This window comes from Bubalus bubalis, chromosome 3 (assembly GCF_019923935.1).
Source record: "Bubalus bubalis isolate 160015118507 breed Murrah chromosome 3, NDDB_SH_1, whole genome shotgun sequence".
NCBI classification, from domain to species: domain Eukaryota; kingdom Metazoa; phylum Chordata; class Mammalia; order Artiodactyla; family Bovidae; genus Bubalus; species Bubalus bubalis.
The window spans coordinates 26619137-26688172 of record NC_059159.1 but is presented as its reverse complement, the minus strand read 5'-3'; the positions used below and the strand labels follow the sequence as shown (position 1 = coordinate 26688172).

General features: G+C 50.6%; 2 protein-coding genes and 1 long non-coding RNA gene across 10 annotated transcripts; 2 read left to right on the top strand and 1 right to left on the bottom strand.

Moving 5' to 3' along the window:
• Positions 1-31264: 31264 nt before the first annotated feature.
• On the top strand, positions 31265-48241 carry COL1A1 (collagen type I alpha 1 chain). Of its 3 annotated transcripts, XM_006041152.4 has the most exons (51): positions 31265-31492; positions 32980-33174; positions 33329-33363; positions 33474-33509; positions 33599-33700; positions 34534-34602; positions 34820-34864; positions 35015-35068; positions 35250-35303; positions 35810-35863; positions 35981-36034; positions 36368-36421; positions 36509-36553; positions 36670-36723; positions 36834-36878; positions 37046-37099; positions 37352-37450; positions 37537-37581; positions 37679-37777; positions 37910-37963; positions 38129-38236; positions 38315-38368; positions 38648-38746; positions 38946-38999; positions 39086-39184; positions 39791-39844; positions 40035-40088; positions 40207-40260; positions 40359-40412; positions 40849-40893; positions 40985-41083; positions 41349-41456; positions 42041-42148; positions 42358-42411; positions 42620-42673; positions 42894-43001; positions 43088-43141; positions 43254-43307; positions 43445-43606; positions 43698-43805; positions 43951-44058; positions 44163-44216; positions 44309-44416; positions 44961-45014; positions 45133-45240; positions 45576-45629; positions 45908-46015; positions 46601-46883; positions 46993-47183; positions 47473-47715; positions 47831-48241. In XM_006041152.4, exons 1-51 carry the CDS (start codon positions 31390-31392, stop codon positions 47975-47977), a joined length of 4392 nt encoding a protein of 1463 aa, XP_006041214.2. In that variant the 5' UTR covers positions 31265-31389; the 3' UTR covers positions 47978-48241. The 3 variants fall into 3 exon arrangements, with proteins under 3 accessions (XP_006041214.2, XP_044795027.1, XP_044795026.1); XM_044939092.2 differs by lacking the exons at positions 43445-43606; positions 43698-43805; XM_044939091.2 differs by lacking the exons at positions 36834-36878; positions 37046-37099; positions 37352-37450.
• A 3427-nt stretch (positions 48242-51668) lies between these two features.
• Positions 51669-61223, top strand: LOC102391457. Of its 5 annotated transcripts, none has more exons than XR_006549524.2 (4): positions 51669-51978; positions 52685-52828; positions 53274-53382; positions 60477-61223. It is a non-coding gene; the product is annotated as a spermatid-specific linker histone H1-like protein (long non-coding RNA). The 5 variants fall into 5 exon arrangements; XR_006549523.2 differs by having other exon boundaries at positions 53274-53400; XR_003107848.3 differs by lacking the exons at positions 51669-51978; positions 52685-52828; positions 53274-53382 and adding exons at positions 56561-56689; positions 59155-59216.
• Positions 56673-66413, bottom strand: SGCA (sarcoglycan alpha). 2 transcript variants are annotated; one of them, XM_025280327.3, is made up of 11 exons: positions 66328-66413; positions 65781-65839; positions 64817-64939; positions 64558-64712; positions 64310-64382; positions 63791-63989; positions 63197-63359; positions 62046-62254; positions 61819-61845; positions 57114-57306; positions 56673-56809 (listed from the first exon to the last, which is right to left on the bottom strand). In XM_025280327.3, the coding sequence occupies exons 2-10, from the start codon at positions 65815-65817 to the stop codon at positions 57126-57128; spliced, it is 1167 nt and encodes a 388-aa protein (XP_025136112.1). In that variant the 5' UTR covers positions 65818-65839; positions 66328-66413; the 3' UTR covers positions 56673-56809; positions 57114-57125. The 2 variants fall into 2 exon arrangements, with proteins under 2 accessions (XP_025136112.1, XP_025136111.1); XM_025280326.3 differs by having other exon boundaries at positions 56673-56845; positions 66328-66412.
• Positions 66414-69036: the final 2623 nt, after the last annotated feature.

Below are 69036 nucleotides of genomic sequence, written 5' to 3'. Positions count from 1 at the left end.
ACTGCTGTTATAGTTGGAAACTTCAACATCCCTTTATCAAAAATGGATAGATTCTGCATGTGCTCAGTATAGACATAGCTAAACTCAACAGCACCATCAATCAATTGGATATAAGTGATATCTATTGACTATTTCATCCAATAGCAGCAGAATACACATTCTTCTCAAGCTCACATAGAATATTCGTCAATATAGACCTCACTGTGGGTGATACATCTTAACAAATTAAAAAGAAAAGAATTAACACAATGTTTGCTCTTGGATTACAATGGAATTAAATTAGAAATCAATAACAGAAAGATAGCTGGAAAATCCCAAACTAAACAACACATTTATAAATTACACATGTGTCAAATAAGAAATTGCAAGAGATTTAAAAATGTTTTAAACTAAGTGAAAAAGAAAACACAACTTAAAATTTGTGAGATGCAAAGAAAGCAGTGCTTAGAGGTAAATTAGCAACATTGAATCTCATATATTAGAAAAGAAGAAAGATGTAAAATCAGTAACTACGCTTTGGCCTTAAAAAACTAGAAAAAGAGAAGCAAATTAATTCCAATGTACGTAGATGAAAAGAAATTATAAAAATTAAAGCAGAAATAAAAAAAATTGAAAATAGGAAGTCATTAGAGAAAGTCAACAAAACCAAAAGTTGGTTCTTTGAAAAGATCAATAAAACCAATCAGCATCTAGCCAGGCTAACTAAAGAAAAAAGAGAGACACGCAAATTACTAATATCAGAAATGAAGAAGAATATCACTACAGACTCCATGTGGAGAAGGAAATGGCAACCCACTCCAGTGTTCTTGCCTGGAGAATCCCAGGGACGGGGGAGCCTCGTGGGCTTCCATCTATGGGGTCGCACAGAGTCGGACATGACTGAAGATACTTAGCAGCAGCAGCACAGACTCCATGTACATTAAAATGATAATAAAGAAATATGATGGACAACTCTATGCCAACAAATTTGATAACTTCAGTGAGGTGGACCAATTCCTTGAAAGACACATCTGCCAAAATTCACACAAGGAAAAATAGACTGTTTGAATAGTCCTATCTCTATTAAAGAAATTGAGTCAATAATTAAAAATCTTCCCAAAGAGAAAGCATCATGCCCAATGGGCTCACTGGTGAATTCTACCAAGAATTTAAGGGAAAAGTTATATCCATTTTCTATAATCTCTTCCTAAAGGTAGGAGCAGAAGAAACACTTTTTATCTCATTCTGCGAGACCAACATTACCCTAAGAGCAAAACCAGACAAAAACATTACAGGAAAACTACATATCAATATCTTTCATAAACACGGATACAAAAATCTTCAGCAAAAGATCAGCAAATCAAATCTAACAATGTATAAAAATAATTGTGTACCATGACCAAGAGGAATTTATTCCAGGTTTGCAAAGCTTGTTCAATATTTGAAATCAAATTCATGTAATCCATCACATCAACAAGTTAAAAAATAAAAAATCATAAGATCATATCAATGTATACAGAAAAAACATTTGACAAAATTCAACACCCATCATGATAAATATTCTCAACAAATTAGAAATAAAGGGGAATTCCTCCTCTTGATAAAGCATAACAACAAAAATTGACAGCCAACATCATACTTAATGATAAGAAATTTGAAGCTTTCCTTCTAAAATCAGGAATGAGGCAGGGATATCCTCTCTCACCACGGTTTTTAAGAAAGAGTGGTGAAGTGGTGAAGTCTTAGCCAATGCAAAAAGACAAGAAAAGGAAGTAAAAGGTATACAGACTCGTTGAGAAGAAAGAAATAAAATCTTGTTCACAGATGACATGATCGTCCATGCAGGAAATTTGAATGAATCAACCAAAAAAAATCTCCTGAAACTAATAAAAGATTATAGCAAGTTTGCAGGACACAGCATTACTAAACAAAAGTTAATCACTTTCCTACATACCAGTAATGAACAAGTGGAGTTTGAAATATCCTATATATTAGCACCATAATAACCAAATAGTAAGGCATAAGTCTAACAAAATATGTACCAAATCTACATGAGGAAAATGACAAAGTTTTATGAAAGAAACCAAAGAAGAACTAAATTAATGGAGTGCTATTCCATGTTCATGGATAGGAAGACTCAATATTGATGAAGTCAGTTCTTCCCAACTTGACCTGTAGATTCAAAGCAATTCCAATCAAAATCTCAGCAAATTATTTTGGGGACATCAACAAACTAATTGTCAAGTTTAGATGGAAAAGCAGAAGATCTAGAATTGGCAATATGATAGTGAAAGAGAAGAACATAGATGATTAACACTGTCCAACTCGAAGACTGACGATAAAGCTATAGTAATGAAAACAGTGTAGTTTCAGTGAAAGCATAGACAATTAGATCAATGAAACAGACTAGAGTCCAGAAATAGATCCACATGTATGTAGTCAACTGATCTTTGACAAAAGAATAAAGGCAATACAATGTAGCAAAGATAAACTTCTCAGTAAATGGTGTTGGAACAATTGGACACTCGTGTGAAATTAAGTGTTTCTAGACACAGACCTAACATCTTTCACAAAAGTTAACTAAAAATATATCATAGACTTAAGTATAGGGTGAAAAACTCTAAAACTCCTAAAAGATAACGTAACAGATAACCTTGGATATAGTGATGACTTTTTACATACACCAAAGTCATGATTCATGAAAGAAAGACTTGATGAGCTGGGCTTCAATAAAATTAAAATTTTCTGCTATGCAAAAGATACTGTCAAGAGAGTGAGAATGCAAGCCACAGATGGAGAGAAAATATTTGCAAAAGATATATTTGATAAAGGACTCTCACTCAATATATAAAGCTTAAAACTCAACAATAAAATGAGCAATCCAATTTTAAGATGGGCCAAAGATCTGAACAGCTATCTCACTAAAGAAAATATATAGATGGACAAAAAAAAAAAAAAAGGAAAGAAAGTCTCTCAGTCTTGTCTGACTCTTTGTGGCCCTATGGACTGAAGCCTGCCAGACTCTTCTGTCCATGGAATTCTCTAGGTAAGAATACTGGAGTGGGTAACCATTCCCTTCTCCAGGGCATCTTCCCAACCCAGATATTGAACCCAGGTCTCCCATGTTTCAGTCAGATTCTTTATCATCTGAGCCACCAGGAAGGCCCAAGAATACTGGAGTGGGTAGCCTATCCCTTCTCCAGGGGATATTCCCTAACCAGGAATTGAACCAGGGTCTCCTGCATTGCAGGCAGAATTCTTTAACAGCTGAGCTACCAGGGAAGCCCTGGCAAAGAAACATACAAAAAGATATTCAACATCATATGTCATTAAAGAACTGCAAATTAAAACAATGACGAGATACTACTCAGTTCAGTTCAGTCACTCAGTCGTGTCCGATTCTGTGACCCCACAAACAGCAGCACACCAGGCCTCCGTGTCCATCACCAACTCCCAGAGTCTACCCAAACCCATGTCCATTGAGTTGATGATGCCATCCAACCATCTCATCCTCTGTCGTCCCCTTCTCCTCCTGCCCTCAATCTTTCCCAGCATCAGGGTCTTTTCCAATGAGTCAGCTCTTCGCATCAGGTGGCCAAAGTATTGGAGTTTCAGCTTCAGCATCAGTCCTTCCAATGAACATTCAGGACTGATTTCCTTTAGGATGGACTGGTTGGATCTCCTTGCAGTCCAAGGGACTCTCAAGAGTCTTCTCCAACACCACAGTTCAAAAGCATCAATTCTTCGGTGCTCAGCTTTCTTCACAGTTCAACTCTCACATCCATACATGACCACTGGAAAAATCATAGCCTTGACTAGACGGACCTTTGTTGACAAAGTAATGTCTCTGCTTTTTAATATGCTGTCTGAAGAAGTGAAGTCACTCAATTGTGTCCAACTCTTTGCAACCCCATGGACTGTAGCCTACCGGGCTCCTCTGTCCATGGGATTTTCCAGGCAAGAATACTGGAGTGGGTTGCCATTTCCTTCTCCAAGGGAACTTCCCGACCCAAGGATTGAACCCATGTCTCCTGCATTGTAGGCAGACGCTTTACCATCTGAGCCACAAGGGAAGCCCTAATATGCTGTCTAGGTTGGTCATAACTTTCCTTCCAAGGAGTAAGTGTCTTTTAATTTCTTCTGCAATCACCATCTGCAGTGATTTTGGAGACCAGAAAAATAAAGTCAGCCACTGTTTCCCCATCTATCTGCCATGAAGTGATGGGACCAGATGCCATGATCTTAGTTTTCTGAATGTTAAGCTTTAGGCCAACTTTTTCACTCTCCTTTTTCACTTTCATCAAGAGGCTCTTTAGTTCTTCACTTTCTGCCATAAGGGTGGTGTCATCTGCATATCTGAGGTTATTGATATCTCTCCCGGCAATCTGGATTCCAGCTTGTGCTTCTTCCAGCCCAGCGTTTCTCATGATGTACTCTGTGTATAAGTCAAATAAGCAGGGTGACAATATGCAGCCTTGACGTACTCCTTTTCCTATTTGGAACCAGTCTGTTGTTCCATGTCCAGTTGTAACAGTTGCTTCCTGACTTGCATACAGGTTTCTCAAGAGGCAGGTCAGGTGGTCTGGTATGCCCATCTCTCTCAGAATTTTCCACAGTTTATTGTGATCCAAACAGTCAAAGGCTTTGGCATAGTCAATAAAGCAGAAATAGATGTTTTTCTGGAACTCTCTCACTTTTTCGATGATCCAGCGGATGTTGGCAATTTGATCTCTGGTTCCTCTGCCTTTTCTAAAACCAGCTTGAACATCTGGAAGTTCACGGTTCACGTATTGCTGAAGCCTGGCTTGCAGAATTAAAGTGGCCGAAATCCAAAACACTGACAGCATCAATGAGGATGTGGAAGAAGAACGTTCATTGTTGGTAGGAATGAAAAATGGTATAACTAAATATACAAGACAATTTGGTGGTTTCTTCCAAATCTACACATACTCTTACCATATGATCCAGCAATTGTGCTTCTTGGCATTTACCCAAATGATTGAAAACTTATGTATACACAAAAGCCTGAACATGAATGTTTAAAAAAGTTTTATTCATAGTTGTCAAAAGTTGAAAGGAATCGAGATATCCTTCAGTAGCTAAACAAACTGTGGTACATCTGAATAATGTACTACAGTTTATTATTCAGCGCTAAAAAGAAATGAACTATCACACCGTGAAAAAACGTGCAGGGACCTTAAATTGTATTATTAAATGAAAAAAGTCACTCTGAAAAAGCTCGTACTGATTTCAGCCACGTAACGTTCTGGAAAAGGCGAAACTATTGAATCAGTTAAAAAAACAACAACAAAAAATCCGTTGTTCCCAAAAAGAGAAAGGGAAATGGAACACAGGACATTTTTTTTTTTGGCAGTTGAATTATTTTGTAGGATACTTTTTTGCTTTATTAAAACATTAAAGAAAAGTATAATCCAAGCTTTACAAAACTCTTCCAGAGAATAGAGTGAAAATCAAAACAAAACACTTCCTATCTTTTTGGATGAGGGCAGCATAATCTTGATATTAAGACCAAACTAGGATAGGATAAGGACTTCCCTGGTGGCTCAGACGGTAAAGTGTCTGTCTACAATGCAGGAGACCCAGGTTCGTTGGGAAGATCCCCTAGAGAAGGATAAGATACAGAAAAGATAATTACAGAACAATTTCTGTAAATATGTGTATATAAATCCTAAACAATATAATAGTGATCAAATAGTAATAATGCATCATGACAAATTTGAATTTATTCCAGGAATGCAAAGTTGACTTCACATTTGAAAACCAATTATGTAATTTATCACATTAAAAGCATAAAAGAATAAAGTCATATTTCAATAGATGTGGAAAAAGCATTCAATAAAAATTTAATATTTATTTGTGATAAAAATTTTACCAAACTAGGAATAAAGGAGAATTTTCTTAATATAATAATATCAAACAGAATAATCTATAGCAGATTTCACACTTAATGGTCAAGTATTGAAAACAATCTCCTTGAAACTGGAGCAAATTGAGGCTATCTACCATCATCATTTCTATTTAATGTTGTATTTAATACTGTCCTAGCCAGGACAGTAAGGCAAGAAAAAATAAAAGATATAAGGTTGCATATAACAAAGATGTAACAAAACCTGTAACTATTTACTGATGGCATGATTATGCATGATTTAGATTAGGATACTAAAAAGTAATCTACAGATATGGTATTAAGAATAAATTTAGCAAGGTTACTGGAAACAAAGTCAATATACAAAAATCAATTGTATTTTTATAAGCTGACAGTAAGCAATTAAAAATGAAAAAATCAACAATACATTTTAAAATAAAAAATAGAAATAAATCTGACAAAGTATAGTCATTATTCTACACATTAAACTGCAGAATATTACTGAGAGGAAAAGAAGACTTAAAAAGTTGACATATACTGTATTGATAGACCAGTAGTAACAGTGTTGTAAAGTGATCAGTTTTCCCCCAATTGATCTATAGGTTCAATTCAACTGCAATAAAACTTCATACACTGTTGGTAGGAATGTAAAATGGTGCAGTCTCTTTGGAAAATTGGTAGTTCCTCCAAAGGATAACAATAGTGTTACCATGTGATCCACCAATTCTAATACTAGGTATATACACAAGGGAAATGAAACCATGTCCACACAAAAATTTGCACATGAATATTCACAATCGCACTATTCATGATAGCCCAAATATTGAAATAACTCAATAACCATTAGCTCATAAGTGGATAAATAAAATGTATTTTCATCCATACAAAGAAATAGCATTCATCCGTAAAACAGAATGAAGTACCGATACATGCTACAACATGGATGAACTTTGCAAACATTATGCTAAATGGAGGAAGCAAGTCACAAAAGGCAACTTATTTCACATTTATGTGAACTATCAGAATAGGCAAGTCTATATATAAAGACAGAAAATGGAATTAATGATTTTCTAAGGTTGGGAGTGGGGAGTTGGGGGAAGAATGACTGCTAATGGGCATAGGGTTTTACTTAGAGGGCAATGAATTGTTCTAAGATTGACTGTGGTGAGTGTTACACAACTCTCTGAATATACCAAGGTCCATTGAATTATCCACTTATTTGTGGGTGATTTGTATGGTATGTGACTCAGTTAAAAAATTCCTGAACTTTTCTGTTTTTGGTGGAAATTGACATGACTCTAAAAATTATATGGAAATGCAAAAGGCCAAAAAAATAGTGTTAATCACTCAGTTTAATCACTCAGTTTGTCCGACTCTTTGCGACCCCCGTGGACTGTAACCCACCAGGCTCCTCTGTCCATGGAATTCTCCAGGCAAGAATACTGGAGTGGGTTGCCATTTCCTTCTCCAGGGAATCTTCCTGACCCAGAGATCAAACTAAGGTCTCTGGCATTCCAGGTGGATTCCAGAGCCACCAGGAAATCTAGGAATAACAAAGCTGATCTTAAAGATAATAAAGAAGTACAAAAGTTGAAAGACTTAAACTAATATTAGTAAGACATATTAAAGTTAGAATAATTAAAGCAGTTAGTATTGGCAAACTTGTAGACAAATAGACCAATGGAACACAACGAAGAGTTTAGAAACAGATCCACACCTATATAGTCCAATGGTATAATGTGGTAACCAATAAATTTAATTAGGAAAGTTTTACCCCTGTGGGAAAAAATGAACTTTGACTCCTACCTCACTAATATAAAAATTAATCCTAGATAGATCATTAATCCAAATGTAAAGGACAATAGAAATATGCCTTCAAAATTCTAAAGGAAAGTCATTTGTCACCAAGCATTCTATACCCTGCAAAATTATCAGTCAAGTATGAGGATAAATTGAACATATTTTCAATATTCAAAGTTTCAGAAATTGTATCCATTTTGCACACCTTTTCAAGAACTTATTGGAAGATATGCTCCAAGAAACAAGAGAATAAAACAACAAAGAAGAAGTCAAGGGCTTTAGGAAATGAGGGAATTAGATGTAGGAAAGAAGCAAAGTGTTCTGACAAAATGTGGTCCCTGGAGAAGGGAATGGCAAATCACTTCAGCATGCTTGCCTTGAGAACCCCATGAACAGGAAGAAAAAGCAAAAAGATATAACACTGAAAGATGAACCCTCCAGGTCAGTAGGTGGCCAATACACAACTGAAGAAGAGTGGAGAAAGAGCCAGAAGGATTGAAGAGGCTGAGCCAAAGCAGAAACAATGCCCAGTTGTGGATGTATCTGGTGGTGAAAGTAAAGTGTGATATTGTAAAGAGCAATATTGCATAGGAACCAGGAATGTTAGGTCCCTGAATCAAAGTAAATTGAAAGTACTCAAACAGGAGATGGCAAGAGTAAGCATCAACATTTTAGGAGTCAGTGAACTTAAATGGACAGGAAGGGGCAAATTTAATTCAGATGACCATTCTATCTACTACTGTGGGCAAAAATCCCTTAGAAGAAATGCAGTAGCCCTCATAGTCAACAACAAAGTCTGAAATGCAGTACTTGGGTGCAATCTCAAAAATTACAGAATGATCTCTGTTTTCAAGGCAAACCATTCAGTATCACAGTCATCCAAGTCCATGCCCCAACCACTAAGGCCAAAGAAGCTGAACAGCTCTATGAAGACCTACAAGACCTTCTAGAACTAACACCCAAAAACGATGTCCTTTTCATCACAGGTGATTGGAATGCAAATGTAAGAAGTCAAGAGATACCTGGAGTAACAGGCAAGTTTGGCCTTGGAGCACAAAATGAAGCAGAATAACGGCTAACAGAGTTTTGCCAAGAGAATGCGCTGGTCATAGCAAACACCCTCTTCCAACAGCACAAGAGATGCCTCTACACATGGACATCACCAGGTGATCAATACCAGAATCAGATTGATTATATTCTTTGCAGCCTAAGATGGAGACGCTCTATATAACCAAAAAAAAAAAAAAAAAAGACCGGCAGCTGACTGTGGCTCAGATTATGAACCCCGTATTGCAAAATTCAGATTTAAATTTAAGTACTTAGGAAAAACAACTAGGCCATTCAGGTATGACCTAAATCAAATCCCTTATGATTATACAGTAGAAGTGACAAATAGATTCAAGGGATTAGATTTGATAGACAGAGTGCCTGAAGAACTGTGGATGGAACTTCTTAACATTGTACAGGAGGCAGTGATCAAAAGCATCCCCAAGAAAAAGAAATGCAAAAAGTAAAATGGTTGTTTGAGGAGGACTTACAAAGAGCTGAGAAAAGAAGAGAAGCAAAAGGCAAAGGAGAAAAAGAAATATATATCCATCTGAACACAGAGTTCCAGAGAATAGCAAGGAGAGATAAGAAAAGCTTCTTAAGTGAACAATGCAAAGAAATAGAGGAAAACAATAGAATGGGAAAGAGTAGAGATTTCTTCCAGAAAATTAGAGATATCAAAGGAATATTTCATTCAATAGGGCACAATAAAGGACAGAAATGGTAAGGATCTAATAGAAGCAGAAGTGATTAAGAAGAAGTGGCAAGAATACACTGAAGAAATATATAAGAAAGGTCTTAATGACTGGATAACCACTGGTCACTCACACAGAGCCAGACATCCTGGAGTGTGAAGTCAAGTAGGTCTTAGGAAGCATCACTACAAACAAAGCTAGTGGAAGTGATGGAATTCCAGCTGAGCTATTTCAAATCTTGAAAGATGATGCTGTTAAAGTGCTGCACTCAATATGCCAGCAATTTTGGAAAACTCATCAGTGGCCACAGGACTGGAAAAGGTCAGTTTTCACTCCAATCACAAAGAACAGCAATGCTAAAGAATGTTCAAACTACCACACAATTGCACTTATTTCACATGTCAGCAAAGTAATACTCAAAATGCTTCAAGCTAGGCTTCAATAGTATGTGAACCGAGAACTTCTAGATGTACAAACTGGATTTAGAAAAGGCAGAGGAATCAGCGATCAAATTGCCAACATCCATTGGATTATAGAAAAAGCAAGAGAATTCCAGAAAAACACCTACTTCTGCTTCATTGACTATGCTAAAGCCTTTCACTGTGTAGATCCCAACAAACTGTGGAAAATTCTGAAAGAGATAGAAATACCAGACCACCTTACCTGCCTCCTCAGAAATCTGTATCCAAGTCAAGAAGCAACAGTTTAGAACCAGACATGGAACAATGGACTGATTCAAAATTGGGAAAGGGGTTCATCAAGGCTATATATCATCACCCTGCTTATTTAACTTTTATGCAGAATACATCATGTGACATGCCAGGATGGATGAAGCACAAGCTGGAATCTAGCTTGCCAGAAGAAATATCAATAACCTCAGATATACAGATGACACCACCCTTATGGCAGAAAGTGAAGAGGAAATAAAGAGTCTCTTGATGAAGGTGAAAGAGGAGGGTGAAAAAGCTGGCTTAAAACCCAACGTTCAAAAAACTAAGATCATGGCATCCGGTCCCATCACTTTATCGCAAATAGATGAGGAAACAATGGAAACAGCGACAGACTTTCTTTTCTTGGGCTCCAAAGTCACTTTGGATGGTGAAATTAAAAGACACTTGCTCCTTGGAAGAAAAGCTATGACAAACCTAGACAGTGTATTAAAAGCAGAGACATCACTTTGCCAACAAAGAACAATATAATCAAAGCTATGATTTTTCCAACAGTCATGTGTGGATGTGAGAGTTGGACAATAAAAAAGGCCACACACTGAAAAACTGATGCCTTCGAACTGTGGTGCTGGAGAAGACTCCTGAGAGTCACTTGGACATCAAACCAGCCAATTCTAAAGGAAAAGAATCCTGAATAGTCACTGGAAGGAAGGACTGATGCTGAAACTGAAGCTCCAATACTTTGGCCACCTGATGCAAAGAGTTGACTCATTGGAAAAGATCCTGAGGCTGGGAAAGATTGAAGGCAGGAGGAGAAGGGGACAACAGAGGATGAGATGGTTGGATGGCATCACTGACTTAATGGACATGAGTTTGAGCAAGCTCTGGGAGTTCGTGAAGGACAGGGAACCCTGCAGTCCATGGGGTCGCAAAGAGTCAGACACAACTGAGCGACTGAACAACAATGAAGGTGGATGGTGAAAAGTGATTCCAGAGTAAGAGCTGTTCACTGGGCCTAGAACACGATTACTCAGGGTTAGGGTGGGTGAAAGGTCTGCAGAAGAGATTGCATCAAGAAGCAGAAACTGACATAATATCTGATGTGCCTGATTGTCTTGACAGGGAATTTGGACAATGGGTTGAAATAGTGATCACTACCTAGAAAAGTAAATGAGCCTCAGCAACAACAGAATAAGATTAACTCCAGGAGAACAAAAAGAAAAGACCATAGCACATTACACACCTCAGACACCAATAACAGGTGCACAATCAAAATAGGGTAAACACTGAGCTGAAATTAACATTTAACCTACTGAGAGATTAGTGGGACTCAAAGTGTGACAGAATGATAGAGCTGAGGAGTTGAAAAAAATTAAATCCTCATCTTCCATATGGGGAAGTCAAAAGAGAATACCCAAAACTGAAAAATCAAGAACTGGCAACAAAATTTGTTATTTAGAGATATGGAGAATCTCTCAAAAATATCAGCTGATTGAGTTGAAAATCACTGGCTCTGGGGTGCAGGAAATTAAGTATGAGAGGTACAGGACTGCTGCTTTTCTTTACACTCCTTGTAAATTTTTTGCCTCTTAAATCATGTACATGGACATCTTTGTTAAAAGTTAAAACTGCATCTAAAAAACTCTATGTGAACAGCAAAAGAAAAAGAAATCTTCTAGAAGAAAGCAATGGAAAATAACAGAAAATAAGTTCGTGACCTGGAAATTAGGCAAAGAATTTTTATTTTATTTGCATTCTTGGTTGTGCTGGATCTTTATTGCTGCACAGGCTTTCTCTACTTGTGGCAAGCAGGGGCCACTCTTCCTTGTGGTGCACAGGCTTCTCTGTACAGTGGCTCCTCTTGTTGCAGAGCACAGGTTCCAGATGCACAAGCTCAGTTGCAGCTCATGGGCTCCAGAGCATGGGCTTGGTGATCGTGACAGGCTTAGTTGCTCCACTGCGTGTCAGATCTTCCTGTCCAGGGATCAAACTCGTGTCCTCTGCGTTGGCAGGCGATTCTTATCCACAGTACCACCGGGGGAGTCCCGGGGCAAAGAATTCTTAAACAACACACTCACATAACTAACCATAGGAAAAGATTAATAAATTGTACTTCAATAAAATTAAAGAATTTAGTTATCAAAAGATAGCACTGAATGAAAAGGCAAACCACAGAGGGAAAAATATCTTCAATGCATGTACCTGACTGAGGTCTTATATCCATAATATATTAAAATTATCCTACAAAATAAGAGAAAACGACAATCCAATTTTTAAAATATGTATAAACACTTCCCATGCTTTTCATAAAAGAAAATATACAAATATAAAATAAGTGCATGAAAAAAAGTATTCAACATAGTTAGAGAAATTTAAATGAATACCACAATGATATAACACTACACATTCACCAGAATGACTAAAATTAAAAAGACTGACAATACTAAGTGTTGACAATGATGTGGCCACTGGAACTCTCATACTGTAAATTTGTATGATCACTTACTATTAAAGCCAAACATATGCACTCCCTATAATCTATCTAACTTGAGTTCCACTCTTGAGTACATATTCAGCAGAAGTGTACATATATATGCATCGAAAGGGCATCGTAAGAGCTCCCACTTGCAGAATCTGGACTATTTGAGCACCAAAATAGATAATAATCTTAATATTGATTATAAAGAAAGAAAGACTAAGTTTTTCCATTGAGTAGAATGACAAAAGGAATGATGGAATTAGTTCATCAACATTTGGCAACTATCATAATACGAGATGTTTCATCCAAGCAATATCGATGGATGCTAAAATTAATAGGCCCAAGTTGCATGAAGGATAGGACTTTACACTGTACTTTACAAAGTACCTTCCATCAAAAACATTAATTACAATGGGAAAAGAAGTACCTTTACAGTAGATAAATGTGGTAGACACTATCTTAATTAAAAGATCAAAATTAACAAAATTGGTAATGGGACAGATCGAAATTGTGCATCACCTGGTAAGATACAGTGAGAATATAGCATCTCTTCTGTAATTTTCCTGCCCAAAATGCATACCTTTAATTTAATCATAAGAAAACATCAGACAAACCCAAATTGAGAGATACTCTACAAAATCACTGGCCCATACATTTCAAAATTTACGAAGTCAAGATTGCCAAGGAAGGACTATTTTCAATATGGTCTCCTTCCAAATTGAAAGAGACTAAAGAGGCATGGCAACACTTGACACTAAACCGGGTTTTTTTTGCTACAACTAACTTTATTAGAACAAACGGTGAAACATGAATAAATTATAGTAATACATCTGCAATTTTTATAGTTCCTTTGTGATTATTTAGGAGAATGTCATTGTAGGATTTAAACTAAAGTTTTCATGGATGGTGAGGACATCGTGTCAGCAATTTACCCTCAAATGCTTCAGGGAAAAAAAAAAGCTCTTTTCACTATTCTTGGAACTTTTCTGTAAATTTGAAATGATTTCCAAGTAAGAAGAGAAAATGGTGACAAAAAACTTATCAATATTATGTGTATGGAAAGAGTACGTGTGTGTCTATATGCTTCCAGCTAAGGGGTAGAATTTTTGGACATCCATTGTTTCTGCCTTGCCTAGCATTCATTCCTCCTCCCTCCAGAAACAGCATCCAGATTTTATTTTCGGGAACTGCCCCTTCCCAACTCTTGGTTTATGTCTCACTGGTGTGGGCATGTGCCCAGGTCAACAAGCACATTTCATCTTCTTGGCCACAGTCATTGCTTTAGGGAAAGACTCAAGTTAGTTTCATATGGGTCAACACTGTGATTTTTTTTTTCTGAAACTATTGTGAAAGAGGTTCTGTTTTTCTCTTGGGGTTGCTTAGCTTTTAGAAAATAAACCTGGAACTGCCTGAGACTCCACTACATGGAGCCAGACTGTCCAGAGCGGGGAAAATCCATTTCAAAGAAAAGCAAAAGTAAGGGACAGAGAAACTGAGTCTTTTTAATAACATTTTAGCCCACAGATCCAGCTGTACTTTGGCTTTTTGGTTAAATAACCCAAATATATTTAATTTTCTGCATAAGACACTTTGAATTAGGTTGTTGGCACTTGCAACTGAAAGATTCATGACTAATGTTAGGAAATTCCTAATTCAGCTGGATGGGAGTTTGTGGGGGGGCGGGGAGGGGAAGAGAGTTGTAGCTGACAGACATGGCAGGGCCTCTGGTGTCAGGATTCAGTAGGAATCTTGGTGCCCTTGGGGAAACTTGAAGATACTTTTGGAAAAGTGGTGCGAGCAGGTGGCATGGACACAATGACCAAGCAGTAGTCACTAGGCTTATCCCCAATCAACCCCACCTCATAAAAGCTTGCTCCCCACTCAGATCCCAGTAGTCACACCCTTGGCACAGCCCTAACCAGAAACATCTGCAGGCCCAGAAATGCCTGTATCCCCACCTCCGATGCCATGGTCACTGCGCCTTGAATTTCTTCACACTGCCTCTGTTTATAAAGCACCTGCCTCCAGTTTGTGCAACTGAGCATCAGGAGAACTCTATGAGGCAGGCAGGACTGAGATTATTCCCATTTCACAGATATGGAAAGTAAGGCTCAGAAAGGGAAAGCAACCCTCCCAAAGTCACACTGTTCAGTGGTAGAGCCACTAGGAGACAGGGTTCCTCTCTCCAGGTCCAGATCTCTCTGAGCTCTGAAATTTCTGAGAAGGGCCTGAGGGATTGGAGTGTGTGGTGGAAGACAGAATCTCTCCCTTTGGATTTTGGGACTGCCCTTGAGTGAACGAGGAAGTGGTCTGGCTTTCAGGGGCACAGGAGCGCTCAGGAGAGGAGAGTGGGATGGGAAGTCTGTCAGGCGTCGGGATGCTGGTTGGGACAGGGTAGGGGGGCTTCACAGAGGATACTCAATCCCCAGGGAAGATACAAAGACAGCCTGATGTCATGCTTTGGATGGGGCTCCAGGGACTCAGGAATAGAGGGCCCCTCCCACACATAAGGAGTTTGCTGTTGAGTGGAAGAGCCTTACAAAGCAAACAGTAGACTAATAACATGAATACAGTTAATAGTAACCACATGAATACCTAATATTCCTTATTCCAGGGACAGCTTTAAAGTCTCACGAAAAAATCTATCATTAGCCCCATTTTAGAACTGAGGAAACTGAAGCACAGAGAAGGAAAGTAAGTTGCCCAGAGTCACCCAGCTGGGAAAAGGAGCCGTTAGGATTTGAACTGGAAGTCTGAGCCCAGAGCCCAAACTCTCAAGAGCTCCTCTTACTTTTAGCATATTCACTGAGCACTCATTCTGGGCCAGGCCCTGTGCTGGGAGCAGGACCAAGATGACAGGCCAGGGCGCCCTTGCAGGGTGCAATGGGAGAGGACGACCAGCAGGGCTGGGCTTGGGCTCCAGTAGGGGAAGTGTGGGTCCCCTGATGGGGGAACTCAAGGTTCCCAAGGTGAGTCTTGTCAGGATGAGGAATCCTGACACAAAAGGGAAGAGTAGACGGAAAATGGTGGCGAGGAGGATGCTCCAGACAGAAGAGGGGCGCTGGCACCAAGACCTCTAAGTGCCTCAGCGCCCCCAAGCCCTGTAATGGCAGCAGGGTGACGGAGGCTCCAGTAGGGGTTGGGGAGGGGGGCGACTTGGAGGGCGGTGGGCGCTGGTTTCAGAAATGTGCTGGAGAGAAAGGGGGCCTAGGGTCCGGCAGGGAAAGTCCCGAATTGTAGAGGTTCCGAGGAAAATCAGTCTGTGGAAGTGACAGAGGACAGTGACCGGCCGGGAAGGGCACAAGTGGCAGAGGTGTGTGTGTCTGAGCGACCGGAGACATCCTCGCAGGACGGTCACACTCTGGAAGAGTTGGGGGCGGGGGTGGGAGCTGGGGCGGGGCTGGCTGGGCTGGATTCGGGCGGAGCCCCACCCACCGGCCTGGGTCCCAGGAAGGCGGCTGGGGGCTCGGGTCCTGCCCAGGCGAGGGGGCACTGCGCCGGAGGCAAAGCCAGGTGAAAGGCGCCGGCACGGTGTGGAAGGCCACTCTGGCCTCTAGGGGAAGCAGTTGGACGTGGCAGGGAGAAGAGTAGGGAGGGAGGCTCTGCAGAGCTGGGGAGGCAGGCGAAGAGAGAGCAGCTCCGATGCGGGCTGTGGACAGAGATTTTAGAGCGGAGAGAACTCCGAGCCCAATGCGTTGGCCGTTTGCAATGGGGGTTAAAAGCCCCGGGGCTGTCGGATTTTAGTTTGAAGCCGATGTTGCCACTTCCTAGCAATGCATCAGAAGAACAAGTTACTGCAGCTCTCCCAAACTCAGTTTTCTCATCTGTACAGTGGAGCTAATACATGTCATATGGTGTGTTTCACCTGGCCCCTGTGAAGGTTGAGGCAATGTGAGAGTAGAGGCCTGGTATTCCCTAAGTTCCGAGTAAACTGTAGCCATTATTATTCTGTAGTGTAAGTTATTTGGCAGACATTTAATTGTTCAGGAAAGAGCCTTTCTGGGGACATAAAAAGACTTGGGTTCTGGTCCCAGACCCTCCCTCACAAGCTGGCGGCTTTGGAGAGAAATTCCCTGGGCTTCTAGGTCCTGTCCCTACACTGGGAACGCGAATACCTCCCACACCGGACTTGGCTTGGAGCAGACAGAACAGAGTGTGAGCAGGAGCTTGTGACCCACTGGGAGAGGCTGTGCTGGAGGGTCAGTCTAGCTGGTGCATGGGACTGCACTGGGCAGGCAGGGCTGCCAGATCTTAGCCTCCCGCCCCCCACCATGGATTCCCTTTAGGGATTTCTTTATCTGCTGTGGAATGCAGCCATGTTAGGCAGTAGGGAAAAACGTTTCTCACACTCTTAGTATCAGCAATCCCTTAATGGGTGTGGAGCTCATACACCAACCACCAAGTTTAAGCAAATGTTAAAAGTACACTGAATTTCTAAAATAATAAAAAATGTAACTTTGCAAAAGTAAAGTGAAGGATAGATGTTTCATATCAGTGAGACATGATACTGTCCGAAATGTCCACCAGTGTATCTATGCTCTGTGTGACAATAAGGAGCCGTGAGTTTTCACATCCTGTCAGTTTCTTTTCTTACTCCTCATTTGTACTAAATTAGAAAATCCTAAACCACAATTATAGGTCATTAGAAATGGCAGCAAATGTTTGGTGGATGTCAGATGGTTGTGGATTCAGACCAAACAAAAATCCAGAAATCACAGAGCTGTTTCTTTCCGAAGAAGAAAGCAGGTCAAGCTTCCAAACATTAGAAGACTCACTGTTTCACCTTGAAAAAGAGAGAGATTGACAAATGGAGCCATGATCCTCTCTTTGGTTGAATTTGACTCTGGAAAGAATTCTTTAAGTTCTGATGTAATGTTTAGATGTGGTTTTTAAATAACCTTAATAATATGTCACCAATTCTTTTCTCCTGCTCAGAAACAAAAATCACTGTGTTCAGAAAGAATTAAACTCTCATAATGGAGCAGTCACACTGCAGTTTGGCTTTAAAAAATTGTTAACTTGATACTCATCAGTAAATATAATAATTTGGTGATGTCTGGGCAGTACAGAGTCGAACATAGTGCCATCTGAGCAAAATACTTAAGATCGTAGAAGTGGTCTTGAGTGGCATTATCAGTGATGTAAAAAATGGTTTTATCTCATCATTCTTTTCAAAACTCCTCCTGGGAACTTTTTCCTTCCACAGCTAGACTATATCAGGGTAGTAGAAAAGTAGGCTCTTGAACTTGCAATCCTTGTGTTTGCATAGGATGCTGAGAAGTATTCTCAGTGAGTGAGACTGGATCATAGCCACAATTTTCAGTATTTCCCTCAACTCTATATTGGGTAGAACAGAGACCCAGAATAATAGTAACTCCAACAAGACAGCAATTTCTTTCTTTTCCATCTAAAAGTCCAGAGACAAGTGGTCCAGTGCTAGGAAGGTGGTTCTTCTGCATTGTCCAGAAACTCAGGCTCTTTCTGTCTTGCCATTCTGCCACACTTAAGTCTTGCCCTCATTCACATGCTCGAAGCTGGCTCACCATGATGTGAGATTCCAGACAGTAGCTGGAGGAAAGTGGGTGGAAAGGCAAGTCCCTATAAGGACCTGAAAGTCATACTTCAGCTCATACCCTTTTGGCTAGAACATTGTGAAATGACCACATCTAGCTGAAAGGTAGGATGGGAAATATAGTTTTTATTCTGCAAGGTCATGGATCCAGCTAAAATTTGGGAATACAGTTACCATGAGAGAGAAGGGAGAAGCAATACTGGGAGGGCAATAGCTGGCGTTGCCAAAATGCTGGCGAAAGTTCAGAAAATAGATAGGACTTGGCTTTCAGGCACGACTTCTTTCATCCTTGGAGGAGTGCCCTTCCTGGTCCTCCCTCAGCAGTAATTGCCAAACAGTGCTGTCAGAGTTTATCATGATTCACAGGACAATCACTTACGCAAGGAATCTTTTTTCCTCAAGTGTGGGTTTTAAGTGATAAAATTAAAAGTTATCAAATGTTTTTCTCTGATACATCAATATGAACTACACATATGCTAAATGTGTTTGGACTCTGCACATCATTGATTTTTACTAACTTCACACACTAGTCATAGCTCTTTTGAAAAGAGAGATGAGATATAACAGTTTCTTCAAGTCATTTGATTATGCCACTTGAGACCAGTTCTGAGATCTCAAACAGCTTGCTCAGATGCCAAAATGTTCACTACCTGTGATAGTTCAAACCTAAACTTAAAAGAGCAAAAATTTACAATTTTAATGAAGAGTATAACATAGCAGGATTTATTCAAACCAAACTATTTTCTCATAATGAGTGCTGTTGATACTGTGTGATGCCCAACACTGCTATTTGTTGGAGGAAGTTTGTCAAAAGCGGGTTCTGCAGTGCTGTCTGAGAAAAATGTGTCATTAATAACACAGCTATTTTACAAGCTTCTTGATAGTGTTACTTGTATCTGTGTTTTACTAAAAGGAATGCAATTTTAAATGCTGCCTACGTAGTTTTGTTTTTGTTCCTGCCTTTAGTGGGGGAAAAAGCTATCAATTTTGTCCTGGAAAGCTTATTTTACACTTGTTCTGGAAAAAAAAAAAAAGAAGAAGAAAACGGCTCTAATGGTTTACCAGAAAGGTCACTGTGCTTTGTTTGAAAATGATGTGAAAGCCTTGATGGCTTTATGCCACTATTTGACAAAGTTTCATAACACACAACACGCTGGGGATTAGGATGGGACACATAGCCAATCCAGTGAAGTCCAGTGTCAGTATTCAATATCATACTCACTATTTACACTTTTCTTTCTTAGCTGCTTGTGCGAAATCATCATACATGTCCAAGTTCTTACAGATTTACATTTTTTTTGAACCAGAATTTGGTTCACTATTTACCTTTATAACACTGTTCTCAGTTGTAGTATTCGGGTTACTATTTTCATCACTGTTCTTCAGCTTTAATAAGCCACTTTTGAACCATTGACTTCTCTTTTTTCCCCTTTCCTTTTTATTTTTTAAATTATGAAAGTATGATAACACATTTTTAGGAGACTTGGAAAATAGAGAACAAGGTTACCTGTAGTTTCACTGAACCATTGACTTCTTATTTGAGTTGAGGACACTATACATCACAAATTCATAACCAAAAACCCATAAAGGATCCTAAAAATATATCACCTGAGACAAACTGCCAAGATTGATCAAGCAAATTCAAACCCTATATCATGCACAATGCTGAAGAATGTGACAGTTAAGAACATAATGGGATTGCAGTGAAAAATCTTAATCAATTTTGCATTTCAAATTTATGAGTAAAATAATTCCATCCTTTCTTCCTTGGCAACCTCCAACACCTATGAACAACTGATAAAGAAAACCCAGGTTATATCCTCAAGGAACCCCAATCTTGAGGGAGAAACATGGTCCCTGTCCTCAGGGAGCCGTAAGTCTGAACAAGGAGATGTACATCAGAGACACTCTGATGAGAGGAACAGCTTCCTGCCCCAGGACAGAGGGGAGGCAGGTCTCCTCTCTGACATGCAGATATGATATCAAGACTGGTCTTTGGACAGTGGACAGGAAGAGCCTGGGAGGAAGGCTTGAGGAGAAGACTACTGTGGTCTTTTTCAGAGAGAAGGCCAGTAGGAAGACTCCTGGGACAGAGCTGATGGGTCCCCCAGAAATGGGCCCAGCTGAGACACAGATGTCCACTCTGATGGTGGGTGCCCAAGTCCCCCATCCATTGTCTCCACAGTGCCTGAGAGCAGCTGACAAGCAGTGAAGGGAGAGGGAGAGACAGGAGACAGAAGGATAGAGAGAGACAGATATGGAGAAAATCAGCCAGAGATGCCAGGAGAAGATCTGAGCTAGAGAGTACAAAATAGATAGAAGCAGAAGACCAAAATGGAGCAGAAACAGAGCAATGTCCCTACCCTCAGCCCTGGCCCCCCACTCAACCCAGCCTCTGCCCCCACACCCATTCTGACCTACTCCATTGGCGTCTCCCTACCTCTGAGCTCCCATCCAGGCTTTGGCACCACCTCAGTATTTTTCCTCACAAGATGTCAGATGCAAACCAGAACCAAGATCCACATGTCCTAGCTCACTGGGGAGGCTGCTCTCTGGGAAGAAAGGTGAGTGAGAGTGGACATAGCCCCCATCTACCACATAGTGCTTGGCAGGGGCAGGCAGGGGGTGATTAAAAAAAAAAAGCCTCGTTCCGCTGTTGGAGCACTTGGGTTCCCTCTCAGCTCTAGGAGGGGGTTTGGGGCGATGCCTTGATCCTTCTGGGTCTCAGCTCTCCCATCTGTAAAACAGAGATATTAAGATTGACCTCCCAGAGCTGAGTTGAGGATTAGATTGGATGACCCCTGCAGTGCGGTCGCAGCTCAACAGTTCCCCCGCAGAGGGAGGGAGATGGCACTGATAGGGTACTTTCCATCTGTGATGGTCCAGTGGTCTACTTCCAGCCATGGGATGCTATGATCTTTAGTCTACATGTACACAGATGGAGTGTGTGTGTTTGTGCAAAAAAACTCTTCACGCTGGGGAGAGCACCCCTTGGCATCCACTCTGGGTCTCTTGGACGTGTGGAGAATAGTGGTTAAGTTTGTGAGCTCTGGAGCCAGGCTGCCTGAGTCTGAATCCCAGCTCAGCCACTTTCAAGCTCTGTGACTTCAGGCAACTGACTCAGCCTCTCTGTGCTTCTCTTTCTTCTTCTGAAATTGGAGGCAATAATTGCACCAACCTGGGAGGGTTTTATGAGGAGAATGCTAGTTCAAATGTGTGCTTATGGCATGGCCTGGTACAGAGTAGGGCTGGGTCTGAGGGGTGTGCTCTGCCTCACAATTCCTACGCATCTTCTGGCCAACAGATAGCTCATCCCCTGGAACAGCCCTTTCTGAGCTCTGACCAGTCTCCCTCAGGCAGGAGTTCCTAGAAGGGTGCAGCCTGGGGCAACCGGGCCAGTGCAAGCTGCAAAAATAATCACCCTTCTAGGGATACTCCAGGATGGACAGACGCTTTTGAAAGTGAATGTTAATAAAGCTCAGCTGGGGACGGGGTTGGGGTGGGGAGGGGAAGGAGCCACTCTCTGCTTCGCTCCTCCTCTCCCCCCTCCATCCTCCTTCCCACAGAACCTCAGAACACTCAGAACAGCCCAGGGACCTGAGAGGTGGTGGAAGTGCTCTTTGGCAGGGTCAGAGGTCTGAGGTTCAACTCTCACATCCCACTGCTCCTTCTTGCCCTTGCCCTGCCAGTGACCTCAGGAGCAGAGAATGTAAAGGGGTGGGAAGGCGGGGGCAGCGTGATGGGAGTGAGGGAAGAAAGTGGCTGTCCAAGAAGATGCAGGGGTCTGCAGCACCCAAGTGAACAGGGGGCCAGGCTCGTGCAAAAGGGAGAATGCCCGAGTTGTGAGTGGGTGTGTGTGAGAGAGAGAACGAGAGTCAGGGGTACAGGTGAGTGCGTGTATCAGTGCCTGAGTGTCTGACTGGGAAGAGAGAGAATCAGAGACCAACTTCACCAGCAGGGACTTTTCTGGTCCAGACTCCTATTTTACAAATTGCGAAACTGAGGCTCAGCAGTGGAAAGCCGGGGGCGGGCGGGGGCGGGAATGGCCCTGAAGTCACTAGGCAAGTCAGGCCCTAGACCCTGGTCTCCTGACAACGAATCCAGGGCCGAGAATGGGATGAGGGAATGTGGGGGCAACAGAGTGGTTGGAGAGGAGGGAACTGCAACTTATCTAACGCCAGCCCTTCCCCGCTGCGCCGCGCCCCCCCTCCCCTGCGCCGCGCCGCGCCCCCCCCCCACCCCCGCCCAGCTCCTCTCCATCCCCGGGCTGGAGACGAAGAGGTGGCAGGACGGGGCCGCGCAGGAGAAGGAGAAAAGGAGGGGCCAGAGGCAGCCTCTCAGGGTGCAGGGGCGCTGTGGGAGGGGTCCAGGCACCAGCCTCCTCCTTTCCTGCAGACGTGGACTCCCCAGCTCATTTGAGACGTGTCATCCTTGCAGCAGCGGTCTCTCTCTCCGCTCTCTGGCCAGACCCAGCCTCGAATGCGGGGAGGGCCCTTCAGAAAGAGGCGTGGGCGGGTTCCCAGCTTGGCAAAGCTGAGCCCAGAAACGGAGGAGGGGAGCAGCCTAAGCCCAACGAAGTGCAGTCCTTCCCCTACCTGCCCCTCCCCAGCTTCCCCACCTGGGAAACAAGAGAAAGGACAAAGACATTCTATCTGTCATGTGTGAGGTGGGGTCTGGGGGAGTCATTTAAGCCCCTCCTCACAGCACTGGGGGTGCAGGGCCTCACTCGAAGTCTTGCACATGGCCTCCCTCCCCCTCCTCCAGAGCCCCTTGCCTGGGAGGGGCTCCCTCTGCCCTTCATTTGGGGGAGGAGGGGAAAGAGGGTCCACAGCCGGGAGGAAATGACAGCCAGGGCAGACATTCCCGATGATGACTCACAGGCCCGGAACGCCTTGAGGAGAGGCGGCAGTAGCTGGACAGGCTCCTGTTCAGCTGGGGCAGCCAGAGAGGACCCAGGACCCAGGAGGGCAGGGAGGCCAGGGGAAGACGGAAGGTCAAGAGGCAGAGCCCAGGGACTTTCCTGGTGGTCCAGTGGTTAAGACTCCGCACTTCCAATGCAAGGGTATGGGTTCCATCTCTGGTCAGAGAACTAAGATCCCACATGCTATGTGGCAAGGCCAAAGTATTTAAAAAAAAAAAAAAAAAAAAAAAAAAACTTATTTAAAAAGGAGAAACTTAAAAAAAAAAAAATGCAGAACCCAAGGGAGGCTGCAGCCTGGAGCCAGGATCGAAGAAAAGGTCACTGAGAGGGGCCTGAAGGAGGGGAGACAATGTGCCATCCCACTGCCCACAAGCAGGAGCGAGGAAGGCTGCATAGAACAGAAGACAATGCCCACCGCCCCCGGCCTTCAGGAAACTCCCCTTTCTTGAGAAGAGGGAGACGTCCTACTCTGTCCTGTCCTGGGATCTGAGGATGACACCTCCTGTCCTAAGGAAGCCCGGGGATGGCTTCAGTGACCTCCCTTGGTTCTTGCCCACTCCAACTCGCTTCTCTGTCATGCTCCCCTCCGTTTACTGGCCGCATGTTTGGGGAGGGGAAACTGAGGCCCAGAGTGGTCTGGGGCACAGGGAACACAACAGCTCCCCCAACTCTGCCTGACCTGGCAGAGTTCCAGGCTTTTGTATCCCTTCTGCTGTGTCCTGCTTTTTCTCTCCCCAGAAGAAGATGCAGCTAAAGCCTTCAGTCTACGTGGCAGGCAGAGGGGGGCCTGCAAGGGGGGGGGGAGCTGGGAATGAGGTCAGCGGGTTGGATGGGCCAGGCCGTAGCTGTGAAGGCATCTGGGCTGCAGCAGTCTGGAAGGTAGGGGCCTCTGGGCCGGGCCACTCCCAGCCCAACCCGCCATCTACCCGCCCACCGTGGCCTCTTTCCCGTCTCCTGCTCCTCCCCTCTCTGCAGCCCACACTCCGCCCAGGCCAGATGGTTCACATCAACCTTCTTCCATGTGGCAGTTCCACCCTGCCCACCAGGCTCCCTTCCCCCTCTGGCCACACGACTCAGGGGAGAGTTGGGGAGCAACTCTCATACCCTACACCCCCAGATCTGGGCAGGTATTATGCAGGATCCCTGTAACATGTTGACCCTCCCTCAACCCCAGTTGCTTCTCTGGCCCCTCCAGCTCTTTAGCATCCCTCCACCCCCACCAAGGATCTTGAAGTACAACAGAGATCCTTCCTCTAATCCCTGAATCTCAGCTGTGTGACTTTAAGCAGGTCACTTCTCTTCTCTAGGCCTTGGTTTTCTCCTCTGTGCAAAAAAGGAGGACAGGGCAGAAGTTATCTTCCATCTGAACATCTATTGTTCTGTTCTACTTCCACGTTGAAACAAGATTCTGAATCTAGTAGAAGTTGAACACCAACTTTGGAGGGGTCATCTGGTCTACCTCTTTGCCTGCCCCCAAGCCATATTTTCCTGTTGACCCAAGATCCACAGATCCCACCAACTTACTTTGCACCTCTTCCTCCTTTCAAGGGCCCCAGTCTTCTAACCTGAGTTCTCCTACTGTCAAGGCATAAGTTCTCTGGACAAGTCTTTGGCAAAAGGCTTATCAACATACCTTACTCAAGAGCAGTCACTGGCTCTCTGTGGCCACCAAACTGACTATGAATCTCTCTCCTTGAATTCCAAGGCTCTAGAAGTTGGCCCCAGCCTATCTTTCCAGCCTTTTCTTTCACATTTCCTCTGCCCAAGGCACTGTGTGTGTGTGTGTGTGTGTGTGTGTGTGTGTGGTTTCCCAGGTTTAGCGATGCCTTTCCTCCCATTCCTCAAAATCACACACCCAATGCTGCCTTGGGTAAGAAACATTTTGGGGATTTATTTTGTTCCCCTTCCTGACCCTGCACTCTTTGAAGGCAGATGTCATTGCCTCCACAACTCTCTCCAATGCAAGGCTGGCACCGGGAGGTCTGTAGTAACCATCCACTGAATGGAATTGACTAGTGTCTGCAGTAAGCACTGACCTCAGAATCTTCATCCCTAAACTTGGTCCCTGCCCAGCCTCCTCTCTTCCAGGTACCATACCATTTGGTCTCTCTGGTCATCCCTGTTCTTCACCACCACACTCCCTCATCCAATCCAATCCCAATTTCTCTAAATTCTGCCTCCCAAAGTCCTCTTGAATCCATTCCCTTCTCTGTCTCCATCCACTTCCACCTGATCCAGACTCTCATCAGCTCTCACTTAGGCACCTCCAGCAGCCACTTTCTACTACAATCATCTTTCATGTTCCCTTGAGTAACCATGGTGATCTTTGACAAATGTAGACCTAATTGTGACCTTTGTTGTTTCAGACCCTCTCCTAGGGTCCAAAGCTCTAAGGACAAGACTGAAACTGCTGACATGGCTTCTTTGGCCTGCCTCTGTTTCCTGTGCTCCAGACACACTGCCCTTCACTGGATTCTGTTAGCATCTAGAACTTGCCATGCTCCCTCCTGCCTGGGATTCCTGCCACTCAGAGCTCTGTGTTCATTTCCTTCCTAACGTTTACAGTTATAACTACAAGCTGATTTATGTGACTTCATTCATGTCTGTCTCTACCAGATGTAAGCTCCATAAGGATAGGCACTGAGTGCCCAGCGCCCAGCAAAGTGCCTGGCATAGAAGGATGCTGAATGAATGATTCTAGATCCTTCCTGTGTCCACACCAGACTCTAACAAAGGGGTGCTCTGCCCAGTGATGACACAGTCGAGCAGACTACCCCCTGCTCACTGGAACTCCAGAATTCACCCCCTGCTCACTCTCCCACCAAGGGAACTCCAGAATTACAAGTGTGCCAGGAAGAAGAACTGGTGGTTGATGTCACAGAGAAAGACACCAGTTATCTGTGGCTGAGGATTTCTTGTGGGAAGATGACAGTGGGGGTGACAGAAAGAAATCAGGATCTGGACAGGTGCTCTTGGCTCACACAGGCTGCCCCTTCACTCTTCCTTCCACTCCTCCCACAAATCCCAGCTTCAAAGAAACCTTTGCATCCAACCTCTAAACACTTCAACTAGACATCTGGTTGTGATGCAAGCCTTAACCTCCCTTAATCCCCTCTCTCCTAGACTGCTGAAGCTCTCTCCTTTGGTGGACTGCACGCATGCGGGAGACAGCCACCACCCCCTTAGGAAGGGGTGGAGCACCAGAGATGCTGGAAGAGAATATGAGAGAAAAAGAGAGAAGGAATGTGTGGATGGAGGGGTGGGCCAGTGGAATGGAGGCAGAGGAGAGAAAGAAAAGGAAAGAAAAGAACTAAGAAAAGGAAAACAAATACATGAAAAGGGGAAAGGTTAAGGGTAGGGGAAGATAAAAGAATAGAAAATGGAAAAGAAGTGAGGATGGGATAAAACAAGGGCAGAATTGAACCAAGCCAGGAAGGAGGAACTAGCAATTCATTTGATTGACTCGATCAACCCTTAACAAGAATTTACTCTGCCTTCAGATGCTGCGAATGGGGCCAGTGATCTAATGATGACCTTGACAGGCCCCTGCCTGGGAAGCTTACACTTCAGGAGGAAAGGTGGGCTTTGGCCCCTCACTTGTAATCACCAGAGTGGACACTAGGAGTGTGGCCCTTAATCCTGACAACATCCCCATCTAGGACATTATTCTCAGTTGGGACCTGGCTACACCTGGTAGGGCTGGAGTGGGTCTGGGGAGTCCTGCTGCTGCTGCTTCTGCTGCTAAGTCGCTTCAGTCGTGTCCGACTCTGTGAGACCCCATAGATGGCAGCCCACCAGGTTCCCCTGTCCCTGGGATGGCAGCCTACCAGGCTCCTCCATCCATTTTCCAGGCAAGAGTACTGGAGTAGGGTGCCATTGCCTTCTCCGCTGGGGAATCCTAAAGTCATCTAAAGGACCATGCCCCAGCCTTTCTCTCCCAGCTTGTCCCAGCTCCTTCCCTGGTTCCTGCCCCAAAGTCCCCTTCTTTGACTGGGGTGGGGGGTTCCCAGAGAATGTGACAGGATCTACAGGACTAGAAACCAAGCCTTCTCTTTAAGATTGTGGACCAAGGGCTTGCTCTAGAAGAAAGTGAAATGAAGGCAAGAACTGGATGTGGATATTTGAGAAGAGGAAGATCGAAAAAGTTACCCTGAAAAAGAGCGCCAGAGAAGGAAGGCCAGAGAAAGAAGCAGAGTTCCACAAGAAAGAAGGGGAAGGCTGGGGACAAAAAGATAGACAGGAGTGGGGTGGAGGTGTAAGAAAAAGAAAAAGAGAAGGAAGGAGGGTAGGTGGGAGGATGAAGCATTTACATGCTCTCCTCCCCTTAAGAGCTAGACTCCTCCTCTGAGTTGTCTGCACTCTGACCCCATTTCCTGGCCTCCCACTCACTCCTCAGCCCACTCCAGTCTGGCTTCTTCACCCCTCACTCCACCCAAACAGCTCACACTTTGGGCACCAATCACTGCTATGCTGCTTAATCCAGTGACCATTTTACTCCCTATCATACTAATTCTCTCTGCAACATGTAACTCTCCTAGAACAATCTCCCCTCTGCATACATGACACCCTTGATCTTCCTTCTCGCCCTCTTACTTCTCCCACTCCTGTTGTGTCTCCTGTGCAGGCCCCTCCTCCCCTTCCCGACCCTTAACCCTGAGAATCTTCAAGGCTCCATCCAAGCCCTTCATCTCTCCTCCTTCCATACTTTCTCTGGAAACAACTCCTTCCACATCATCACCCAGTGGAGGCGGGAGTCCCACATTTGTCTCTCCTCTGGATTCCAGACTCAGATACTGAAGTTCCCTCCATGCAGCTGACTGAATGTCTCATAGGTACCTAACACTCAACATGGACAAACTTAATCCATCATCTTCCCTCTAAATCTAGAAAAGATGAAGAGATGAAAGGAAATCTCGGACCAAGGCACTTGGGTTGAGGCTGAGGCATGGAAAGAGCGGAGCTGTGCCTGGTTGCTAAGGACCAAAGGAACCAGACAGTATGATGCTGAAGAAAGGGAAGAAGAGAGACTCCTCCACTCCTGGGATCTGTTCCCAGACTCTGATTACAGGGATCCTCAACAGGAATCCTGTTGGGAACATGATGGGAACCCATGATGGGAACACACGGAGCCCAGGGTCTTCACTGCAGCCTCACTCTTAGACCTCTTCCCTTCCTCTATCCTCAACCCCTTTGCCAGGGACCCTCTCTTCATCACCAGTCTGGGGCAGAAGAGCATTCTGGAAGGTCAGATCAGGGGGAGGAGGGCAACAAAACCTCAGCAGGGCACCAGGTAGCTGGAAAGGGCTGACCAACCTGCCCACCAGGTGCGCCAGCACCCGGGCTGCCTTTGCTCTTTTACCCCCACCAGCAGTCCAGAGCAGGGCTTGAGGGGCTCCTCGGGAGGAGGGGGAGTGGGGAGCGCAAGCACAGTGAGGAAGGGCACTTGAGGAAATTTGGAAGGGAGCGAACTCAGAGCTCAGCACTTTTTTCCTTCTGTTTTTCTTCTTGAGGAATTTTTTTCCCTGACTGCTGATGACTTTACCATTTCTAAGGGGTCGGGGGGAGGAGATTTTGGCTTTTGCTCTCCCCCCCCACTCCAAATGCCAGACAAAGTCTTACATTCCACAAGAAGCCAGAGCTTCAGAGTTTCCTAAAGATGAGGTGGCGTCTCCTCCCCTCTCCGGCCTCAGCTCCCTCCCTCTTTCCTCCCCCACCAAGTCTCAAGCCCTCAGTTCTGGCCAAGGAGGCCCAGGCAGGCTGGGAGGAGACCCCAAGCACATTCTTCCTCTCATTGTCATGCTGCAGAAATTAGAGACACATCTTCGGGCTGGGCGCCCGCCAAGCGTTTCAAGTTGAAAAGTGGCAGAGGAGGCCCTGGGCCTCAGTGCTCTGCCACGTGTAAAGGATGCTTGGGAAACTTCTGCCTGCAGCCCTGGGATGGAGGTCTGAAACTGGCATTGGAGCAGTGGCTGTCACATGCCATACTCACAAAACCCACCCCTCAATCCCAAGGTTCCCTAAATAGTCTTCAGAACCCTAGGCTCATGATGTAGCAACTCCCAACCCACATCTCTGAGTCTTAATCTCTCCTGTAAGGTGGTCGAGGGCCAGCCTGAACAGGGACCAAGTGGGGAGGGAACTGTAGGTAGGAGTCCTTCTGGCTGCAAAAACTCAGCAAGCAGGGAGGTGGAAGGTCACAGCAACCCTCACTTCTAGCCTGTAACTCTCCGCCCCAAACAACCACTCCAGAGGGGTGACTACTCTGAGGGGCAGGACTCCTCGTTTCTCCTGTTAGGGAGGGGGTGCTCCTTGTCCCTGAGCCACGCTGGAGGGGGCAGGAACTGCCATCTCAGCAGCTCAGCCCCCAGCCCTGCCCTGCAGTAGCTGGCACGATGGGGGCAGATCCTGGGCCACAAGTTGCTGCCACATGGTGGGGATAATTGATGAAGGCCCATCCCTCCATTGCTGTCTCCAGCCCTGCCTCTCTGGAAACTCTATATTTTCCCTTTAATTATAGCCCCTGCAGTCTCCCTCTGCTGCCCCACCCTCGCCGCTCATCCTGGCTGCCCACGGCCAGCCGGCCAGCCGACGTGGCTCCCTCCCCTTCTGTTCTCTTGGTCTTTTTTTTCCTTTGCCTTCGTTGCACAAAACCAGCTGGGGGAGGGCGTGGAGAGGGGCGGGGAGGGGGGAGGCAATGGAATCTTGGATGGTTTGGGGGAGGCGGGACTCCCCGCTTCCACGTTTGCAGCTCTGGAGTGATGGGGGTGGGGAGCTGCACGGGAGGGATTGGAGTTGACGGGCACTGCAAAGCGACCCTCTTTGACTTCTCTTGGGCCCACAGATTTTGGCAGGATCAGGAACCTGGATAGATTGGGGTTGGGGTAGAGTACTGGTGGGAGGTTGGGACATAGAGAAGGCAGGACGCTGGCTTCTAGAGTCATCTCCTAATATAGCCTGTTGTTCTTGGGGTCTCCATCGCTTTTCAGAGTGTAGATGATTCTCTCCTGGTTCCAGGGACAAAAAGCGATGCCCTGGGTTTCCAGGAAAGAGGTGAGGCAGAGAGAAACGTCCTCTAAAATAATGTCACTCACCTGTAATTCCACCTCAGACCTCCAAGGCAAGTCTTCCCCCAGACACCCCAATTCTCCCATATGTCCCCTATATGTCCCCAACCCTGATTCCAGGTACAGACAGAGACAGAGCTTTATGCAGCCTCCAGAAGGAACACCCTCTCTCTTGTCAAGTGCTCTCCAATACAGTTCTCTCCAGTTTGACTGTGCTGGGTAGAAGGATGTCTAAACAGGCCATGACCATGGCCACGACAGACCCTAACACAAGACCCTTTTCTAAGTCACCAGTGACCACGGCCCTTTCGTGCAAACTTACTGCCCCTGGAGTGGAAAAATTCTAGCAATTTTCCACCACCACCCTGCTGCCCCATCACTCAACACCAAAGCTTCCTTCTGGTGAGACCGCATACTCAAATTTTTCACTCAGTGCCTCAGCACCCCTCCTCACCCCATCTCTTTCAATCATGCTAGGGTTTAGGGGAGAGCATTTGAGTCTATTCTGGAGCCTCAGGCATGGCAGAATTGACATCCTCAAAACAAAAACCCACCCTAAGGATCTGATTCTTAACGTCTATAAATAAATCTATCTTGTTCCCCAAATATTCCTAGGTTCCATACCCCAGCCACACCAGAAGACACCCCTAAACAGGCACATCTTTTTAAATTCTCTGGTTCTCCTGCTTTAAAGTGGTCCCCAGCTGCCTCTCCATACCCATCCCTGAGCTCTTGCTCTGGATGTCAGGAGGGTGAACAAGCAGGGCGAGCAGGACCCTCTCCCAATCACCCTGAGTCCTTCCATCTTTGAAAGCCTCCCTAACCAGCTCCCCAGTTCCAGTCCCCTCATTGAGACTGGGGGTCCTAGAAAGAAAGCCGAAGAGGCGCCCCTACCCACGCAGCACCCCAGCGGCAGCATCTCTGGCCCAGACTGAACCGGGGGGCTGGGGAGGCAGAGCTGCGAAGGGGGGAGATGTGCGGTGGACTCCCTTTCCTTCCCTCCTCCTCCCCCTCTCGGTTCCGACTCCCAAATTGGGGGCCGGGCCAGGCAACTCTGATTGGCTGGGGGACGGGCAGCCGGCTCCCCCTCTCCCGGGGGCAGGGTTCCTCCCCGCTCTCCATCAGGATGGTATAAAAGGGGCCCGGGCCGGTGGTCGGAGCAGACGGGAGTTTCTCCTCGGGGTCGGAGCAGGAGGCACGCGGAGTGTGAGGCCACGCATGAGCGGACGCTAACCCCCACCCCAGCCGCAAAGAGTCTACATGTCTAGGGTCTAGACATGTTCAGCTTTGTGGACCTCCGGCTCCTGCTCCTCTTAGCGGCCACCGCCCTCCTGACGCACGGCCAAGAGGAGGGCCAGGAAGAAGGCCAAGAAGAAGACAGTAAGTCCCAAACTCTTGGGAGTCTAGGGCTGCTTGCTCTCCTGCCCTGCGCTCGGTCCCGGGGGTCTGCGACTTAAACTGAGATTCGGGATGCTCCGGAGGCTCAGGGATGGAAGGAAGATGGTGAGGGCTCTTCCTCGGTGCCCTCTCTGCGACGGGGTGTTGATGAAGGTCCCCCAGGAGTAAGAGGGGAGGATGCTGCACGGCACGAATTGGCGCAGGAGGAGTTCTGAGCGCGCACTGTGAAGTACAGCGGGAGAAATAGGGTCTGGGCACCGGTTTGGGGGAAAGTACGTCGAAGATGGGATGGAGGCGCCGAGTTGAGAAATTGGAGTCCAAGATGTAACAGTGATCAGGAAGGCTATGGGATGATTCATCAGGAAAGACTGTTTGCCCTCTCTGCGGGCTAGCAGTGTTCCTGGGGCCGCGGAGGTCTTGGACTGAGGGGGGAGGGGGCGCAGAGAGTGGGCGGGTTGAATGATGAGAAACTTTGGCGCGGACTTGGCCACGCAGGGTCTTTGCGCCCTCTGCTGATCTACACTGGGCAGTGCGCGTCCTTATCCAGCGCTTCCCCGCGCAGGAGCTGGAGCGGGAAGACCGGGATTGTTGCTGGGTGTGGACCCCACCTCTAGATCTGGAAAATAAAGCTGGAGATGGGATAGCCCCTGTCTCTAAAAGAAATAGCTAGTTTGGGGAAATTGCTTAGTGTTGCCCCGCCACCTAGTGGCCGTCTGGGTAGAAGATTATGCGGTGGGCGTGGTTAACTAACCACTTACTGTTGCGGACTTTCTGGTTCTTTGACTAAGAAGTGACCCGGAGCACTGGCTGGCTTTGGGAAACGGGGGTTGCCCCTGAGCGAGGCCTTTTGAGATGTCTGGGCGCCGGAGGTTAGGGCGTACCCTATTTTTACCGCACATTTCAGGTCTCTGGGCGGGATCCCACGCCAATCAGCCCCACCCCATCCTCTTAGCCCCGCCCACGCCATCCCACCTGCCCCGGGAATGGGGCGGAATCTGGGTTGAACCTCCCATCTCTCCTCCCATTTTCCTCTGAGGTCTCCAACCAAGGTCACGCCCCACAAGCCTGCCCTCGGGATGGGGCGCCTCTCTTCCCACTCCTCCATCCCCCAGCCCCACCCCCACCCAATGGCTTTTTATTTCACTTGGCTTCAGCGCCAATGGTCTGAGGTTACAGTTGGAAGCGACCCCGGCCTAAAGCTTTGTTTAAATTCCTGAGAACTGGAAAGAGTTATAGCTGTCCTGGCCAGGCGCCTCGGCGCTGTCACGGGCTCTGATGAGGAGCAGATGAGCGTTTAAGGATTTGGGGAAAGGAAAAACAAAAGGACAAAAAATGGCAAGGCGGGAAATGGAAAATCTAAATGTGCCTCTAAGTCCGAAGGGAAGGGACGATGGGGTTGGTGTACCTGGAGCCCCGAGGTAGGGGACTTGCGCGCCGCTGACAGCCCCCATCTCCCCGTCTTGCCCCAGTCCCACCAGTCACCTGCGTACAGAACGGCCTCAGGTACCATGACCGAGACGTGTGGAAACCCGTGCCCTGCCAGATCTGTGTCTGCGACAACGGCAACGTGCTGTGCGATGACGTGATCTGCGACGAACTTAAAGACTGTCCTAACGCCAAAGTCCCCACGGACGAATGCTGCCCCGTCTGCCCCGAAGGCCAGGGTATAGCTCGGGGCCTGGGCCAGGGCGGGCGGGGGCTGGGGGATATAAGGGGGGACGCTCCTTAGCCCCTATCAGGGAAGGCCTCTGTCTCTGGGAGCACCTGGAGCAAACCTTGCCTCTAAGTCACGTCTCTCCCCACCCCCCCACCCCCCAGAATCACCCACGGACCAAGAAACCACCGGAGTCGAGGTAATCCTCTGCCCCTTTGCCGTCGACTCTCGCCACACCCCACCCCCCAGGACTCTTCACGGTTCTTCTCTAACCCCGTTCCTTTTGTTTCTTCTCCTGCAACCCTATAGGGACCCAAAGGAGACACTGGCCCCCGAGGCCCAAGGGTAAGCGGCGCCCTCTCGCGGCTGTCGGGGGAGGTAAATGGGCGTGGCTCCCGGCCTGCGCTCACCGGGCCTGCCCTTTCCCGCCTCAGGGACCCGCCGGCCCCCCTGGCCGAGATGGCATCCCTGGACAACCTGGACTTCCCGGACCCCCTGGACCCCCCGGACCTCCCGGACCCCCTGGCCTCGGAGGAGTAAGTGGAGAGTCGAGGCTTCTGTGGAAGGCCTTAGGAGCCAGCCCTGCGCCCCCACCCCCCACTCCCGCTGCCGCCGGTGTTTTCCTTTGCTGGGTTTAGTTTTGTTTTGGCAGATGGCATACTTTGTATTTTGAAATAATTTCAAGCTTATAGGGGGAAAAGGGGAGAAGAGTTGCAAGAATAATACAAAGAACTTTCATATATCGTTCACAATTTGTCACATTTGCTTTATCAGTTTCTACGTATACGTAAAATTATGCGGGGGCGGGGGGTGGTTTCTCCGAACCATCTGAGAGTAATTTGCTGGTATTGTGTCCCTTTGCTCCTAAATACTTTAGTGTGTATTTTCTAAGAGCTAGAACATTCTCTTACATGAGCATTACATAATGAGTACATTTTAGAAATTTAACGTTGACCTGATACTATTATCTAATATGCAGTCCATATTCAAACTTCACCAATGTTCTCCATAATGTCCTTTACACCATTTTTCCCTCCCTGATTCAAGATCCAATCAGGGTTATAAATTACATTTAATTATCATGTCTCTAGTTTCCTTTCACCTGGAACATTCCTTAGACTTCCCTTTTCTTTCATGACACTGAACTGTTTTGCAAAAGACAGTTGTTTTGTAGACTGTCTCTTAAATTGGGTTTGTTGGATGTGTCTTCCTGATTAGATTCCAATGATACATTTTGGGCAAGACTGTTCCACAGGTCGTATTGTTGTGCTGCATAGAGAATGTGATATCATTGCGTTCCGTTACTGGTGATATCTTCTGCCTTTCAACTCTGCCCTGACCCTGTTTTCTCATGCACTCTCTCTTCTAGAACTTTGCTCCCCAGTTGTCTTATGGCTATGATGAGAAATCAACAGGAATTTCCGTGCCTGGTCCCATGGTGAGTCATCAGCAGACTATGTAGAGGACAGAAAAAGAGCAGACAGGCCAGTGAAGGCGCATAAGATGGCATAGATAACTTGGGAGGTCAAGATGACCTTTGGGACCTCAGAATCCAGACAGAACATGAGGCAGCTGGGTGGGCCGAACAGGAACCGTGGGAGATAAACTTTACTACCGAGGCTTCACTATGGCCTCTCTTTCTTTTCCTTCCATAGGGTCCTTCTGGTCCTCGTGGTCTCCCTGGCCCCCCTGGTGCACCTGTGAGTATCCGGGATGTCTACACCCTTTTGGGTTTTAGAGGGAGGATTGGCATGAGGGCAAGGAAAGTACTCAGAGATTTCTTGGTGAGATGGGGACATGTTGGCAAGGACCTGCCCTTCTAACCCTACCCCTCTCTCCTTGTCCTCTAGGGTCCCCAAGGCTTCCAAGGCCCCCCTGGTGAGCCTGGCGAGCCCGGAGCCTCAGTAAGTGGCCCCTGATTTGCGTTCTCTATGCAAATATACACCCCCTCTACAAATATATGAATTCTCCTATTGAAGGACCACCATCTGGAGTCTTTGTTACCTCCTTCTTCCAATTCTAGCCTTCCCCTTCTTTTCTCCTTATCCTGGTCATTCTAACATCCTCTCTTCCTGTCACCTCTAGGGTCCCATGGGTCCCCGTGGTCCCCCTGGCCCCCCTGGCAAGAACGGAGATGATGTAAGTAGCCCTGGTGAGGCGATACCATCTGACCCCCACCACCTCTCCATGGGTAGGCTCCTGCAATCTCTACCCTAGTGCCTCCACCACCTTTGGGAGTGACACCCAGAGAAAGAAGGACATGTTCTCCCTGACATATGGGACTGCCCTTGAATAGGGAGCTTCCTGGGATGTTTCCCCATCTTCCTAACAGATGTGGCTGTCCCTCCCCTCACCTCAGTCACCTTAAGCAGTCTCCAACTCTATCCTTGACACGAATGGCTTCTCTGGGTGTAACCTCAGGTTTTCACTCCATGTGGTGAGATTAAGATGCTGGTGACAGAAATAAACAGAAATTCTTTGGAGGCAGGCAAAATTCACCAAGCGAGTGTTTCACAGTACATTTAAACTGAGATAGAATTTGGGGTCCCGAAGCCTGACCCTCAACAATCCCAAGAAGACCCAAGCCTCCCATACTTTTCCAACTCTGGGGGCATGGGCATGATGGCCTTTTCTTTTTCTCTCAGGGCGAAGCTGGAAAGCCTGGTCGTCCTGGTGAGCGCGGGCCTCCCGGACCTCAGGTGAGCAGGATGGTGTGGCTGCCTCCAGCCTTTGCTGCACTGGGGCTTCCTTTGGGAGCTGTGTCCACGGTGGAGTCTTCTAATGGCCCTGCCTTTGTCTTTTTCTTTTCTCTCCAGGGTGCTCGGGGATTGCCTGGAACAGCTGGCCTCCCTGGAATGAAGGGACACAGAGTGAGTCTCCTTTGTATCATCTAAGTTCCCAAAGTCCCAGTGTCATATTCTAGTCCTTTCCCCAGAGGATCCTGGCATGCATCATGCTGGGTGGTAGCTACATAAGAAGTTCCAAGGGACAGAGAGTAAATTTCCAAGAGAACTTCCCTTCGTTGGGAAAGAAATCCCAATAAAGGGAGGGAGGGAGATCTTGGGTCAGTTGGGGTTTAGTCTAGCTCAAAGACAGGGGGATAGATGTGATGACTTCCTGAGGCTCCTTCTCTGGGCTGGGCTGGTGTCAGGGTGGTCCACGGTCTCCACAGGGTCTCACGTTGGCCCTCCCTCCTATCTTAGGGTTTCAGTGGTTTGGATGGTGCCAAGGGAGATGCTGGTCCTGCTGGCCCCAAGGTAAGATACTGTGTGATGGTCATGGTCACTCACTTCCTCCACAGTCCCACCTAGAACAGATTCCTCACTCCATTCTCTGCTCTGTAGGGCGAGCCTGGTAGCCCCGGTGAAAATGGAGCTCCTGGTCAGATGGTGAGTGTGTCCAGTTCTGGAAGGAAGGGAGGGAGCAGGGTGTAGGAGCAAGATGGGGGCTTGGGGAGAAGGGGGTGTCTTCCATCTCACTTGGCTTCTCTTGGTTTTGTTCTCAGGGCCCCCGTGGTCTGCCTGGTGAGAGAGGTCGCCCCGGAGCCCCTGGCCCTGCTGTAAGTACTGGCCCTTTGGGGAACCCAGAGCTCTGGAAAGCGTTCCTTAGGAGCTAAAGGGCCTGAGCAGCGCTCAGTGAGTGTAACCGGGACTTCTCCTCCCGCTGCAGGGTGCTCGAGGAAATGATGGTGCTACTGGCGCTGCTGGGCCCCCTGTGAGTACCGCCTCTAGCCTTCAGTGCCTGGGACTGGGCAGGGCTCTCAGCGCCAGCTCTTCTGGCTGACATCAGGGCCAGGTCTCAACCCCAGGACCTCTTCTGTCCCAGGATGTGACTTGCAGCTGCCATCTTCCTTCTTGCTAACCTTGCCTTTTTATTCACAGGGTCCCACTGGCCCCGCTGGTCCTCCTGGTTTCCCTGGTGCTGTGGGTGCTAAGGTGAGACCCCCACCCTCCAATGAGCGGAGCTCCCATGGGCCAAGGGGTGGGCATTTCTTTGCTCCTGAAACCTGAAGGACCCAGAATCAAGAGAGAAGCTGAGTCCCCAGCATCTTTGTCTTGGGGGGGTCTCTTCTCTGATCTTAAGAGTCATGACGCTTGGTCTCCTGTCCTGGCCCTTCACCCCCTGCCATCTGGAGGTGAGGCTGGGTTCCCAGGGTGACTTCTGGCATATCCTTTCTTCCAATCCAGGGTGAAGGTGGTCCCCAAGGACCCCGAGGTTCTGAAGGTCCCCAGGGTGTACGTGGTGAGCCTGGCCCCCCTGGCCCTGCTGGTGCTGCTGGCCCTGCTGTAAGTATCACTTCCACAGTGCTCCCATGCTCCTCCCTAACTCAGAGTCCTTGCCTTTCACTCACCCACCTCTCTCCGTGTCACAGGGCAACCCTGGTGCTGATGGACAGCCTGGTGCTAAAGGTGCCAATGTAAGTATCCTGCAGGTTTCAGAGCCGCCCCTGGTACCCACCTTCCACCTGCCCTGTGCCCTCCACTCCTGGGCTCAATTTGTTCTGCCTCCCTTAGGGCGCTCCTGGTATTGCTGGCGCTCCTGGCTTCCCTGGTGCCCGAGGCCCCTCTGGACCCCAGGGCCCCAGCGGCCCCCCTGGTCCCAAGGGTAACAGCGTAAGTACCGTTGTCTTTCTTCTGTCCCACCTCCTATGTTGATCTGAGGCCCTTGTCTGGGAAGCATGATGGGCCAGGCCAACTGAGCACTGTACCCATTCTCCACTCATCATCTTCTCCCCCCCTACTCAGGGTGAACCTGGTGCTCCTGGCAGCAAAGGAGACACTGGCGCCAAGGGAGAACCCGTAAGTCCTTTCGCAGCTCCATCTGTCTACCCCAGAAGCCCCTGGGGGTGGTCCAGGGAGGAAAGGGAACCCCCGGTGCTGGAGACCCAGCCTCAAGACAACTCTGAAACTGGCACCAGGACGGCCCCTCACTGTAGGCTGCCCCCTCCTCTCTGCCCTCTCCAGGGTCCCACTGGTATTCAAGGCCCCCCTGGCCCTGCTGGGGAAGAAGGAAAGCGAGGAGCCCGAGGTGAACCTGGACCTGCTGGCCTGCCTGGACCCCCTGGCGAGCGTGTAAGTGCCCCCTTCTTCACCCCAGTGCCGACCTGGTGCCCACATGTCTGAGCTCCCTGACCTCCTCTCTTCCCCCAGGGCGGACCTGGAAGCCGTGGTTTCCCTGGCGCGGACGGTGTTGCTGGTCCCAAGGTAAACCTCTCATCATGACTGGGAGGCTGACCCTGCCGCTCCCTGGACATTCCCTTCCTCTCCCGGATACAGTCAGCCCCCTCCCAGCCCCACCGCCCAGTCCTTTAGTGCCCACACTGGGGTGCTGACCTCGTCACACTCAGCTCGCCTTGACCTTCCCATCACCACCAGTGCCCCTCACAGCACCCAGCCCCGTGGCCCAGGAGGAAGAAGACGGCAGCCCATGATGAAGTGGCCCAGACTTGAGGCCCTAATTGTTGCTGTGACTCTCCCAACCAGGGTCCTGCTGGTGAACGCGGTGCTCCTGGCCCTGCTGGCCCCAAAGGTTCTCCTGGTGAAGCTGGTCGCCCCGGTGAAGCTGGTCTGCCCGGTGCCAAGGTGAGACTCCAGCACTCTGCCCAGCGAATTTATTGTTCTCTGTTAGTGGCCCAGGCCTCTGCCCATCCTGTGTGGGCTCTGGAGCAGGACCCCAGATCCGCCTTCTGGAATGTCCTCCACCCGGCCTGCACCTTCCTACCGCCCCTCTCCCACCACCTGTATCCTCCACTCCACTCACACCTGTCTGCCTCCCCCTTAGGGTCTGACTGGAAGCCCTGGCAGCCCGGGTCCTGATGGCAAAACTGGCCCCCCTGTAAGTATCCCTCCTCCAGCCCCCTGTCCGCCTCCTGACCTCTCACCCTCTGTCCTCACCTCTGCTCATGTGCGTTCCATCCTCAGGGTCCCGCTGGTCAAGATGGCCGCCCTGGACCCCCAGGCCCTCCCGGTGCCCGTGGTCAGGCTGGCGTGATGGGTTTCCCTGGACCTAAAGGTGCTGCTGTAAGTATTCAGGGAGTTGTGTTACAAGGACATACACACTTGAGGCGAGGGTAGGCGTGGGGGGAAGAGTCCAGGCTCTGGGCCCAGCTCTGCCACTGACTTGCTATGTGGCCTTGGGCCACTTACTGCCCCCCTCTGGGCCTCAGTTTCCCTATTTCATAAAAGGAGAGACCTCTCCTTGGCTTCACTACCATTGCTCTATCCCTGGAAATAAGTATTGTTGCCCCCTCCCCACCCCACACACACTTGGGGATAGGATGGGCCTTTTACATGATAGTCATTCCCAAATCTTGGTGAGTTCTTTGAGGCTCAAAAAGAGATTTCAAAGGAATAAAAGCCCTTTGGAGCTCAGATGTCCAAAGGCATACTATGGGGAGAAGAAAGGGAAGTGGGTGAGAGAGGAGCCTAAGGGGCAGGTCGTCTGGGAGGACAGGGCTCAGGGAGAGGCCAAAAGATGGAGCAGTTGAAGCTAACAGAGGCCTTCCTCAGGGGCCAGAGCTGATAGATGAAAAAGCTCCTTAAAAATTCCACTCAAAGGAAACAGGAGGGACCCAGGAGACCTGGTTGCCCACTTCAACTCCCTCAACCCTACCTCTCTTTCCCCAGGGAGAGCCTGGAAAAGCTGGAGAGCGAGGTGTTCCTGGACCCCCTGGGGCAGTTGTAAGTATCTCCTTTGGGTCCCTGTCCCTTTCCCGCCCATGTCCCATCCCTATATCCTGCAGAAGGGATATGAGGCTCCAGCCCATCCCTAGGGCATCAGGACCCCCAGCTCCAGGCCCCTTACCTGTGCTGTCTTCCTCAGCTGCCCACCCACCTCACCACTCTAACCCCTTTTTTACTCTTTCCCCAGGGTCCTGCTGGCAAAGACGGAGAAGCTGGAGCTCAGGGACCCCCAGGACCTGCTGTGAGTGTCCCTGACAGGGAGGCCTAGGGAGGGGGGTGCTGTGGGGCAGGAAAGGGGAGCAAGCCCCCTGCCCCCTTCTCCTGGGCCTTCTCATGACCACAGCATTCCCTCCATGCAGGGCCCCGCTGGTGAGAGAGGCGAACAAGGCCCTGCTGGCTCCCCTGGATTCCAGGTGAGGTCTCACACTGTCAGGGTATTGGGAGAGGGGTGTGAGGAACACTTCTTCCAGATTCTAAGCCCATTCTTCCCTCACCCATTTCCCAACTACAGGGTCTCCCTGGCCCTGCTGGTCCTCCTGGTGAAGCAGGCAAACCCGGTGAACAGGTAAGGTGTACCAGCTGGCTGAAGAGATGGGGAGTGCAGGCAATGCTGAGGGAGAGTCCAGCCCTCCTAGCTAAGCACATAGCCATCAGCTAAAGGGAGCAAGGTTAGACTTGAGGAAGGGCTTCCCATCGTGAAGGGTGCCACACAGAGGGGAGCACAGAGCTGCACCCCTGCATGCTAGGATCGGGAGGGAGCTGCATGGCTGCGGGTCTGGATGACTTCTTTTTAGAGCTGCTGGAATACTCTGGCTTTCCCTCAACCTCAAGTTCAGGAAAGGTGATGCATCCTGAGGAAGGATAATCCCAGTTCAGTGCTCAGAAGGGGTTGGTCTCTAATCACAGACTCTAAGGGCTAGCTCCCAGGCGGGCAAGAATGTTTTCTAGTGGGGATGGCCAAGGTGGGTTTTGCTCACTGTCTCTCCCTTGCTCCCCCTCAGGGTGTTCCTGGAGATCTTGGTGCCCCCGGCCCCTCTGGAGCAAGAGTAAGTAGAGCCTCTTCCTGCATCACAGAGATGCCCTGAACCTGGGCCTGTTTCTGGAGCCACCATCACACACCCTGTCCTTCCCTTCCAGGGCGAGAGAGGCTTCCCCGGCGAGCGTGGTGTGCAAGGGCCGCCCGGCCCTGCAGGTCCCCGTGGGGCCAATGGTGCCCCCGGCAACGATGGTGCTAAGGTAAGGGCAGCACGGGGTCCAGGTCTCACCCTTCAGTGGGGGGGCTGCCTGGCTGGGACCAAAGCCAGCTAGATGTTGGGGAGGGTGGAGGGACAAGACTAGGGTAGGGTCCATGTGCAGCCTGAAGTTCTGGGCTGTGAGCCCTAGTGCCTGTCTTTGGCCTCAGGACCAAGCCTGGGAGGAACTAAGAGGAGGCTCAAAGTTGTGACCTAGACCTAGTTCTGAGATCCCAAGTCTCACTCCAGCCTTATTGGTTGTCACATAGGGTGATGCTGGTGCCCCTGGAGCCCCTGGTAGCCAGGGTGCCCCTGGCCTTCAAGGAATGCCTGGTGAACGAGGTGCAGCTGGTCTTCCAGGCCCTAAGGGTGACAGAGTAAGTTGAACTCCGCCGCCCCCCACCCCCACCCCGCCCGAGCCTTGTGTAGTTCCCATCTCTCTCTGCTTTGAATCCCTCAGCATCTTTCTTTCTGCTGCCTGGGGTGTTTTCCTCTTCTTAATCCTCCTTCTCTGGCCTCTCGGTTAGCATCTACCTATAGTTCAGGCCCTTCCCTTCCCATGTGTTACCATGGCAACAAGCAGTAATGGGTGCCTCCTAGACTAGGGATCCCTTACTTGGGAGCTTCTTAGCCTAAAGTGTTAGTCGCTCAGTCGTGTCCAACTCTTTCCAACCCCTGGACTGTAGCTCACCAGGCTCCTCTATCCATGGGATTTCCCAGGCAAGAATACTGGAGTGGGTTGCCATTTCCTTCTCCAGGGGATCTTTCTGACCCAGGGATGGAACCCAGGTCTTTCCTGGGAATCCCCACACAGGCGTCTTTCCCCTGAAAGATCTTGTGTTCTTTGCACATGTTGGGGCAGGGCAAACATAAGCTGGGGAGGGGTCCCAGACACAGGCAGGATGCTGAAGGTCACCTCCTTGCCCCACGCCAGAAGTCTCAGGCTTTCCTGTGTCTTTAGGGGGATGCTGGTCCCAAAGGTGCTGATGGTGCTCCTGGCAAAGATGGCGTCCGTGGTCTGACTGGTCCCATCGGTCCTCCTGGCCCCGCTGGTGCCCCTGGTGACAAGGTGAGATGGCCCCCTTCTCACCTTCTTCCCTAACACAGAGCTTCCCTCGTGAGCCTGGGCACGGCTCTGCTGGGGAGGCAGCTCCTGCCACTCCAACCTGGCCACCCAACAGTGGGGTGACCAGGAGGGACGAGGACTCTCCTGGGGTCATCGGGCAGGAGTATTCAGTGTGGCACCCTGATCCTGAGCCTCTTGTCCCTTCCTTTCAGGGTGAAGCTGGTCCTAGCGGCCCAGCCGGTCCCACTGGAGCTCGTGGTGCCCCCGTAAGTACAGAAGACCTGGTTAAGGCACCGCACCTGGCCCTTCTCTCCATGCTGCCCCCAGCCCTCTTCCTGTCCCTTCTCACCTTAGCTCCCACTTGCTCTGGTCCCTGGGCAGTGCTCCTCAGGCCTTCTTCCCCACCCTCCTGTCCATCCCCACCTGCCTTCCCCCGAATCAGGGCCTCTCTCCACTTGCCTCCTTTTCTTCTAGGGTGACCGTGGTGAGCCTGGTCCCCCCGGCCCTGCTGGCTTCGCTGGCCCCCCTGTGAGTACCAAGATCCTTTTTATCTTCCATCCCCGACTAGGACCTGGGGCCTTGGGTGATTGGATGAGGACAGAGGCGTTGGCCGGGTTTAGAGGCAGGTGGAGGGGAGATTGCCTCCCATTGAAAGCGTCTTCTTGCCTGGAGTTCCGGTGCCCTCTAGGCTGACTTCCTGGGTGAGCACAGACCTCTCCTCCACTCACCATGCTCCCTCCTCCCCCAGGGTGCTGATGGCCAACCTGGTGCTAAAGGCGAACCTGGTGATGCTGGTGCTAAAGGTGACTCTGGTCCCCCCGGCCCTGCTGGACCTGCTGGACCCCCTGGCCCCATTGTGAGTATCTCACTGTTTAGGCCCAAGCTGCCAGCAGGCTGGACCCAGGATCGGCCCAGCCTTGATGCCTCTGTGTTCTCCTCCAGGGTAACGTTGGTGCTCCTGGACCCAAAGGTGCTCGTGGCAGCGCTGGTCCCCCTGTGAGTACCCACTCTCCGCTGAAGCTTCCCCCAGGCAGCGTTTGGAGGTGGGGCAGCTGGGCCGGGTGAGGGGCTGTTCTCCCTCTGATCGCTTCTTTGTCCTCTTCTCCAGGGTGCTACTGGTTTCCCAGGTGCTGCTGGCCGAGTCGGTCCCCCCGGCCCCTCTGTAAGTGTCTGTGTGGAGACTCCACTGGTCTGTCAAGAGTGGGACACAGGCTGTCAAGAGTGTGGTGGGCCTGACTGAGGCCTCAGGAAAGCTCCAGAATCTGCTGGACTCTGACAGTCGCAATTCTCCCCATCCAGGGAAATGCTGGACCCCCTGGCCCTCCTGGCCCTGCTGGCAAAGAAGGCAGCAAAGGCCCCCGTGGTGAGACTGGCCCCGCTGGGCGTCCCGGTGAAGTCGGTCCCCCTGGTCCCCCTGGCCCCTCTGGTGAGAAAGGAGCCCCTGGTGCTGACGGACCTGCTGTAAGTGCCCCCTCCAGAGGGGTCCAGAGTCGGGGGCGTCGTCCCTGGCCATTGGGAGTCATCTCACCCCTGTCTGCCCCCCCCACCACAGGGCGCTCCTGGCACTCCTGGACCTCAAGGTATTGCTGGACAGCGTGGTGTGGTCGGCCTGCCTGGTCAGAGAGGAGAAAGAGGCTTCCCTGGTCTTCCTGGCCCCTCTGTGAGTGCCCCCTCACCTTGGGGCAGGACCATTGCAGGACTTGGAGGGTGCAGGATGGGGGTGGTAGGGTCAGCAAGGACAAATGTGGGGGACCATCGGGCCCTCTCCCACCCCATCTCTGGCCTGACTCTTTCTTCTCCCTCAGGGTGAACCCGGCAAACAAGGTCCTTCTGGAGCAAGTGGTGAACGTGGCCCCCCTGGTCCCATGGGCCCCCCTGGATTGGCTGGACCCCCTGGCGAGTCTGGACGTGAGGTGCGTGGTTGCCAGCCCCACGCCAGTGCCCTCACTGTGGCCATTTGGGCCTTGGCCTGAGGCTCCCTTTCCTTGGCTGATGTTCACTTCCCCGCCCCCCGCAGGGAGCTCCTGGTGCTGAAGGATCCCCTGGACGAGATGGTTCTCCTGGCGCCAAGGTGAGACAGCTGTGCCCAGGACCACAGCCCCACAGCCGCTCCCACCGGGCCGCTTCAGCCGGAGCTCACCGGGTTTCCCTTTGTCCTCTCAGGGTGACCGTGGTGAGACCGGCCCTGCTGGACCTCCTGGTGCTCCTGGCGCTCCCGGTGCCCCCGGCCCTGTCGGACCTGCTGGCAAGAGCGGTGATCGTGGTGAGACTGTAAGTCGCTGGGCCTGGCTTGCTGCTTCTGCTCAGGCCAGGGACTCTCCAGACCTGCAGGGGATCTGCAGGTGGACATTTGACTTCACCTAGGCAGGGGAAAAGAGGAGGACTTGCAAGATGTCTGGCCCTTGGTTTCCCTGAAAAAACTGAACCATAGGAGTTTGGATTTTTTGAACCTGAACCCCGCCCCCACCATTCTCTTTGCTTGGCCTTGCCGTAAACTTTTCTCTGCTCCAAACTCAGTTTGGAATGTTTACCAGGAAAAAAAAAAAAAAAATGGAGCCACAGCACAGCCTCAAGGCCCCTCCCCAGCCAGTACCCCGTTTCCCCCAAGGAAGGGGGTTTGTTCCCAGGTGCTCAACCCAGCTTACACAAAGCCTAAGTCCGCTTGAAGATTCACCGGGGGTCAGGAGGGATGGATATGGTAGGAACAGATGTGAAGGGATTTGGCCAAGGGGAGATTTCAACTGTAGCTCAGGCTGTTCCAGCCCTGAGCCGGGCTCCTCCGACCAGGATCTCATGCTCTCTCTGCTCTCCCTAGGGTCCTGCTGGTCCTGCTGGTCCCATTGGCCCCGTTGGTGCCCGTGGCCCCGCTGTAAGTGCCCTACTCTGGCCCTTACGTCATCCTCAGAACCCTTGTCCATGTGGAGACTGTACCCCCCTCAGTGCTAACAGAACTTTCACCTGACGGCCTGTCCTCCTCGCTCTTCTAGGGACCCCAAGGCCCCCGTGGTGACAAGGGTGAGACAGGCGAACAGGGCGACAGAGGCATTAAGGGTCACCGTGGCTTCTCTGGTCTCCAGGGTCCCCCTGGCCCTCCCGTGAGTATGCTCAGCCCCTCCCCAGCCCCTAGCTGACATTGCATCTTCTTTCATCATCTCCCCAAGCCCTGCTGTGTGATGGGGAGGACACTTTACCTTAGCTTCCCTTTTTGGACAGTCCTTCTCGCTAGTGGGAACTGGGGTCTGAAGGCCAGTGGGCATTTCCAAGTAGTTTCCAGGAGGGTGAAGTGCACAAAGCGGGATCGTGGGAGGGGGCTCAGCCTATGGACACCCTGGGGCTAGGCTTCCAGCGTGACGCGGTTGGTGGCAGGGCGCTGTTGCTGGCCGCCTCTGACCTACGCTTGGCCTGAACTGTCTTCCCATCGCTCCTGCAGGGCTCTCCTGGTGAGCAAGGTCCTTCCGGAGCCTCTGGTCCTGCTGGTCCCCGCGTGAGTCATCTTCTGTTTGTCTGTTCTTCCTGGGCCCTTCAGTTCTCTAGAGAAGGGTCTGGAGCAGGGGAGGAAAGAAAGGAATGGGCTCTGTGGACAACCTTACGCGGCCTTTGGCCTCTCCCTCTCCACTTCCTCCCACAAAGTTTCCGTGGGAATAAGCCATAAGAAGGCTGGGGAGTCTGAGCCAAGCAAAGTGGGAGATGGGCTTCTCTGCCAGAGCTGGGGTGGGCCCCTGCTTTCCGGAAGGCTTTCTCCAACCAGCTTCCTCCCTGCAGGGTCCCCCTGGCTCTGCTGGTTCTCCTGGCAAAGATGGACTCAATGGTCTCCCAGGCCCTATCGGTCCCCCTGGGCCTCGAGGTCGCACTGGTGATGCTGGTCCTGCTGTAAGTCCCCCAACCCTGTCTGCCCGTGGGCCCCCCAGCCCTGAAAGCACCGAGCCCCAGTAATCCCCACTCTTCTCCCTTCCTGCCCATGGCCCCCCAGCCCTGAAAGCACCGAGCCCCAGTAATCCCCACTCTCCTCCCTTCCTGCCCATGGCCCCCCAGCCCTGAAAGCACCGAGCCCCAGTAATCCCCACTCTTCTCCCTTCCTGCCCATGGCCCCCCAGCCCTGAAAGCTCCGAGCCCCAGTAATCCCCACTCTCCTCCCTGTCTGCCCATGGCCCCCCAGCCCTGAAAGCACCGAGCCCCAGTAATCCTCACTCTCCTCCCTGTCTGCCCATGGCCCCCCAGCCCTGAAAGCACCGAGCCCCAGTAATCCCCACTCTCCTCCCTTCCTGCCCATGGCCCCCCAGCCCTGAAAGCACCAAGCCCCAGTAATCCCCACTCTCCTCCCTTCCTGCCCATGGCCCCCCAGCCCTGAAAGCACCGAGCCCCAGTAATCCCCACTCTCCTCCCTATCTGCCCATGGACCCCAGCCCTGAAAGCACCGAGCCCCAGTAATCCTCACTCTCCTCCCTCTCTGCACAGGGTCCTCCCGGCCCTCCTGGACCCCCTGGTCCCCCAGGTCCTCCCAGCGGCGGCTACGACTTGAGCTTCCTGCCCCAGCCACCTCAAGAGAAGGCTCACGATGGTGGCCGCTACTACCGGGCTGATGATGCCAATGTGGTCCGTGACCGTGACCTCGAGGTGGACACCACCCTCAAGAGCCTGAGCCAGCAGATCGAGAACATCCGGAGCCCTGAAGGCAGCCGCAAGAACCCCGCCCGCACCTGCCGTGACCTCAAGATGTGCCACTCCGACTGGAAGAGCGGTGAGGGCCGGCCCAACTGTGCTTCCCCCTCCTGCCGTGATGGGGCTGAGCCCTGAGGGGCCATCATCCCATACATCCCCTGATGCCATCTTACCTTGCCCCACCCCAGGAGAATACTGGATTGACCCCAACCAAGGCTGCAACCTGGATGCCATTAAGGTCTTCTGCAACATGGAGACCGGTGAGACCTGTGTGTACCCCACTCAGCCCAGCGTGGCCCAGAAGAACTGGTACATCAGCAAGAACCCCAAGGAAAAGAGGCACGTCTGGTACGGCGAGAGCATGACCGGCGGATTCCAGGTGCGTGAGCTGGACCTTATAGCCAGTCTTAACAGAGATGGGTCGGCCCAGGGCTCAGAAGGGCCTGAGTGTAGGTCCTGGGTGGACCAGACCTCTGCGAGGTGTGATGGGCTGGGAGACAGGAGACTGGGGACCTTGATACTGACTCAGACATAGGGTGTCTGGGGGGCAAGGGTTGCCACCTCTGGAAGTGGGGTTCTCTGGGATTCCCTCGGAGGATTCTAGAGAGGGAGGCCAGGACTGGGGGCTCAAACACAGCCATTCACTCCTCGCTCTGCCACCCCCACAGTTCGAGTACGGCGGCCAGGGGTCCGATCCTGCCGATGTGGCCATCCAGCTGACTTTCCTGCGCCTGATGTCCACCGAGGCCTCCCAGAACATCACCTACCACTGCAAGAACAGCGTGGCCTACATGGACCAGCAGACTGGCAACCTCAAGAAGGCCCTGCTCCTCCAGGGCTCCAACGAGATCGAGATCCGGGCCGAGGGCAACAGTCGCTTCACCTACAGCGTCACCTACGATGGCTGCACGGTGAGTCCAGCAGGGCCCCTGTGCTGGTCTTCGGCTCTCCCGGCGGGCCTGGTCCCCCCACCCCCTCGCTGCCACTTGGTGACGCCCCTCTCCCACTGTCTCCCCTTCACCCCAGAGTCACACCGGAGCCTGGGGCAAGACAGTGATCGAATACAAAACCACCAAGACCTCCCGCTTGCCCATCATCGATGTGGCCCCCTTGGACGTTGGCGCCCCAGACCAGGAATTCGGCTTCGACGTTGGCCCTGCCTGCTTCCTGTAAACTCCTTCCACCCCAACCTGGCTCCCTCCCACCCAACCCACTTGCCCCTGACTCTGGAAACAGACAAACAACCCAAACTGAAACCCCCGAAAAGCCAAAAAATGGGAGACAATTTCACATGGACTTTGGAAAATATTTTTTTCCTTTGCATTCATCTCTCAAACTTAGTTTTTATCTTTGACCAACTGAACATGACCAAAAACCAAAAGTGCATTCAACCTTACCAAAAAAAAAAAAGAATAAATAAATAACTTTTTAAAAAAAGGAAGCTTGGTCCACTTGCTTGAAGACCCACGTGGGGGTAAGTCCTTTTCTGCCCATTGGGCTTATGACACCCCAGCACTGCCCTTTCTGCTCCTTTCTCCATGCCTTCTTAGGGCCTCCCCTCCACTGGTCCCCAAATCTAAGTCTCCCCAAAAGACACAGGAAACAATGCATTGTCTGCCCAGCAACCAAAGGCAATGCTGAAACACCCAAGTGGCCCCCACACTCCCAGCCCACTTCCTTCACCCAGAACCTCCAAACCCTGGGGGACTTGGAGTCTTCAGACTGCCAAAGAAGCTTTACCATCTGGCATCCCTGTGGCCCCGGCAACATTCCCTCTTTGTTTTTTGAGGGGAGCATGCCAGGGGGACCACTGGCCGTTCAACACCGGGTTTGGAGGAAAGTCAGGAGGGGCCACACAGAGCAGAAACATCGGATTTGGGAAACGCGACATTCCCCCCTGCGCAACCTGGCCGGGTGGGAGAGACTGCTCTGCTCCTTGTGAATTGTATTGTTGAAAGACTACCTCGTTCTTGCCTTTGTGTGTCACCGAGGCAACTGCGTGGGGGCGGGAGGGGGGCAGCGTGGAAGGGGGTCCTCGTTTTATATCAAAGGTGCTACATCTCTGTGATGGGGTGGGGTGGGGAGGGAATCACTGGTGCTATGGAAGTGGAAACACACCCCCCCCTCAGGCCAGCAAATGTTCCTTTTTGTTCAAAGTCTTTTTTTATTCTTTGTTTTTTTTCCTTGTGGATGGGGACTCATGTGAATTTTCTAAAGGTGCTATTTAATGTGGGAGAGAGTGCCGCCTCCAGTGTCACTCACTCTCCACCCTCTCTTCATGCCCCTGGGCGCCTCTCACCTCCTCAGGCCTCTTGCCTCTGTCTCCCCACCTCTCTCTCCCTCCTCTGAAACCCTCTCCCCTTCTGGAGCTGCATCCCATTTTCACGGCCTTTCTCTCAATCTGTCCTGCATCCTCTCTCACTGGGTTTCAGAGCACAATTTCCCAAAGCACAAAAGCAGTTTTTCCCCCTAAGGGTGGGAGGAAGCGAGAGACTCTGTACCTATTTTGTATGTGTATAATAATTTGAGATGTTTTTAATTATTTTGATTGCTGGAATAAAGCATGTGGAAATGACCCAAACCTATCTGCAGTGGCCTCCTAATTTCCTTCCTAGGAGCTGGGGGAGGGGAGACCTGGGGAGGGAGGTGGGTGGGCTCTTCTCCTTCCGTGTCTGCCCCTTCCCTGCCCCTCCTCCTCTAGCACCCTAGACGGCCCCTCTCCCTCCCTCTTGCCTTTCCTAGGCCTATACCCTTTCTGTTTTCTCCTGCCATCTTCCTTGTGTGTCTCCCATACCCGCTTGTCCCTTTCAGTGCCAGACAGGCAACTCTTTCGTGCAGCCACACACACACACCTCTGTGCAGCCCTGCTCGGACCAAACCTCAGGCCCATGCCCATGCTCATCAGTGTCATTAACTCTTTCTGCCCCCTTCCATTGCTGGGGGCATCCTGCAGGGTTGGGGGCTTTGGTAGCACTTCCTCAGCAGGGAGGTGGGCACTGGGAGGCCCATGGTCATGGGAGGGAGGTGGGGCAGGGAGGAGAAACTGGGAGTCTTCCTGGGCAAACGCAGAGTCACCTGGCCTCTTCTCCCTCCTTGCTCTCTCTGAGCTCCTCCAAGGGGACATCCAGCAGTACTGAATGAGAAGGGGTTGCTGAGGGCCAGAGGAGACCTAAAGGAAGGAGTGCCTCCCGCTCCTTCTTCTGGGCTCCCCAAGAGGAAAAGGGAGAGCCTTGGGCCTTGGAGAGCTGCAGTCCAGGTCCTTTCCCGGTGCTACCAGAAGGCAATAGGCCTTCCTGACCAGTGGGCATGTCCTAGATCTCCCTTAGCCTTCTAAGTCCCTAGAACTTCGCCCCTGGCCTGGGGAGTTCATTTTGACCAGCCCCTGCCTCCTGCCTGTTCTTCTCATTTTTAAAAATTCTTGCTTCCTCTTCCTCCTTCTTTTCCCCTCCTTCCGCTTTCCCTCACCCTCCACCTGCCCCTCCTGCTGGCCTGAGAGCCTGAGGCCCCCACAGGGAAGGTGTCTGGCCAGATCCCCAATCTCAGGGAAGAAGGACAGCAGTGTGCAGTCTGTGGGGACATAGCAGATCCAGGGAGTTAGAACTCTGAAGCAGACCAGGCGCCCAGAGACCTAGAGATAGGGAGAAGTTTAAAGCTACCCTATCCCACAAACCCCCCTACCCTGCCCCCTGCAAGGACTTAGGGCATAAACCTTTGGGCAGGAAAGGCCCACATCCCTCCTTCAGGTCCACAGAGAGGTGGACAAGTCCTCAGAGTCCATTGTCCGCCTTGGCTGTCATTAAATAGTCATGGTGGTTAACTATGGCCTTTAATAATTCATCATTAGCACTTCTCTCACCCTCAGGATAGTGGAGTACTAGAATTAGCCTAAAGAGGACAAAAGATTGCGGCTTTGAACAAGATTATTCAATATGCAAATTATCTCAAGTTACCAGATGATCCTCTGATCAATCCAGTGTGTAACTGGTGATGCAGGCCTGACACCAGCCTCAGCAGCCCATCCACCTGGACCTCCTGCTCCTTGGCGCCCTTGGCCATCTTGGTCCCATCTCCATCTGCCCCCACAGGGGATCCAGAATCAACCCAAACCTGGCATCCAAGGCTTTACCTGATCACTACCCACCTGTTCATTCTCACTGTCTCCTCCCCTGCTCACACTTGTCACACCAGCAGTTGCACCACACTTCTTAACTTCCAAATCTTTCTTATATTTCAAATGTCTTGTTGTCCCCTCATTCTCCTGCCCAACTCAAGCAGAGTTTGACTTGAGTTTCCAAAGCTGTCCATGTCTGCAGAATTCAGCTCAGCCTTAGAGCAGACGTTTTGGCCACTGTCGTACGGTGCTGTTCTCACCCTGTTATTATTCTCTCCAGGTCAAGTGGAGCTGGCCGAGGCAGGCTGGAGGCCAGGTACTGCAATGCTGGGCGCAGGTCTGGGCATAGATGCCGGGGAGGCTAAAAAAAGAGAAGGTGAAGTCAAGAGGCGGCCCTTTTAGGAGCGCGGGTGGCGTGTGGGCATCACTGCCAATAAGAGTGAGCAAGTGCAGATCCACGTGCGAGCAACTAGCAGTGAGAGGTTCTAGGCCTGGGCTTGCTGCCATGAGAAACACGTTCTCTGTCTACCAATATGGTAGCCGCTAGCCACTGTGTGGAGCACTTCACAAGAGGACGTGCGCCGAAGGACCCCACTTCTCATTTTATTGTATTTAACTTTAATAGCTACCTATGTCTTGCAGCTACTGAGCTGAGCAGCACAGTTCTACGCAAAGCAGGGGGACTATGCCTCTCACTATACGTGCGCAGATCTACACGTGGGAACGTGTGTGTGCTTGCAGTGTGCACGTGCATGCATGAGGGCATGCGAGGTGACACCCGCCGCCAGTCAGGGCTATGGTGGTGACAGAGGCCCTCTGTGAAGTCCGCCTGTGTCACGTGTGTTACAGCCAGACTGTGGTTCCAGTGTGTACGCCGGGCAGGAGGGGAGGGGGACAAAGGGGCCATTGTATTACATTCCGAATTCAAGCCCTCCTCTCTGCTGACATCACAGCTGCCTAAATACAGCTGTTCAGAGCTGCTCCCCGAGACCCACGGCCCGCACGCGTGGAGGCACCTCGGCCCTTTCTGCCTGCTGCTCCATGGACTCACTTTTGTTTTTCGGTAAGGGAATGGGTCATGTTCCTGCAACTGATTTTTCAATCAAATCTAGACCAAAGATTCTAGAAAGAGGAGGTTACCTTTGGATTTTTCACTTTTTGCTTTCTCTCAGAATCCTGGGGCCTTTTTGTGGCTCGAACCCATCTCCTGGCAGGACTTTCTATAACTAAAACGTGGCGGATTTTCCCTCTTTTTTTTTTCCGGCTCTTTAACACTCAGCTCCCCAGGTGCCTCTAAGACAGAGCTGGGTGATGTTGAGAGGGGCTTCCCGGCTGAGTGTGGGAGCCTCAGGCCAGGTGCCCACAGGGCCACGTGGAGCTGATTGCAGGGCTTCTGGAGCAAGTATGGGGCTCTGAAAGCAAGACCCACAGGAGGAGAGGGAGTGAGGTGGGCTCCTGCAGTCATCCCTGGGTGAATGAGAAAGTACACACTCAGCTAGAACCAAATGCTTCGATGTTCAAAGGGATCCTGCACCAGTGTGGGTGTGTGAGGGACAGCGGGGGTGGGGGGGTTCTGCATATATGGGGCACGTGTGCATGGACATGATTGAAGGCATAGGAGAGTTTGTCTGTGTAATGAGGATGACAGGGAGATGATAGAGCAGGGAGAAGTATGGGGGGAATGAGAAGAAGCTGGGGGCAGGGAGGCCACCATCCTGAAGTCCAAGGCTGCTGAGGATCAGCAGCTGTGTCTCTGCATCCCCTTCCAGGTGTGAGAGCTGAGAGATGTCTGTGGACCAGGAGGCAAAACCCTGGAAGAAGGAAGGCTTTTGTCTCGGAGGATGATCTGGCCCTTACACTCACGGAGAATCCAGTGCTTTGCAGGGGATGTGCATGGCAAGGCCTGGAGGGAGGTGAGTCCGGGCCACGAGGGTGATGGAGAGACTGGGATTTTCTCTGCATAAGACAGCAGTGGAGGAAAGTAAGATAGGGTAGGGTGGAGACCAGAGCACATTTTAGAACAAGAATGCCACCACATATTCAATGCTAGGTGACTTCACTGCTGTGAGGCAAACCGCTCCCTCTCCTCAAGGCTTCCGAAAACTGATGCACACAGAGGCCTGGAGGGAGCAGGTGTTATGGAAAGTGGCTGAGTTCTGGTTTGGGTTTGGGTCAATCTGGACTTGAGATACAGGTAGGACCGTGAAAACAGCACTGCCCAATACAAGTAAAAAGTAAGCCACACGTGTAATTTTTCATTTTCTAGCAGCCGTATTAAACATATAAAAAGAAATGGAATGTTAATTTTAATAAGATATTTTATTTAACCCCATATATCCCCAAATATTATCATTTCAGGAGTCCATCTGCAGCATATCTCAGTTTGGAAGCCACATTTCAAGTGTTCGGGGGCCACAGGTGGCCAGCAGCTGCCTTAGCAGACAGAGCGGGATTGGACGGACAGCAGGTCAGAGCCTAGGAGCAGGTGAATTTCAGGCTCCTTCCCAATTCACTGCTTGAACTCTTAGTAGAATGGAAATTGAGCCATTTCGGTTCTTAGGGGACAAGGAGACCTCACAGACCTCTGGTTCTGGGGTGATCATGTGAGTACTTGTTTGTAATAAAGTTTTCATTCTTGGGAGCTGCCAGATGCCAGGCACTTGCCTAGTTCTCCCAAACTCTCACAAAAGCCCCCAGGACAGTTATGATTAATGTCTGTGAGTAGATTGAACCGTGATTGGAACCCTGCTTCACTCTGGCTCCAAATCCCAGCAGATACACCAAGGGAGTCGCTATAAAATGGGCATCGGTGTGAGCATGCATGTGTACATATGAACATGTCTCCAGAATAAGGAAGAAGTGTGCACGCAGGGGCTGAGGCCAGCTTAGGGGTTCCTGGGTCCTCACGGCTGGCAGAGGGTTCTCTCACCAGTTTGAGAGGTGGTGAGGAACCATCTAGAGTCAGGTCATACGTGAGAGCTGTGTTTGGGATGAAGGTGGAGACATGGGGTCCTGTGGGCAGTGTGGGTATGACGCTGGAGGAGATGAGGGAGGGAGTGAAATGGAATCTCAGGGAGGAGCAGCTATTTGTCCTTGGTGGTGAGGGCCTGAGGTGTGACTGCCAGGTGGAATCTTGCCCCTCCAAGCATATGTAAAGGGGTGCTGAGTGCCAGGGCAGTGGGGCTTACGTGCGTCTGCGTCCAGGCACAGCTCGCTGTCCTCCGCAGTCACGCTATCCCCCACCCCCGTCGTGTCTGGGCCACTTCCTCCTCGGCCAGCAGCCAGGCTCCCATGTGCTCCTGATGGCTGAGCTGGGAGGGAGGCACTACCAAGATCCCAAGGCAGAGGGAAGTATGGGGCTGGTCTCAGACTCTCCCATCTGGGCGGAACAGGAAAAGCGCGTGGGTCCAGGGTGAGAGGGCGGCCTCCTCCTCATGGGTGTGGAGAGCTGACAGGGAGCAGGGAAGAACCATCCCAAACCGCAGTCTCCAATCTGAGCAGATTCTGTGCAGCTCCAGGTTTCAGCCAGATGAGGGGCCCCAGGGAAAGGAGGAACTTGTGAATGAAAAGTCAGAGTTCATGTGATTGGGGGTTGTTACCTAAAGAGCCCTTGAGTTTATTGAGCACATACATGCAGGAGGCTTGGGGCCTCTTCCTGCCTCCACGGATGCTTCTGGGATTAACTAACCAATGGGTGTAGGGTGGCCAGCAGGGAAGGGGGACACCCACAAGATAATGGTAAAAGCTCTAGCAGTAGCCTTGCTCACCTCACCCTCTTTGCCCAGAGAGGAGGAGCAACCTACTCAAGAACTCTGAGCGGCCGGACCTGGTGGCTTCCCTTCACACATTCTTTCACTTGACTTTTCTGAGCGCCCGCTGTGTGCAGGCGCTGCCCCTGGGGGAGCACAGAATCTTGCCCTCCTGAAGTTTACCCCAAGGCCAAAGCTGACCCCAACAAGGTGCTCATACAGGGCACATCCTATGGACCTGGAGCCAGGAGTGGAGAGTGCTCTCTGAGCAGGGGAAAGGGCTCTCTAGAGACCTGCCATTTGCACAGAGGCCAAAATGACTGCACTAAGGGGAAGTTTTGCGGACATAGGAGACTGGGGCTCCCAACAGAGGGAAGAACAGGGGCTAGGGCACCGAAACAGGGGTGTGTTAGGAGGCAGTGTGGCTGGAGCAGGCAACCATGGGGAGCTAGGATGATGTGGTCAGAGGCATACATGGGGTCTCTAAGCCTGGCCAAGACTTTGGGTTTTCCCCTTACTGTCACGAGAAGGCAATGGAGAGTTGACAGCAGAGGGGCGAAACTCCTTGATTTTTCCTTTTAAAGAACTGGCCTGACTGGTACTGGAGGTAAGACAAAAGGGGCAGGGAGGAGGCAGGGAGGCTACATACAGGGAGGCTGCTGTGGGGGTCCAGGAGCCAGATCCTGGAGCTGGCCTGGGAAAGTCATCATGAAAGCTGTGAGAAGTGAATGAACTCAGGATATATTTTTAAGGTGGGGATTCTGGGAAGCGAGAGAAAGGAGAGGGGAGTCCAGGAGCAACTTGGGGCCCCCATGACCCCTTTGCCTGTACATTTCTGAAAAGTGGGACGCAGTGTTCAGAAACTCAGCCCTCTTCAGTGGCCCTGGGGCACCGTTATTAGATTGGGGGCTGCCTCAGCTGGTTCACCTTCCCCTCAGCCCCAGGCTGGGCTCTCGCCTCCAGGTGAGAGAAAAATCCAGTACGTCCCTCCCACCTGCCCCCTACACACACACACATGCACACATATAACATACATACACACATACATACAATACACACACATACACACACGCAGAGAAGGGGTGATTGAGCATTAGCTCCAGGATAGTAGATGGGGCCCAGGCCTAGTGTGAGGACCTCAGAAAGAGGTATAGAGGCCTCAGAGTGGCAGAGCTTCCCGTTGTCTGGACTGTCTCGGAGGTGCCCCCTTGGTCAGGGGCCTGAGCCAAAGGACCCTGCTCCTCCCTCCCCCTCTTTTACTGGGTCCCCTCCGGGGCCGTCTCTGGCCTGCTCTCCCAAGGGGAGACTGGCTGTGGCTCTGGTTGCAGGGCAGGAGAGGACCTGGCCTGCTTCGCTTACAGCCACCTGGGAAGAACAAGCTGCGGCTGCTTCCTGGTCAGCCGTGCTCTCCAGGGCTCACATGGGGACCAAGCTACGCTGGTGACATCAAGCTCAACAAGGGCTCCAGGCTGTGCAGTGTCCTGTGGACCTCAACTCTGTCCCTAAGGAGCCCACCGAGAGGGGTAACTGATCCCGGGCATTAAGAGTCCTGCACCCTAACCCCCTTTCCATATCTAGGTTATGACTTACAAAGGGGCCTCCCTCCAGGGGATCTGAATGGGTGAGAGCCCAGATCTCCTGCTTCCAGAACCTCGCAGCCCTCCAAAAGGCAGGGTAGAGGTGGACACAACAGATCTGAATCCAAGCTCCACCACTTGCCTGCTCTGTGACCTTGGGTAAGTCACTCTCTCTCTCTCTCCTTGTCTGTTAAATGGGGATAATGATCCAATTGTCCCTCACTGTTGGGTTCATGTGAGGATCAATATTAAGGCTGCATATGCAGGTCCTTCCCTCTTACTTACAGAGAATTTGAGAAATGCAAAAATGCGAAGAGTCCTGAAGTCAGGCAGCAGCCCCAGGTTACCTCTGAGGGCGTCCACAAGGCAGAAAGGGAAGCAGAAGCAGTGAGGACTGGGAAGGAGGCTCCGAAGACAAAAACACAGCAATCGATGAGCAGAGTGGCAGGTATTTATTCTGGGGGTCCTGATCCCAGACACCCTCACCCCACGCCATCCTCCAAGCTTGGGGTCCAGAGGGCCAAGAACTGGAGTCAGGAAGAAGGATGTGGTCATGGTCATGGCTGCTCTGTGAGTGGGGAGAGAAGGGAGGACAAGGCCAGGGCTGGAACGGGAGCAGCAAAGAGAAGAGAGAGTGGGAGTCTGTGAGAACCAGGCCCCAATTCTCCCGCTTTCCCCACCCTGACCCTTGGACTCTGAGTGCTTGGCACTGAGGGCCACGCTGCTGGCACTGCTGAACCACCGTCCCACCGCTACCCTGGGGGGCAGACAGCTTTGTGTGCCCCTTCCCATCCCCCAACCCCCTGCGACAGCCTTGAATTGGAAGCTGCATTATTCCCAGAAAGAGGCTGGCACTGCCCAGCTGGACCCACCTGGGCTGGCCCTCAGTGCTGGTCGAGTATGAGGGGCACCTGAGCGCTGTCCACTTGCGGGGGCAGCCGCTCGCCTGTGTGCACATTGAACATGGGCAGGGTAGAGAGTGGCCTGGGCACCTCTCGGCTAGATGCCATCTGTCGCAGCTCCTCTGTGTTCCCACGGATGGTGCAATGGTGGACCATCTGGATGCTAGGGGCACAGGAGGGAGACATACACGATGAGGGGAGGAGGATAAACAGGAAGTTCTTCGGTGCCAGCTCAGTATCCAGTGACTGAGGCATAGGCTCTGGGTGCAGACATCCTGGGTTCAAACCTGTGTAACCTTTGCACGTTGCTTAACCCCTCTGTGCTTCAGTTTCCTCAACTGTAAAATGAGGATAATAAAAGAACCTACTTCCTAGGATTGTTATGGGGTTTAAATGAGAAAATACAGGTTGGGTGTTCAGAAAATTGCCTGGCCTATGGTAAGAGTTCCTGAGATACTAAGACATGACTAGATGCCCACAGTGGCATGGATTTTCAGAGGCCACTGTTTGCTAGGCTCTATGCTGCTGCTAAGTCGCTTCAGTCGTGTCCGACTCTGTGTGACCCCATAGACAGCAGCACACCAGACTCCCCCATCCTTGGGATTCTCCAGGCAAGAACACTGGAGTGGGTTGCCATTTCCTTCTCCAATGCATGAAAGTGAAAAGTGAAAGTAAAAGCGAAGTCACTCGGTCGTGTCTGACTCTAGCGACCCCATGGACTGCAGCCCACCAGGCTCCTCCGTCCATGGGATTTTCCAGGCAAGAGTACTGGAGTGGGGTGCCGTTGCCTTCTCCGGCTAGGCTCTATATGGTTTCTATATTCTGATGGTCCCCTGGGTCCCTTCCAGCAATCAGTTTCCGATTCTAATGCTCTCTCCCTTCCCCATCATCCTCATTTTAGTCTGGCAAACCTACCTCCTCCACCTTTTCCTAGCTTTTGCCCAAGTTCTTTTCCTGGTGGAGTTTGACTGCTTATGTTTTGGATCCTCAAACCTTGACCCTCTCCCACCCTGCCCCACACTGCCCCCAGCATTGCTTAGCTCAGATGCTAAGTCTTACTTCCTGTCTGTGTCTGAGACCTGGTCTCCTTGAGGCGGGAACCAGGCTCCACCCTTACTGGGCTGGAAACCCTAGGAGGGGCTGAATGAACTGACTGCCACACCCATTAGCAAGGCCCTCCTGAGCTCTAGATCCAGTTGCCTCTAGGAAGGCTGAGCCTCCTTCTCATCTGACATTCTCACGGGCTTGTTTTCTGCTGTCCGGGAGCAACTTTAATTCATTTTGAGTAGGGTAGCACAGTGATTATGCATGAGGACTTGCTTTGGGCCCTGAATGTGAGTTCCTCTGCTTACTGGTTGTGTTACCGTGTGTGAGTTATTTGACCTCTCTGCCACCATTTCCTCAACTGTAATAAAGCTGTTGTATGAATTAAATGAATTAATGTAAGAAAAACATTTACATGTACAAGTCAGGATGCAGCCAAAGATAGCTATTATTATAGGGAGTCTTCTGTTGCTATTTTTATCACTGGCATTATTACAGTAGGTCCACTGATGAACTTGGCCTCCAGTAGAAGGACATTTCCAAGCCCTTTGGCATGAACCCACCCACACTGGTGGGCTTTTCACAGACCCCCTGGTTGCCGGGTCAGACAGACAATAAGAACTGGTTTTCTTAAAGGGGTGGGGGCCCCAGGCAGGGTGGAAGCCATCCTTCTTACCGCTGGATTACTGATCAGATCCGGGAAGGGAAAATGTTTCCCATCTATATCCCCATCTCAAGTAGTGGACACAGACTCCGGCTGGAGTCTGAGAGATAAGACTAAAGGAAAGATTTTCTAGCTTCCTGCTGAATGGGCCACTCTCCTCCCCAGAGAAAATAGAACCAAGCACTTTCTGGCCAGCGGAAGGAGGTGGAGCCACTCTCTGAAGGCGAGGGGAGGGTCAAAATGAGCTATTGAGTCTGGAATTTGGCAAGCAGGGTTGTCCAAAACACAATTTTCCATTCCCAGGCGAAGGGAGGCTGAGACGGGAAGGGAGCAAGAAGAGTGTGGAAGTGGAGGCAGCCAGGCAGGTAATAATCTCGGGTGGGGGAGGCCTCAGCCGATGGCCCCTTCCCCACCCCTAGCCCCACATCTGGGTCTCATTACTCTGGCAACACACACAGGTGGAAAAATGGTCCAGGGACGTGTTTTCCAGAGCAGGAGCAGAAGTCAGAGCCACAGTGCCCTCCCCCACAATCTTTCCACATCAGCACTTGGGCAGAAAAATGAACAGGCAGGCATGCTCACACGCACACACACACACACACACACACACACACAGCCCCTTGAGCCCTGCCTCTGGCACACAGCTCACAGGAGAGGGTCGTTGGGCTGGAGAATGTTCTGACCAATAAAGTCTGATGCAGGTCAAAAACAGGCAGCGGATTCACTATTTTGGATGATTTCAATTTCCTCGAACAAGCAAAAAGAAAAATGAATAAAATTGGACTTTGTAGAAATAAATCAACACAAAATCCACACCAGCAAGGGCTAATACCACACACACACGGTAAAACTGGTTATTGACTCAAAACTGATGGAGGAAGCATATTTTCCTGACCTCAGCAGAGCTAGAAAACTGACCCAGGAAAGCTGGACATGGTGGAAAGTAACTGGTCAGAAGAGAATATTCTCAATGGCAGAAGATAAAATTGGTCAAATTTGGCACAGGCCAAAAAAAATTGAGGAGGAAAATCTAAAACTTACATAGAAAATCACTGTTCCCAATAGGGGAAAAAAAATCTATGAAATAAACATGAAAACAGAAAAGAAGGAAATCCTTTTTATTACTGTGTTAAAAAAAAAAGTTGATCAAGGAATTAAATTAAGATAGATCAAGGAATTACATTTCTGTTCACGCTGGGAAATTTATTCCCCATAAAAATTCAAAAATGTAGGTATAATACTGATTCTAAAAAGTTTTGTGTTCTTCAACCCAATGAATTGAGACGGTGGGGTTTAAAATGGTGGGTTTAAAACTGGGGTCTTGGGCACCCTAAAATCAGCTGGTGAGCAATACACGCCACATGGGTCCATCCGCCTGACTCACTCAGCCACAGCCCTTCTTCCCAGGCTACCTGACATGCCAGATGCCCACACTCTGTGGTATCTCCCCTCTGCCCCACCTAGGGGGAACAGTGGGTCCACTGTGACCTCACCGGATTCTGGTGGCCTCACAATGTCCCCCTGAGGTCACTACAGAGATAACCTTACCGCCCCCTGCACCTCAGGCAGAAGTCTGCCAAGGCCAGCGTAGGTGATCATCCACGGTCCTCTTTCTGGCCACCCAGGGCAAGGCTCGGGCCAGAGCCCTACAGGAAGCCTCTGAGGGAACCAGGAACTTGGGCGCACCTCCCGCACCGAGGAGCAACCCAGGAGAGACTTCTAGCCGCCATCCTGGAGGTCCTTGCACCCAGTTCCCTTCACCCACCCCAGGAAGAGATGCAGAAAGACACTTCGCTGCCACCCCCATCTGGGCCCTTGGATTCCAACACTGCCCTGGGGGCAGGCCAGCAGGCCAGCTCCTCTGGACTCCCAAGCAAGAGCAAGACTCGGCGCCGCACCAGCCCCAATCCCCACCGGAAGCCCAGCATATCCAAGGTGATCCTGGGGTTCGTGGCAGACAAGGGGGCAGGCAACCGCGTGTCCCTGGCCGCCCTGAAGAAGGCTGTTGCCACCAGGGGCTACAACATGACCCGCAATGCCTGGCGCTTCAAGCGAGTGCTCCAGGGGCTGGTGGACAAGGGCATGCTCAAGCAGGTGACAGGCAAGGGGGCCACAGGCTCCTTCCTCATGGGCAAGAATCACACCTCCAAGTTTAAGCTCAAGGCCAAGAGACGGCGGCAGCCTGGGCAGCACCAGCCTGGGCAGCGCCAGTTGCCCGTGGGCTCCAAACCGGGGCGCAAGCGACCCATGAAGGGGGTTCGCAGGGCGGCCAAATGCCGCCGCAGTTAACCAGGAAGGTTGGGCAAGCAGGCAGGGGTGCCAGGCCCACCATAGGCTCAGTGCAGTGAGAATAAAAGGAGCCTAACATTTCATACCTGCCTCCTGGAATCTTTGGGGTTCAAGGGAGTGGGAGAGGAAGAGGTCTGGGGGCACACAGGAAAGGTAAGGCCAGGGGTGGGGGAAGCCTGGTCAAATGAGGGTAAGATTTGGGAAGGGCTGGAGAAATTGAAAGCATCCAGATATTAGCTAGTCCAACCGCATTATCTTGTAGGTGAAGAAACTGAGCCCATCACAGTAATTATGCAGCAGAGCAGAGCCTGGAACTTAAGTGTCTGACTCACAGTGACGTGTGGTTGTGTGTGTGTGTGTGTGTGTGTGTGTGCTGGTGCACACACTGGAAGCCTTGTAAGTTGCTTCCCAAACCCTTTCCCCGAAGGTGGCAGCAGACCCCTAAAACCTGGCTAGATCCCCTCTCCTGTCCCACATTAGACCCTTCCATGGAGACCAGAAAATGAGAAAGCCAAGCCAGGATAGGTGGGATCCAGCCCCCAGCCAGCCCAGGATTGGAGAGCACAGACTAAGTGTGACCCCATTATCTGGGATTTGTCTGCTGCCCATGGAGGTTGAAGGGTCCAGCTTAATGGTCCAGGGGGGCTCCCACCCAGCCCCCAGACTTCTCCTACTCACTCAGAGGTGGCCAGGTCTCTCTTCAGCCTGTGGAAAAACAAGGGAGGGGATTAGCTATTATCCACACACCTCCTGGTGCAGGCCATGCAAGGGGCCCCTGCTCTTTTCCTGGCTGAGGATTCCACTCTTGGAGGGATCTGGGTCCCCAGGCAGCACAAGTGCCACAAGGAGTCTACAGTGTGAGCACCGGCCTTAGTGCTCTCCCTGCCCTCTGCCCCCATACTCACCGTCCCTCCCGCCGGCAGCACATAACATAGGCCAGCAGCAGGGTCAGCAGCAGGGCCACCAGAAGGGGCACCAGGAGGGTGACGAGTGCGTCGGTCAGGAAGTCTCGGGCTGTGGCCTCGGTGGGTGGGCAGAAGAACGGGTCGTGCTCCAGGATCCCATCACCTGGAGCAGGTGCCTCGTCTGCAGGCTCTGGCACTGACTTGTCCACCTGCTCAGGAAGCCGAGGGTTGATCCAGGAGTGGATGGCTAGACACAGAGACTCCCAGGGCATGGAGCAGGAGTTCTACTCCATGAAACTGCAGGGATTCCTCCTGCTTTGCCTCTCCCAGCTCATGTGATTGAGTAGGACAAGCACTGGTCTAGAAACCAGGAACAAAATTCTAGGAGAGGCAGAGCCATACAGTGGTTAGAGTAAAGTCCTCAGGTTTGAATCCTGTTTCAGAAAACTGCGTTGCGATGATTTACCTCTAGGTGCCTCGATTTCCTCATCTGTAAAATTGGGGTGCTAATAGTGGTACCCGTCTCCCGGGTGGTTGTGAGGATAAAACACACGGATTGCATAGTGCCTTATCCATAGCAAGTGCTCAAGAATATTGATTACCAGTTTCCGGCCGCGCTATGGGTCAAGCCACAGGAAGGGTTCCTAGCCCTGGGAACAGGATCTCTAGGGACCCTAGACACCTCAGCTCCATATCCCAAAGAGCAGAAGTGAGCATCTTTGGTTTATAACATGGGGGTGAACTACCTATTCCATGTTGCAAGATAATTTGCTAAGTGACACCTTAGAGGAAAGTAAAGGAAACGGAGCTGCCACACAGAAACCCTAGGTGGAGAAAGAAGTTTGGCAGCTCTCCTGGGAGTGACTGTTGTAGGTGTTGAGTTGGGCACAGCTGGGGCTCCAGAAGCTGGAGATCCCTTTGTCTGGATTATGGACTCTATTGCCCTCTTGTGGGAGAAGGTAGAACATCAGTGGTGTGCGTGTGTGTGTGTGTGTGTGTGTGTGTGTGTGTGAGAGAGAGAGAGAGAGAGAGAGAGAGACAGAGGGAGACAGTAGAGATAACTGGAGTAACAGAGAGGGGCCAGGAAGGTGAGGATGGAGGAGACCGTGATGGGGGCCCTGTCCCGCCCCCACTCCCAGAGCCCTCCTCACCAAAGACACGTTGCACCAGTCAACCCGGAAGTGAGGTGCCAAGGTGTCATAGCAGGACAGTAGTGGAGGCTGGCCCTGGGCACAGCGAGCGTGGCTGTCGGGGGACGCCACCATCTTCAGGCAGGTGGAGAAGGGTGAAGCAGAGCCCACCTTGATGTATACCCTGGGCACAGGTAGAAACCACTGTTAGATGATTGAGGGTACCACTGAGCACTGGAGATTTGGGGGTCATGGCCACCCTGAGATCTGGGGTTGTGGTGAGAGTATACAGAGCACCCCAATCTTCTGGGGACCTTGTCCTCCCGGCGATATCTTTTAATGGATAAATCTTTCGTGTCCTAATGGACACCAGGAAGTGCAAAGTTTAGGGTTACTAGGGTTTGGGCCCTGGAAGGGCGAGAGGAAGATGGAATGACCAGAAGGAAGTGGACAGTGTGACATGACGCTGGGAGGTAAAGATGGGCATGGTGAGCATGCAAGACAATGGATAAAGCCCCACTTGGAAGTTAGGGAGACCCATGTTCTATGCCCACCAACTAGACAAAAGGCAAGTGGCTCCCTCCTCCAGGAAGCCCTCCTGGGCTGCATACATACCCTTCCTTGCGGCCCTCAATAGGAAGGGGGACTCGGCCCCCACGGTCCAAGGCAGAGGTGATGTTGACCAGCTGGAGTTCCGCTGGCTCCCAGAGCCCCCCCAAGGCTGTGAGGAAACGGCTGGCAGGTGTCGAGGGCAGCACTTCCTCCACATCATGGCTGCGCACCAGGAACTCAGCCTGGTATGGCAGCAGGGGGCCTGGGAGGACCAGGTGGGCGCCTCAGACTGTACCCAGCCCCCAGCCCTGCATGGATCCTCCCCCATCTAAGCTCCTCCCCATAACCTCTCAGCTCCCTTCCTTCTTCCTAATACCTTCTTCTGCCTATATCACAGGCCTCAAACACCCTTCCCCGACACCCACAGCCTCAACGACTCGCCTGTCAGCAGAGCAGCCGAGAGCACAACTCCAGTGTTTTCAGGGTGTCCTGCCCCCCACTAGTTGCTTCTAAAACTCCTTCCAGGGGAGATTCCCCCAAGACTGGCATGGCGGGGTAGAGATGGGACAGAGCTGGTGGTACCTTCTGGGTCCCCAATCAACAGCACCAACATCTGCTGGGTAGTGTTGAAGCTGTCCCGATTGTATGCTGTGACCTGAAGGATGGGGTAGGGGGCTGAGAGGTTGGGTTGGGAGAGAAACGTGGTGCAGCTGGGCCTGGTGAGAGGAGACTGAGGAGCGCAGCACATTAGAGGCACGCGATTCATGCAAATGAGTGAACGCTGGGTCCCTGCTGCATGCGACACAGCCAACTGGGGCCCCTGCTGGTACCTCAATGATCTGGTGTCCACGATCTTCTGGGGTGGCGGTGCCATAGAGGAAGCCAGGCTGGTAGGGGCTGCGCTGGGTATAGCGGAGCCACCGAGGCAGGTCTGGGTGTCCCTGGAGGTGGGCGTGGTAGGTGATAGGGATGGGGGCTGAGACAGCTGGTGGAAGGGAGGAGAGGGGATTGGAGACATGGCAGCAGCCTTCCCCAGCCCTGGGGCAGGCACCCCCCAGCCACCCCCCGTGCCCCTCAGGCCCCTCTCACGGAAAACGTGCTCAGGATGCTGCAGGAAGCTTTCATGGTTCAGGGTGTGTACAAAGATGCGGCCCACAAGTGGGTGCAGGGTGGTCTGCTGGGCCTCGGTGCCCCCCAACCCTTCCAGGAGACCTGTGGGGAAACACGACCCCAAACACAATGGCCCAGTCTCAGTCCCAGCTGGGGAATAAAGTCCCCTTTCCACCCAGTCCTTGGTGGCCCTGAGAAACCAGAGAAATGTGTGAGAGGAGAGGGACAGCTTTGCTGGCTCCCAGGAAGGGCGGGTGAGGCCCTGACTGTGCCATACACTATCAGTGATGAGACCCAGACCTTAGTTTGGTTTGGATTCATGGAAGCCCCTCACTCCTCATTTTAGGCCCAGTGAGAGTCACAATGGGCGAGGATTAATGTCTGGCTGAGAGGGGTGTGGGGTGTGTGTGTGTGTAAGGGCACTTGGGAAAGAATTCCAAGCTGACTATCTGGGAGGCTAGAGAGGAAGGGAAGAAGAGAGGGAGAGGGAAGGACCCCTTGCAGGAGACAGGTAGCCACTCTAGGGCCTCCCCTAAAATGCAGGGGGAATAGGGTCCACACCAGAGTCCACTAGGAGCTGAGCAAAGGGAAGTCTAAGCCTGGAGGTCTAGGGAGAGGATCTGCCCCAGCAGCCCTCACACCTTCCCAGGGCCAAATTTAGCCTGGACCCAGAAAGAAGCCAGCCTAGCCAGCTCATTAAAGGGCCCCAGCGCTCTGGGCCTGTGTGGTTAAGGCCCAGGCTGACACCCCCCTCTCAGAGTTCCCAGCTCCGCCCCCCGGACACCTCAACTCCCAGCCCCAGTTTCCTAGAGCCCCACTGACTGTAGAATTTATACCCCAAAGTCCTTCTGGCCTCTGCCTCACCCCACCAACCAACCCCTTCCCTGAGGAACTTCTCACTACCTCAACCTGGGCCTCTCCCCTGAAGAAGACCCCAACTTACCCACAAGGAGAGAGATCCAGATTAGCGCTGCTGCCATGGCTGCCCCAGCCTGTCCCTGCCTGTGAGTGACAGAGACAGGAGCAGGGAGGAGGCGGGGAGAGGCCCGGGCAGGTGTCCCAGAGCAGCTGGGCCCGGATTCAGCCAACAGGGCCCTCCCCATCCCCACCCGGAGCAGGCACTAAATCTGGGGTGGACCCGGTCTTCACATGACAAGATCCCTCCAATCATCCCCTTCCAGGGCCCAGAGTGTATTTTCTAGATCACCAACCTAACTGCCTTGATTCCCCTCTTAAAACCCTAATGATTCCCATTGCCCTGAGCTCTCCAGCGGCTGGTGGGCTTCAGGCCCTGCCTGTACCTGGCCATGCTATCTAGAATCCCTGCCTCTCTTCACTACCCCCACCACACACACACACACACACACACACACACACACACTACCACAGGCTTCCGCCCCACCTCACTCTGTCTATACCCCTCTGTGTAAGCTGTCCCTTCTGCCTGAGTTCCCTTTCTGTCCTCACCCTACCAGCAAACTTCCACTTACTTTTCAAGACGCAGCACAGGCACCCCCTCCTCTCTGAAGCCTTTCTGTCCTCCATCCTGCCCCAGGCTGAGCGGGGCTCCCTTTGTCCCTGTGCACAACCCAACCACACAGCATTGTGGGTGGAATGGGATCTTATGATCTTTGCATCCCTGGACCTGTGTGAGGTTTCTTTCTGGCCCTTGAGACAGAGGGGGTTGCCACCGAACCCACAAGCAGATGCCCCAGGCAAGGACATCTGGGATCTTCCCTGGGTTAGCCTGAGGGGGAGGGTGTGGGCCTGCAGACTGGGGTGACCCATGGGCAGCTTAACCCAGTCCTGGTCCCATTCATCTCTCCCATATGACCATTCCACCTGTCCCAGGATAGCCACAGATTCCAAAATGAGCGTTCACTCAGGCTGTCAGACCAGGCAGGGTATGTTTCAGAGTCACTTTGGCACCTCTCTGCCTTCTCAGAGATGAAGGGCAAGAGGAAGAAAAGAGGCAGAAGAAAGTCAGAGAGCTCTGGGGGAGCAGGCAGAGGTGCCAGAACCTGGCTAGTTGCCCGGGCCTCAGCCCCTCGGTGGCAACATGTGATTCCCTCCCTTCCTGGCTGCAGCTTCTCCTACTATTTTTAGAGCCACCCAATTGTTTTAAGTTGTCCCAGCCCTCAGTTGTCTTAAGGTGGCATTGCCCGAACCCAGTGTCACCAGGCTCACTGAGGCCAGCCCTTCTTATTGATCCTTCTCTCTTTTCCCAAAACCAGGGGAACCAGGGACTGGGCCAGGAGCCAGCTTAAAGTGCCCTGAAAGTCTCCACTGCCCCACAGAGGATTTCCCCACCTCAGGGCTGTCCAGATTGCAATCTGCGGCTGTAATACTCAGCACCTCTGTGCTTTGAGGCCTAGGGGTAGTGAGGACCATCACAAGATCTTTAAAACTATTTTGGAAAATTTTAAATAAAACTAAAGTATCCAGAATAATATAATGAACCTCCTTATATCTATCACCGAGCTTCAACCATGGTCAACCCACGGCCGATCTCATTTCATGTATATACTTCCCAATTAATTTCCTCTGTCAATTTTTCAAGAGGAATTTTTGAAAGATTATGACTTTTTAAAAACATAGCCATGCATCCAGTTCAAGATGGCAGAGTAGAAGGATGTGAGCTCATCTCCTCCTGCAAGAGCACCAAAATTGCAGCTAGCTGTTGAACAACCATTGACAGGAGGACGCTGGGGCCCAAAAGAAGATAACTCACATGCAAAGACAAAGAAGAAGCCACGGCAAGATGGTAGGAAGGGCACGATCATGATCAAATCAAATCCCATACCTGCCAGGTAAGTGACCCACAGATTGGAGACCAATAATACCAAAGAAGTTCCTGCAATACTGTGAAGGTTCTGAACCCCACATCAGGCTTCCCAGCCTGGGGATCCGACAAAGGGACTGAGAATCCCCAGGGAATCTGGCCTTGAGGGCCAGTGGGATTTGATTATAGGCCTTCCAGAGGACTGAGGGAAACAGAGACTTCAGTCTTGGAGGGCACAAATAAAATTTTGCTCGCACCAAGACCCAGAGGAGAGGAGCAGCGACCCCACAGGAGACTGAAGGAAAACTAGCTGCTAGTGTTGGAGGGCTGTGGAGGCGTGGGCTGGCAGGGGCTCGCCACAGGGACGAGGGCACTGGAGGGTCCCTCTTGGCGTAAACCCTCCTGGGTTTGCCATTAACCCTACCATAGAGCCCACAGACCGGAGAGCTAAGTCACCTCAGGCCAAGCAACTACCAGGGAGGGGTTGCAACCCCACTCATCAGCAGATAATTGAATTAAAGCTTTACTGGGCAAGGCCCTGCCCACCAGAGCAGTTTTTCCCACTGCTAGTCCCTCCCATCAGGAAGCTTACACAAGCCTCAGCCTCATCCATGAAAGGGCAGACAGAAGAAACAAGAAAAAGCACAGTCTCACCGCAGCTAAAACAAACCATGTTACAGAAAGTTAATCACAATGAAAAAGCAGAAAGTTATGTCCTAGATGAAGGGACAAGATAAATTCCAGAAAAACAACTGAATGAAGTGGAGATAGGCAACTTTCCAGAAAAACAATTCAGACTAAAGATAAAGAAGATGATCCAGGATCTTGGGAAAAAATGGAAGCAAAGATTGAGAAGATGCAAGAAATGTTTACCAAAGACCTAGAAGGATGAAAGAACAAACAAGCAGAGATGAATAATACACTGGAAGGAATCAATAGCAGAATAACTGAAGCAGAAGAACAAATAAATGACCTGGAGGGCAGAATGGTGGAAATCACTGCCAAAGGACAGAATATAGAAAAAAGAATGAAAAGAAATGATGACAGCCTAAGAGACCTCTGGGACAACATTAAATGCATTCACATTATAGGGATCATAGAAAGAGAAGAGAGAAAGAAAGGACCTGAGAAAATATTTGAAGAGATAATAGCGGAAAACTTCCCAAGCAGGGGAAAGGAAATAGTCAATGAAGTCCAGGAAGCACAGAGAGTCCCAGGAAGGATAAACCCAAGGAGGAACACATCAAGACACATAGTAATCAAACTGACAAAAATTAAAGACAGATAAAATATTAAAAGCAACAAAGGAAAAATGACAAATAACATACAAGGGAACTCCCATCAGGCTATCAGCTGATTTCTCAACAGAAACTCTACAAGCCTACAAACTCTACAAGAAGGGAATGGCATGACATGT

Bases quoted from the DNA above. Each gene is read 5' to 3' on its own strand.
- SGCA (XM_025280327.3), bottom strand. From the start codon at position 65,817: ATGGCAGCAGCGCTAATCTGGATCTCTCTCCTTGTGG. The intron at 63,990-64,309 runs GTACCACCAGCT...TGGTCCTCCCAG, and splicing joins GTTGATTGGGGACCCAGAAG to GCCCCCTGCTGCCATACCAG. The intron at 63,360-63,790 runs GTATGTATGCAG...ACCTGTGCCCAG, and splicing joins ATTGAGGGCCGCAAGGAAGG to GGTATACATCAAGGTGGGCT.
- COL1A1 (XM_006041152.4), top strand. From the start codon at position 31,390: ATGTTCAGCTTTGTGGACCTCCGGCTCCTGCTCCTCTTAGCGGCCACC. The intron at 36,554-36,669 runs GTGAGTGTGTCC...TTTTGTTCTCAG, and splicing joins ATGGAGCTCCTGGTCAGATG to GGCCCCCGTGGTCTGCCTGG. The intron at 37,778-37,909 runs GTAAGTACCGTT...CCCCCTACTCAG, and splicing joins CTGGTCCCAAGGGTAACAGC to GGTGAACCTGGTGCTCCTGG.